Source organism: Solanum dulcamara, chromosome 1 (assembly GCF_947179165.1).
Source record: "Solanum dulcamara chromosome 1, daSolDulc1.2, whole genome shotgun sequence".
Taxonomy (NCBI): domain Eukaryota; kingdom Viridiplantae; phylum Streptophyta; class Magnoliopsida; order Solanales; family Solanaceae; genus Solanum; species Solanum dulcamara.
In genome coordinates, this window is record NC_077237.1 from 9,091,049 (window position 1) to 9,155,722 (window position 64,674).

Consider the following 64,674-nt stretch of genomic DNA (forward strand, 5'->3'; position numbering starts at 1 on the left):
GTTATTAAGTAGAGTTGAATCTATTTTCCCTCATTGTGCTGTCTAGGTACCCAGTGCTCCGAGGAAGGCATATTTCTTTACGTGGTTGGCAATGAGGGGTGTGATATTGACAACAGAAAATCTGAAAAAGAAGATCACTTATGTTAGCTGGTGTTTCATGTGCAGAAGTTCTGGTGAAGATGTAGATCATCTTCTACTGCATTGTCAAGTGGCCAATCGACTGTGGAGGGTAATTCTTAATTTGTTTGGGGTGCAACGGGTGATGCCGAGCACAGTGAATGCGGCATTGCATAGTTGGGGGGGGGGCATCAGCAGGGTGAAGAGAAGCTCTAGGGCATGAGTGTTGCCCATTGACAAATTATGTGGGTTATTTGGAGAGAGAAATAAGAGAGCGTTTGAAGGGGTTGAACAAGATTTTGTAAAGATGCAAAATAGTCATTTGTTTTTAGTTTCCTTTTGGTGTTTCCCTGAGACCTTGTACAGAAGATTGGGTCTCTTCTTTAGAGAATCACATTTTGACGTAGTGTTTTTTTTTTTTTGGGGGGGGGGCATATGGCTTGTATACGGGGTTGTTCCCCTAATTGTTAATAAAATATTTACCTTATAAAAAAAGATCTTTGCATTGTTTTGGTTGTGTTATGAAGTCTGAATCATATTGCAAAAACCATATCACAACTTCCTCTTATCAGTTATTTGGTGTTAGTTGATCAAATAAATTGGATTTCTATACTAATTATCACCTGAAGTAAAAGTTGGAAACTCACATGTGGCTGTAATTCAGATGGAAGATGACATTTAATAGGTTACTGTGTTTGCATATGTTTCATTCTTAAGCTGTATGAATTATTGGTAACTAGACAATGGGCCTTCTTCCGCTTAAATGTGTTATGAAAAACTCTCTTTTCCTCTTTTTTCACATCATCATTTTCCTTGTGTACATATGGAAGTGTATTGTCAATTGTCAAGTGTGAGATTCTTCTCTTAACAACTATTACTTTCCGTATCATCTTTTATGATCAAAACTGTAGGAAAGAGAAACTTTTTATTAATGAACTTTGAAGTTTCTGAAAAAGTCAGTTTCAGCTCTTGTTTTAGAGCCATTAGGTTTAATTCAATAAGCATATAACTCTTACTTACCTATCCAAAGGAAAATGCTTTCTCTTTATTGTAGGTGCTAGTCAAGATAGGGCATGTAAATGAGAATAGATCAACGGTCCAATTTGAAAACGTCATAGATTTTATCCAGATACTAAAATTAAATTTAACAAATGATTACCCTTTTGGTTGGACTGAACATGTGGTGCAGTTGGAGTTAATGACCTCTCAGAGGGTCGCAGATCAAACTAAAATCCTTTGTTTTGCATGTAGTAGCTTAACCAAGATTGGAAGAGCACTTTTTTTTTTTTTTTTTTTGCATTTTGCTAGTATCGTGCCAGTTAATTCTTCTACATATACTGAGGTTTAACAATTTCTTCTGAGACTGGGTTGGTCATCTTTGCTTAAGGTTTAATTATAGAGCTTGTTTGGGCCATGATCTATTCTTAGTGCGGTATCCAACTAGCCGTGGCTGATTACTGACAATAGAGTTGTATGTTCTTATTCTTTATGCCCAAGAAAATTTTCCATTTATACGTTTGAGCTTCTTTCAGCAACTAATTTTGGTTGTATGCTTGCATTTTCCATGTACAAAAGAAAGTTTTTCTCAAGCGGTAGTTCTAGCAACCTAGCACGAAGTTAGGGGTGTAAAGTAATCTCACTTGTTTCTTTAATTTATTGTTATTTTTATATTAAATAATCTGCATTCATCAACTTTTGCTCAATATTCAGTATGATGTGTAATTAGTATGTTAGAAAATGATTACAAACTTTATTATCTAAACATATTTTGCCAATACATAAAACCCAGACCCAGGCCAACTAATATTTTCAGGTGAAGTGAGGGAGTAAACGTATTTGAGAAATCTATTAAAGAATTCCAATCGTACTTGCTCTGGACAGTAGAATTCTTATGACAGCAACTGATACCTCGACTTTAGTTATTACCAATGGTTAGAATGTGTGTTTCCTATCCAAAGACTGAAAAAAAAGGATTATGTTGAATGAATCTGCTAATATTTTGACTGAAGGGCTTATGATATTCTTCCAGTTTCAATTTCTTATGCTGGAGTAGTTTGTTTTTTGTGTTCGTTCTTCTAGATCTCCTTTCTTTTGCTAATTTAACATTTGATGATATCGCATGAATATCACAGAGCTCGCTGTTGGTAACATTGTTAGGCGAGTTCTGAACATTATAAGGGAGGAGGATGTATCTTTGACAGCTGCTGCTGTTGGTGGGTTGGGTGTATCCGCTGGAAGTGATGATGAAGATGATTTCAAGCAAGATGATCATCAAGGTTTATCTGCCGCAGCTGTGGCTGCTGCTGCTAGAAACACCTTGAGACCACCTTCCTTACAGACCCTCCTTGAAGACATCCCACAATCAACAGCTGTACGTCGTACATCTTCTTCTGGTGGTGATTCTGAAGGAAAAAGCAAATGTAAGCAGTTTATAGATCATGATATAAATCATTGTTTTTAGGGATAAGTTAGATCATGACATTAAACTGATTTGAGGATCTTTAAGGCGGTTGTGATTGGATTGGTGCTGTGAATGCATTTTAAGACTTGATGTAATTCTAGAAATTGTAAACTGCTGGTACTGGGATTACAAGAAATGTGTTCAGGTTGTGATTTTTTTCACATTTTCTTTACAGCTGCTGATAAGAATTCAACGAGCAGGAAACTAAAGCATAATGTCATTGAGGCTGTTAATGAACTTATTCAAGATATTGCTACTTGCCATGAACAGATTGCTGAACAAGCAGTTGAGCATATTCATCACAAGTATCTTCTCTCTCCCTCTCTGTGATTTGGCTGTCAATTTTTTTCCCCATTCATATTTCTGATATTTGGTGTCACCTCCCAATCTAGTTGGGGTCGGCTCTATGGAACTAACGCACAATAAAATCAGCAAAAAGTGCTTTGCAGGTCACAGCACTTGAAGGCTGCCCTTCCATTTTCAAAGGGTATATATAATAGCACCAAGAATCTGGGAACTATAATTTACTTAAAACTGGTTGTTATAAAGCATTAAGTAATTGGACTTATTTCTTTGTTTGAGCCTTTGAGATTTATAGATAATTGCCATGCTCTTGTCGGTTATCTATGGTTATTGACCTATAGGAACACAAGCAGAACCAGCAAAGAATTTCAATATATGAAGTCTTCCATTATTCAGTGTTCTTGGACTTTGTCCAGCATTTGGTTACAGCAAGAACAATCACCATTAGTTGGGGCAGCACTAGTATTTTTGTGTAGTTTTCTTTCTTTCTTTTTCTTTTGACCTGTCAAGTTTATTATTACTTGTCCAACTGCATAGCATGGCCTTGTTACCCAAGTGGAGACATTAAAGTGATGGTACAAGTATTAAAAAGTTCTCAAAAATTACTTTTTCAATTACAATGTAATAACCTTCTACTGATTCTTTTCTAATAAATAACCTTCTAATAGAGATTTGCTTGAGTCTTATGTTAAGCCTGCAACTTGGATCTGTTATTTCATATTGAGTATAAAACTATTCTGGTAAGGGACTGCCAATGGAATTGTCAGAAATCTGTTGGTGAGATCTACTTTAGTAACAATATTTTCTGTTATCATGAAAATGACAACAATTTCAACCCAGGGTCTCCTCTTCTAGCAGTGGTTATCTAGAGCTATGATGGTGTCTATGGTAGCCCCTATACAGCATTCCTGCAAACTAAAAGCATAAAAAATTTAGTTCGGTTGACCTATATGTTTCAGTGAAATCAGACAGATGTGCACTCAACTAGGTAAGTTGGACTGACACATAAAGGGAGCTTATTGTCACAGTGTCACTTCAAAATTATTTTCAAATGCATTGTTTAATTTTTCATTTAAAATTCTTTCTATTTCTAGTAGCTGTTTACGGATTGTAAAGTATGGGAAGGTTGATGCTTTCCTCTCTGATCCAGTTATATGCATTCCAACTCTTTCTTCACTTATTAATTGCATCCAGTTATATGTATTCCAACTCTTTCTTCACCTTTTAATCCGTTCCTACTTTCTTTCAGTGAGGTAATCTTAACTCTAGGCAATTCAAGAACAGTGATGGAATTTCTAAGTGCTGCAAAGGAAAAGAAGAGATCTTTCCGGGTTTTTGTGGCTGAGGGTGCCCCAAGGTTGGAGAAGTGGCTTACCTTTGATCATTAAGTGTTGTAATACTGTACGGTTTCTGTAATTTCCTTCTTTTATAATTTTCTGTTTCTTCTACTTGTTTGATTGTCCCTCCTTGATTCTACTTAAGGTATCAGGGGCATGCCCTTGCAAAAGAATTGGTTGCAAGGGGTCTGCAGACCACAGTGATCACCGATTCTGCTGTTTTTGCAATCATCTCAAGAGTCAACATGGTATGTCGGTGCTGTAACTTCTTGCATTTAATTATGAGGCCATTGCCCTTAACCCGAATTCTGATATTTCCTATGAAAAGGTGGTTGTTGGAGCCCACACTGTCATGGCCAATGGTGGGGTTATTGCACCTGTTGGAATGAACATGGTGGCTTTAGCAGCTCAAAGGCATGCTGTTCCCTTTGTTGTTCTTGCAGGCACTCACAAGGTATTTTAGCATCTCTAAGGCACTTGGTTGTTCCTTCAGGAAATTAATATATTTTACTACTCCTAGTTCTATTAAAAAAATTAAAGAGCTAATTCCATAAAACAGCTTATATAAAGATTGGAACTTTCTGCTCCTGACTGAAATGTAGCCCTTGTAGCCTAGAATCTGTCTTTGATGCTGCAGTATTAGCACCTATGATTTTTCCTCTGAAACTTGATGGATTAGAGCTATTTGAATTTAAGTAGAAGTTTACTTGGAATAAGCATGAGTGGTTCCCTCACTGGTCAAAGCATCATGGAGAACATGAAGTGCTCTAGTTAGACTAAGTAAAAAAGGGAGGTCTGTTTTGCTTTGATTTTGTATCAATGAAATGTCAAGAACATTTCTTAAAAGCTTTGAAGAGATCATTTCGCAGCTGGAGTGACCTAATAAAAGGTTAATGTTCCCTATTTAACAGTGTTGTCTATTCAAAAGGATGTGAATAAGCAATCAGTGAATATGATGTTGCATTTTGGTGACATCCATCCGGTTTTCTTTCCCTCTCATCTGCTTTATATGTGTCTCTTCATTGGTTCAGTGTTTGTATCCTTGGCCTTTTGGCTAAGATCAAGTATTTATGTCTTCTATGATGTAATGGACTTCTTTTTAAAAAAATTTGGGATTTGGTTCCTATATTGGTTTCGTCAGATAAATAGTGGAAAGTGATTTTATCCATTAACACATGTTAAATATAATTTCCCTGTGACTTTTTGTGATTACTTTGTTTAATTTCCTACTGAAAGTCTCCAACTTTCTTTGCTTATTCTCTAAGATGTAGTATATCTTATTGAACTTTGAAGATGTTGAATCATAGGTTTGTGTTATTTTCAAAAATTAAGTGATAATTGTGCTAAAGAAAAACTAGTATACAAGTTCAAAATTTTGGAAAAATTAGTTATCGTTCAGTTTGAGAGGAACTCTTTAATCAATGTCCTACTTTTAAGGAACTCTCACGCTCAGAATTTGAAATTTCTGGAAATGAGGATGTTGCGATGGATGTGTGGGCATACTAGGAGATAGACTTAGAAATGAGGATATCCAAGATAAGGTAGGAGTAGCTTTGGTGGAGGACAAGATGTGGGAAACGAGGCTGAGATGCTTCGAGCATATGAAGAGTTGATGCACGGATGCTCCAGTGCAGAGGTCTGAGAGGTTCGCTATGGATGGTTTCCGGAGAGGTGGAGGTAGACTGAAGAAGTATTGTGGTGGGGGGAAGGGAGGTGATTGAACAGGAATGACGCAGTTTCAGCTTACAAGAAACAACGGATAGTAACATAAATCGAAGGAAATTGTGAACTTGTTTATATTGCAAGTCTCAGTTTTTATTCTTTGTTGTGGATCGCAAACAGTCGTTTTTGTGGGTTTTTTCCATTTAGAAGGAAATTTGAATAAAATCAATGGATTGAGCTCTAACTCAGGCTAAATGCTCAAATTAGTGCTGAGTTGCAATTCAACTCAAGCCTATTCAGTATTCACTATAATGTTTTCCTGAAACTGGTAATGTAGTATACCTTAGCATTAAGGACATGCGGGAGACCTCCAAAAAGGTACTATTGTGCAAAAAATAACTATGACAGTGAGCCTAAAAGATCTACTATCTGTTCAGCTTCTTCTGTACAATGTTCTCCAAAAATAAAAGTTGCAATGCAGTTCTATACGCAGCCAAGCTTGAGAAAACTAGTGATTCTTAATCAAACTCCCATCGAACTGTGGCTTGATTTCATACCGCGTCATTTAGTTGAATTAAGATTGATTCCAGAGCTACCAGGTGACACTTAATGTTAGATAGCACATTTTGGCTTCCATATTTTGTATTTTATTATCCAGCTAATTGCTCGGTGGTATCTGATGTGAAATTCAAAAAGGATTGTGACTAAGGCTTCATCCTAGTAAGTATGAGATTGTTCTTTCTTTGATATTCTTCCATCATAGTCAGTAGTCACTGCCACTCTGTCTCCTCCACCATCAAGTATCAACACTGAACCTTACGACTACAATACTACCATGCCACATCTTGGCTCCTCAATCTTGACTACCTTAGAACCACAACAAACATACACAAATGCATCTAATCTTTGAGTCGTGTACTATTAATCTCTAGCCAGTAGCCCGGTTAACAGTGATGCCTAAATAACTATTCTATGTATTTCATCATTGAAGTTGCATTGCTCTCTAGGATATTGTTCGATGGGAGGATTGTGATAGTCCACTCCAGAAAGGTAATGATTATATCTCACAAGTCATGTCGCGATTAATAAGTTCAAAATGAAACCAGAAACATGAAACTTTATGGGGAAAGGAAACTGGTTTCTTATTCAACTACCACAAAGAGCCATAAATTTTACAAATGCTAACTGAAACCTTGCAAAGTAAAGAATTCCATCTCGAAAGAAATATATTTTAGATTTTAAGCATCATACTATGGTATTTAGATTTGAAGAAATGACATACTGACATGGATAAGGTAAACAACACTCTTATAAACTGGAACCTGAGCGCATGAAGAATGAAGAAGGCAGCTAAACAAGTCACACTACCATTGTAGGACATGGGTTATTTTAAAATACTTGTGATTTCTTGGCATTCTTGTAGTTGAGTGAAGGAAAAAACATAAAAATTGGTGAACTATTTTTCTCTGGTCAAATATCTTTTCTTACTGCATCTGCTTCAACTGAGAATCATTTGTGTAACTACTTGTTTGTGCAACAGTTATGTCCTTTGTATCCACACAATCCAGAAGTCTTGCTGAATGAATTGAAATCACCAGCTGAGCTACTGGACTTCGGAGAATTCTCAGATTGCCTGGATTTTGGGAGTAGCTCTGGTTCCCCTCTACTTCATGTTGTTAATCCCGCATTTGATTATGTGCCACCAAATCTTGTTAGTTTGTTTATAACAGACACGTGAGTTCCTCTTACTATTAGTATTTTTGAAAATGTATTTCTTCATGTAATGTTACTCCTGGTGAATGCTAATTGATAATGATGTAACCTGACTTTAATATGCATGAGATGAATTTGCAACTCAATCTACTTAATAGCAAGAAGAAATATCCCTGGTAAATCTGTCTGATCAATGTTGACAGTACAAACTAATAAGTGTGTGAAATATTTTATTTTCTTATATTTTAACATGTTCCCTTTTTGGCAATACGGAATCATATGAAAGTGTTTGCGCAATAACGGTTCTCTGTAATTTGACTACATGATCTTTAATTATATTTTTGCTTTCTTTCCCCTTTCTATTTTAAAACTCCGGGCTTATTCTCTTTTGCTGTTTCAGGGGTGGACATAATGCTTCATTCATGTACCGGCTCATTGCTGACTATTATTCTGCTGATGATATTGTGGTGAAACAGAAATCGGTTTCTTGAAATAGTATTAAGCTTCAGCTGGTCTATAAATATTAGTGAGGTATGATTCCTTTTTTCGATTAAGCTTCTTAGCATCAACGTATTTCTCAGTTAAGTTATGGTGTCCAAAAATTTGACTCTGTAGTAGGGCTGTGATGTAGCAACAAGGCACCAGTGTGGAATCGTTGCATGAAATGCATTTTCTTTTTTCTTTATTCATTTCTTCCTCTTAATTGGACCCACATTTAAAACATCTATTGTTTCCTCATTTTTTGTCCACAATACTGTGATACTGCAGCCTTGAATCACCTATGGTCATCCTGTCTTACTTTCACCTGACTGAAATATGTTATTAGTCTCGTCCAACAGTCCAGCTAGTATTGCGTAAGTAGTTTGAGCGGTAAAAACTGTCATGGGGAAGCTGAATAAGAAAAAGCAAAGAAAGGGTTGTTTTGCAAAACCTCTCTTGCTTTCAAATATAGATTAGTTCTTTTTTGAAGGAAAATCTGTAAATATTTAGTAGTTCCAGCTCAAAGAAAGTCCTGTTAGGCATTGCATCCAAACATTTTAGATTTCATTACGAACTAATCCTATAGTTGATTGATGTTCAGGTAACTCATTCAGCTGAACCTAAAACAAGCTGCAGGCAAGGAGTGCTCTCCTGGATTTATTACAAGTACATGATACAACCATATTCTTATATGAAACGTCTACCCAGATGTTCCTGTAAAGACGCCTTGAACAACTGGCGTTATAGTCAATAGCACAAGTTCAGTGGTCATTGTCCAAGAGGCTCCACTTGCGTACTGACTGCAATAAACAGATGAAGAGAACATATCGATCTTGGAGTGTAGATTGATTCTGGAGATTAGATTTGTGCTTAAATTTTGTGATTTGGGATATATATGACACTTTTTTATGGGCTTGACGTAGTTTTCCTTTGTGATATTGTCGTGCTATTTGATGACTGAAAAGTTGTCCATTGGTTCATTCATTTGTGTTGTCAACAATTAAAATAGTTTTGTTATGAGATTTGCACTCAGCATTTTAGTGTTTTTGTAAAATTATTTTTATAATTATAGGCCAACACACAAGGTGTATCTAAATAGTGACAGAGAAAGGTACTGCACCAGGCCCTCCTCAAGGTCATAGCTACCCTATTGTTTAGGGTGAGGCAAAGCACTAGCGAAAAGCTTCCCTTTCGATTGTTTTCCCCGGCAATTTTCCTTTTCTACACTTGTATACTTTTCTGTCTTTGATGTTAAGCCCAACTCCAGTGACCCATTGCAATAGATTTCTCCCTTAGGAAAACACCATACCCATTGCAATAGATTTCTCCCTTAGGAAAACACCATATGACGATAACTTGTTACTTGCGGGAATGAATACCTATGAAGGAGTTGGTAAGCTGATGTGTCATTATTGGGTTTCACTTCTGACAATTATTGACTCGAAAATGAACAAAGTCATTTCACTTCAAAGTAGAGGTTTGTTACTGAGTAGAGGTTTGTGGTAACAATGGACTGACTAATCAGCTTAAAGGCCTGAGTACCTAGGTTGCAAGCAGAGATTAGCCTCAAGACCTAAGTGACTAGATTGCAATGGTACGAGTTGTTGCTAATAAGTTCCATCTGCCAGTGTCTTCGATAAGAAAGAGGCGTTTGAGTTCATCCTTTGACAATTATCGGCTCGAAAATGGACAGTCACTTTACTTCAAAGTAAAGATTTGTTACCGCGTAGAGGTTTGTGGTAACAATGGACTGACATATCAACTTGAAGGCCTAACTAGGTTTTGTAATTAGAGATCAGCCCCAAAGCCTGAGTGACTAGGTTGCAATGGCACAAATCACTGCTAATGAGTTCCATCTGCCAGAGTCTTCGATAAGAAAGAAATGACTGAGTAAACAGAAGTGAGATCTAACTTTTCATTGATTTAAATAGCTCTCAGAGAGAGAAAGTGATCATCAAACCATATTCAATCGAACTACAAATAAATAAAACGTCAAATCCTTGAGAGATGAGATGGTTCATAAAACACAATTACTCATTCGGAGAAGTTGGAAGAATAGCCTGTCTGGCAGTATTTGCTAGACAAGTGAACTGAGATAGGGGCCTCTTGCAATGCATGCATCAGTGAACTGCAGGAAGAGCTACAACTGCTACTAAAGAACCAAGAACTTTTGCACAATGATACATTAAAACTGAGTACAGAATTTGAACAATATGTTGCAGCCAACCCCCTCTCAGCCCCTTTCCTCTTTTCAAGATAGGTGACAGAGAGGATAACAACAATTGGAACTGCAGATTGACTAACTAACTGGTAATTCAACCGCTGTAGATTGCACAATACTTTTGTCACTGCTTTCTACCTCAAACCAGAAGAAGAGTGATGTACGAGTATAAATGACGCGTACTCGCTGCAATGAAAGTGTTCCACTGGTTAGGACAGCTTTGGCACCTCCTTCAATTCGAGTTCTCAGAACTGAAACACCATTACTACAAGTCTTGGGTGCTGATGGCACAACCTCAGAAGCACAAGCAGTACTGATAATTGCATAGGAGAGATGGTCCAGAGGGTTCGACTCGCACTGAAGAATGCACCCATCAATTGTGAGCTTCCCGCTCCTATGAAGCAAGCAGCAACCGAGCTCTGTCCTCACAGTCAAATTAGCCAGCTTACATGTGGACATGAACTCCAATGCGCTGTTCAGAAACAAAGAACAACACATGCATACAATGGCAAGTGAAAACAGTTCCAAATATCAGAGAGCAAATCCAAATTTGGCTCAACTGTTCTGGTACAAACTTGACAATAATAGACATCTTTAAATAAGCATTGCATAGACAAAATTGAAGATCAGGTAATGCAATCTTGTTGTGGTTCGTTTAGTATTTGATCAGAATTGCAAAAAGAATCTGATGATCTAATTCAAGGCACAACGTCCAGTTAATTAAGGAAAAAAAGAAGTAAAAAAGTGATGATGGTCTCACAAACCTGTCTGAGCTGCGGGAGCAAATAAGGGTTGTATCATCAGGACTCTCACCTGCGCCAGTCTGTAAAAAGGAAGTTGAGGCAGCGAAAGGCTAGTGCCACTAATCTTAGATAATTTACATGCATTTACTTTACTCTAGCAAGGTATATGCCTATACGGCAAAGGAGAAAATTTTCGACTAAGGTGCATCATATCTGAATTCTGAACAGTCTAACGTTGATCCACCATAACCACCAAAGGCGGACCTAGGATTTAAAGGTTGTGCAGGCACAATTACTTAAACAGAGACTAAATAGGAGTGTAGATTGGGTCAGTTCGGGTAATTTTGGGTTCATTTGGTTCAACATATCGGAATGGAGCCATGGAGCAATAAGTCAAATTGTTTAAATGTGGTCTATAAGTCATGGTTTCGGGCCATGAAATCAATCATGTATGCTTGCGTCAGGGTAGGCTCCCTACATTACACCGCCTTGAGGTGCAGCCACTCTCCAGACCCTGCATGAACGCAGGATGCTTCGTGTACCGCGCTACCCTTTGATTCAACTTATTAGGTTTTTATTTTGGGGAAAAAAAGACAAATCAATGGACAAATAATAGAAGAAAATGGAAAAGAGATGCCACGAAATCAAGAAAGTGATTGGATTAAATAGATAATTGGTAGACAAAGATGTTTGCAATTTCTGTATATTCTTTGTTTGATTAAATTCAGTTAACCTTTAAATGTGTTCAGATATTTTTCATCTGAATCCCGAATATAATATTTTTTTTTATTCTTATAGACTATCTTTGAATCAGCACATGGAGGGGAAAAGAGTTGCACAAAAGCGAACTGCGAGATACAATAGAAGAATAGAAAGGAATTTTTTTTTGAAAGATCAGCAGTTGAAAAAACAGTGGATGTTTCTTTTATATGGGATTCTTCGTCAAAGGAGAAATAGAAAAGACAGAGACAAGACCCCAAGAAAAAAGAATTAATGAACGTTGGCACCCTAAAGAAGAAAACTGAACACTTCCATCTAAGTGGAATTCAAACTCCGTTGTCAAAGATGAAACCCTCATATGGCTTAGTGTCAACCAGTGCTCCCCAATCATTATCGTGACTCTGGGTGCCATTTTGACAATTTCTACATATGGAAAGATTTTTTGCCAAGCTCACAGGTTCCGGTGCACCTCAACCTCTATAGGTGAGTCCACCTCTGATCACCACCCTTTTTCCCCTACAGTTCTATTTTTCTTTTGGTTCTTTTTAGTAGCAAATGAGGTGATGAAAAAATAGACCAAGATGACACAACAGTTGTCCTAATACTTCACATTTGCTATTCCAACAGTTCTGAGCTCCTGCTACACCATATAATATGGTTCCCCCCTCCCATAGATCAAATGGGTTTACAAAACTATTATATGTATTCATGTGCTCAAAGTTTCATCCACAAACTATAAGTGGAATAGCTACAATGTGACTTCACGTAAATATATAGCTTTGAAATAACTATCAGAAATCTCACAAGACTCAGAAACATCAAAAGACCCAGCATCTTGTATGCATTAAGTATGAAAAGTAATCTGAGGTTAACATTTTGAAGTTACCAAGCATAGTGGCTTTTCAATCTGAATATTTGACACATGATGGCTGCCTCCTGCAGCAATCAGTATAGTGTCCCCAGGCCTGAACAGCATCCAGATATGAAGCCAGCTTGTAAGACCAAGATCAGAACAGAGAAAAGAAAATGGAATTAAAATGCTAACCTTGCAGCAGAGACGGCCATCTCAATGTTCGGATAAACTCCAGGCTGAGATAAATCCTTCACAGAACGGTCTACTCGCAACCAAAGCTGAGGATGGCATGCCAAGAATCGCCATCTGTGGCAAACGAGGGCGGTGTTATACCGATCTGCAACTCAACAGCAAGTTGTGACAGAAAAGAATCACATCGCACCATAAATGTGGTCTACAGTAAAATCTAAAAACAGCTGGTTGGAGCAAACTAGAAAAAATGAATCACAGTGCAAATGCATATGAATCCCGTGAACCATCTCTCCAGGGATTGTGAAAGATGTTCTACTGCCTAAATAAATAAAAATGAAAATGTAATAAGACACCAAATGACCAACGGCACCCACAAGAAGTTCTAAAACTAGGAATGAAATTGATCCTGTTTCTGTTAATCCAATAAATTAAGATAGCTTTAACAGTGGTGCTGGTGCTTAAAACCTACTACTCACTACCTTTTAGGGATCAGGGTATGAGTGCACAAGCTTTTCTATTATTTTCTCCTTTTAACCATGTAATGATAAGAGCTCTTAAAATCCATTGGCCACAATAAGAGTACTTGCACTATTCAAACCTTGAAACAGAAGAAGATGCATATGGTGAACTGTTCAATTATATGCTCCTACATCAACATTGAGCTAACAGATTAAGGTTAACCTTGCCCGATCAATTGCCTGAGCTTATAAAGAAACAAGGATATTTCACAAAAAGAATATAGCGAATGGAAAAAGAAAAGAGTAAAAGAATGATGAGTATACATTCAGGCTACTGCAGCAGCCGGTGAATGGAAATTCAGAAATTTATAGTTACCTTTCTCAGAGAACCAATAGAAAAAGAGAAAAGATGAGCAAGAAACTTACTGGAAAAAACAAATTGTTCTCTTGTTTAAGTGCTTCAAAGCCTAAAATTCAGCTATTTTGGACGGAAATAGGGGAAAGGCATAAATAGCCCCTTAAACTATAGTCGGATTTTCAGTTGCACACCTTATTTGTGCAGGGGTCTTATTACCCCCTTCAACAATTTTAGAATGGAATTAATACCACCTCAGTTGATGAACTGTCAACAAGGTTGAATGTACACCCTTAAAGGCGTGTGAGAAATGAAGTTAGATCCCCAAAACTGCTCTTTGTTGACCATGTGGAGTCGAAATGAGCTTATGTTTGGCCCTCTTTGTATTAACTTTATCTTCAACTGTTTGGCAGACATTTTCAATCCTTTGAAGCCTTAACTTCATAACAGTGATTTTGAAATTGGATTTTGTTTGAAGAGGTAAATCATTTCGGTGTGAATTTTAGTCTTATTATATGGGTTTTACATTTTTTGAGCAAATTAACTACCAACTAAGCTCAAAATTAACTAGAATGAAGTCCATCAGACCTCAAGGCACAGAAAAATTCAATCTTTGTAACTTATTATTGATGAAATAGAGAGTTGGGTATTATAAATCAACTATGATGAGAACAATCAAGGGAATTATCTATTTAAATGCTAAATACGTTAACAACAGGTCAAAGACATTTTTAATTGAATAAGAATGGAACTGAGAGACCCAAAAAAGAAAAAAAGAAAATCGATCTTTTGTAACCTTGAAATGATGAAAATTAAGAACTGGGTTTTGAAATTTTTGAACCAAAGAAACAGTAAATTTAACTGAAGCTTGAAAAGTATTTCAAAAGCAGAGAAAATCATAGAGAAATTTATTTTATACCTGGAATTGGTGAGAGAAAACTAAAGATGTGCATGAGGCAGCCATCATCTAGATTGTTGATGAGAGAAAAATCTGTGGAAGACTTGGACTTGAGTCGCCTCCATTTCCGCTTGTATTCCTCCATTCAATTGGGGTTCCTGAAATCAGAACAAGAAAGGACGACTTTGATGATGAAGAAGACCCGACAATGCTGTTCTTTAGTCTTCAACCACTGTTGGGCTTCATCTTGGACTTGAATAGCATCAAATCAAAGCCCAATCAAGGATATCATAATTACCTGCGAATCTACTTGAATAAAATAAATATTGGAGAAATTACGTGAAATGACAAACATTTAATGATTATCATGTATTTAAGTCATAGTATCAGTTAATTATTAAATGCGGCTAAAATTCAATTAATTTTGTTATTTAATTTATATAATTCGATTCCTAATTGTATAAATCCAGAATTTGTTTGTGCTTATTCTAGCTATTTGTATATGATTTGCTGATATATTTGATTTGTATATGTTATAAAAAATTTATAACTGTATAAATTCAAAATTTTTATACAATTATCCTATTCGTATATGATTTGTTGATACATTTGATTTGTATAAGTTCTGAAAAATTCTTAAATGTATAAATACAAAATTTGTATATACTTACCATGTTTGTATATTGACAAGCAAAATATACAAATAGAGTTTTAAAAAATTTCTAACTGTATAAATAGATAATTTGTATATATTTATCATGTTTGTATGTTGGCAAGCAAAATATACGAACAGAAATACCCATAGCAAACGAAACTATAGCTATGGAGCGTAATTATACAAATTTTAGCTAAGGAGTATAATTAAGATACTTATAATAGCTATTTGTGAGATTTCCTCTACAATATATATAGTATGTATAGAATAAATTACACATACTTTTAATCTCATGTATCCGAAATACTTATATCTGGACGTGTAGGATACATGTATTTGTATCAAAAAGTCAGTTACACACTTAAACTATCATGGCAATTTATTACACACCTAAATTACTTAAAAGTGAAACTATTACACAACTGAATGCATAACACTACTCTCATAGTATGCGGTGTATTACACTCGCTGCCACGTGGCGCCACGTCATCGTCACGTCAGAAATTATAATTTTTTATTTTTTTCTTTTCTTTTCTTTATTACTTAACTTTTCTTTTATTAACTACATTTTATACTAATTAACTCCTAATTAATTATTAACTATACATCCAATTTTTTATATTCTTTTCTTTTCTTTTTTTTATTAATTAACTTTTCTTTTATTAACTATATTTTATACTAATTAGCTCCTAATTAATTATTAACCACCCATTCGATATTTTATATTTCTATTCTTTTCTTTTCTTTATTAATTAAATTTTTTTTATTAACTATATTTTATACTAATTAAATCCTAATTAATTATTAACTACCCATCAATTATTAACCACCCATCCGATTTTTTATATATTTTTTTCTTTTCTTTTATTAACTATATTTTATACTAATTAACTCATAATTAATTATTAACCACTCATCCGACCCCCTCCCCCCAAAACTCCAATAGTCTTCTCCATTAAAATGGGGAGAATAATTATTATTCTTCTTAATGGATTTTGAAAGAAAAAAAACCAAGATTCAAAATGGGGAGTAAATAGAGGTGGGTGTGAAGAAGAAAGGATGTGGGGTTGGGGTGATTTTTTATTTTTTTTTACTTTAATGGGTTTTGAAAGAAAAAAAAATCAAGATTCAAAATGAGAGTAAATGGAAGTGAGTGTAAAGAAGAAGAGGGTAGGTAGGTGTAAAGAAGAAAAGGTGTGGGGGTGGAGTGATTTTGTTTTCTTGTTTTTTTTTTACTTTACAGAAAATTTGAAGTGTTTTTTTTGCCACGTCAGTTGTAGAGGGTAATAGTTTCACTTTTAGATAGTTTAGGTGTGTAATAGGTCGCCATGATAGTTTAAGTATGTAACTGATTTTTTAGTACAACTTCAGAGGGGAATTTATGTCTTTTCCCTGTATCTGTATGTCATGTGAAATCTTATATATGCATACATATGTCATGTGAATTAGTATTATATACATGATACAAGTGATACACATATGATATACAAATGATAAATATACTAAGGGGGTGTTTGGATTGATTTTTTAAAAAGTGGTTATAAGCTAAAAGCATGAAATTTTGGGCTTTTGACTTTTTTCTTACCTTTTTCGCCCCAAAAAAGTGCTTAAAAATACTTTTTTATTAGGAAGAAGTGGATGTTCCACTACTTTTTCTTCCACTTATTTTCCCTTTTCCTTCCCACCCTCCATTGTCCCCCTACGTACCCTTTTTCCTTTCCTATAAATTGAGTAGTTTTACAATGTAAATGTAGATAGATAGATACATAAAAACTTTCTCTCATCTATTTTGTTTTCCTTTCAATTACTCTCTCCTCCTAATATTGTTAAATTAGTGTATTTTATAACACGTTATCAGCAAAAAGTTCTAATTTTCAGAAAATTAACTTCTATATCAAGTATATCTACTGAAGAAAATTAATTTTCAGTTGTCTTTGTTATTTTAAAATTTATTTTTTATCATGTCAAACTTGTCAAAATTGGAGTTTGTGGCACTTGATATTTCTGGCAAAAATTATTTGTCATGGGTACTTGATGCTGAAATCCACCTTACCGCTAAGGGTCTTGGTGATGCAATAATTGAAGGAAATACAACATCAAATCAGGATAAAGCAAAGGCTATGATTTTCCTTCGTCATCATCTAGATGAAAGCCTGAAAATGAAATACTTGATAGTGAAAGATCCACTTGAATTGTGGAAAGACTTAAAAGGGAGGTATGACCACCTTAGGGCAACGGTATTGCCAAGGGCTCGTTATGAGTGGTTGCACTTACGATTTCAAGACTTTAAAACTGTAATTGAATATAATTCTGTTATATTTAGAATAACTTCCCAATTAAAATTATGTGGGGAAACTATAAATGATGAGGACATGTTAGAAAAGACACTAACTACTTTTCATGCCTCTAATGTGATATTACAGCAGCAATACCGTGAAAAGGGTTTTCAAAAATATTCTGAATTGATCTTATGCCTTTTGGTGACTGAGCAACATAATGCCCTTTTTATGAAAAATCATGAAGCTCGTCCCACTGGAACTGCTCCGTTACCGGAAGCAAATATGATAAAAGCACATGGCCAGTCTGAAAGAAGACAAAATAAAAATCATGGCCACAATAATGTTCGTGGGCATGGCAATGGCAGAAGACGATTTGATAATCGTCGTGGTGGTGGTCAACATAAAAGGGAGAACAATATCAGTTCTCAAAATGGCCCTTCAAGAAGTAATTATCATCGTTGTGGCATGAAAGGTCACTGGAAAAATGAATGTCGGACGCCTGAGCATTTTGTAAGACTTTATCAAAAAAATTTCAAAAGAAAGACAAATAGATGTGGTTCCTCTTCTTCTAATGCTCGGATAGAGTCACACTTGGCGTTCGAAAATAATGTTGAGGCAAGACCTTTGCATAATGATAATATTGAAGCAAATCTGGCCTTGAGGAATGATGATTTTAATGACCTCAATGATATTACTCATTTGGAGGTTGAAGATTTTTTTAAGGATCTTAATTGATGTTTAATTTCATATTTTTCAATATGTTGTCATTTTTATGTACTTTGAATCATCGTATTTTTACGTTTATGTATTTGAAATAAATAAATAAATAAATAAAATCAGGGCCACATTTTTATGATAATTGTATATTGTTTATTACAATATTGTAATTAATTACTATTGGTGTGCTATTATTTAATCTTAATATCATATTGTTACTAAAAATAATATTCGCTTTATTTAATGTCATTATACTAATTATTTATTCGTGTTAATGTTTTAGACATTAATATTATATAATGATTGTATTATTTTTGCCAATAAATAAATTATCTATACATGATGAATAATATTATATTAATGTTTTATAATTTTATTTATTTTATATTTGTTTTTAATACTTATGTATAATATTTATTTAAGGTTAATAAGTATATTTTGCCATAAACATTTTGAATTCTAAGTTCATTAAACTAATTCACTAGTAAATTATTAATTTATATAAAATTATGAGTACAAGACTAGTAGTGCATAACTGGCGTGACTAAATCACCTAATTCACATTAACATATTGACTCAAACTTTGCTAAAAGCAACATTGAAACAAATTACCACATACTTCACTATTTTATTATGTTACTAAATGTTAATATATCATACCTTTTAAATTAACTTATGTGCATATTGCTTTTATTACTTATTTTTTATAATGTATTTTTATTTTATGAAGATAAATAAGTTCTTCAATCTTCAATTGGATCCAAGATGAGTAATGGAGATATGTGCCTTTTGGATAGTGCCACAACTTATACAATATTGAAAGAAAAGAAATATTTCTGTCATTTAATTACGAAAAAGGCCTTTGTCAATACAATATCTGGTAGTACAAAATTGATTGAAGGTTCTAGAAAAGCGACCTTATTATTACCTGGAGGAACGATATTGATATTTGATAATCAGCCTCTGGCAGAAATGCAAGGTAAGGCTGCGTACAACAGACCCTTGTGGTCGGGCCCTTCCCCGGACCCTGCGCATAGCGGGAGCTTAAGTGCACCGGGCTGCCCGATAATGCATTTATTGTAGTAAGTCTCAAAGAAACTTGTTTAAGTTTCAAGGTTATTCGCCAAAATGGCTATCATATTGAGACTGCAAATGAAGGAAAGGTTGAATACCTTTATATTACTACAATAAATATAGAGAAGAAAATTGTGCACGAAAAATTACCTGCACTTTCTTCTGGGTTGTACCATTCAAATATTGGTACTGTTGAATCACATGCCATTGTAAATAAATGGTTTACTGATTTTAATAATTTTATCATTTGGCATGACCGATTGGGCCATCTCGGTTATAATATGATGCGCAGAATTATTGAGAATTCACATGGACACACTTTGAAGAATCAGAAAATTCTTCAATCTAAGGAATTCTCTTGTGTTGCTTGTTCCCAAGGAAAACTGATTATCAAACCATCAGCAACTAAGGTTGGGATTGAATCCCCTGCATTTCTGGAACGTATACAAGGTGATATATGTGGGCCAATTCACCCTTCATGTGGACCATTTAAATATTATATGGTCTTGATAAATGCATCTACAAAATGGTCACATGTGTGCCTATTATCAACTCGCAACATGGCTTTTGCGAGATTGTTAGCTCAAATTATAAGATTAAGAGTACAATTTCCAGATTATACAATAAAGACAATTCGTCTTGATAATGCTAGTGAATTTACATCTCAATTATTTAATGATTATTGTATGTCGGTTGGAATAAAAGTTGAGCATCAGGTCGCTCATGTCCATACTCAAAATGGTCTAGCAGAATCATTGATTAAACGCCTCCAATTGATAGCTAGACCATTGCTAATGAGGACAAAACTTCCTATTTCAGTATGGGGGCATGTTATTTTGCATGCAGCAACACTTGTGCGCATAAGACCAACAAATTATCATGAATTTTCCCCATTACAGTTGGCTTTTGGAAGGGAGCCAAATATATCCCATCGTAGAATATTTGGGTGTGCGGTGTATGTCCCAATTGCTCCACCGCACCGTACAAAGATGGATCCCAAAGAAGGTTGGGAATATATGTTGGGTATGAATCTCCTTCTATTATAAAATATTTGGAACCTATGACTGGAGATTTATTTATGGCAAGATTCGTTGATTGTCATTTTAATGAATAAGTGTACCCAACATTAGGGAGAGAACATAAGCAGTTGAAAAATGAGATAGATTGGAATTCATTGTCACTATCTCATTTAGATCCTCGACCAAATTAATGTGAGCAAAAAGTTCAAAAGATGATTTATTTGCAAAATATTGCAAATCAACTGTCGGATGTATTTACTAACCTTCCACGGGTTACTAAATCGCATATTCCAACTGCTAATGCTCAAGTTTGAGTTGATGTCCCGATAGGACAACTTGTTCAGGCAAATGAGTCTAAGCCACGCTTAAAATGTGGAAGACCAATTAGTTCCAAAGATAAAAATCCTCGAAAAAGGAAAGGAATAAATGATCAAGATGATTATAATTTGGAGGAAAGTGCTCAAGAAGAGCTCAGAGACACAACAAATGGTGATACCACCAAGGAGGTCCAAGTATCTGAAAATAATGAGAATGAAGAAGTCTCAATAAGTTATGTCTCGACAGGAAAATGGTGGAACCGAAATGATACTGTGGTCGATAATATTTTTGCTTATAATGTTGCCATTGAAATAATGCAACAAGATAAGGATCTTGAACCAAAATCTGTCGATGAATGTAGACAGAGAAATGATTGGCCAAAATGGAAGGATGCAATTCAAGCAGAGTTAACTTCACTTGAAAAATGTGAAGTTTTCGGATCAATAATCCAAACATCTAAGGTGTCAAACCAGTAGGGTACAAATGGGTTTTTGTGCGTAAATGAAATGAAAGGGGTGAAGTCGTAAGATATAAAGCACGACTTGTAGCCCAAGGTTTTTCGCAAAGACCTGACATTGACTATATGGAAACATATTCACCTGTGGTGGATGCAATTACCTTCAGGTATCTAATGAACTTGGCAGTTCATGAAAAGCTTGAAATGCACTTAATGGACGTGGTCATTGCCTATTTATATGGCTCATTGTACCACGACATTTTTATGAAAATTCTCGAAGGGTTCAAAGTGCCTGAAGCATACAAGGATTCTCGAGAAAATTGCTCAATAAATCTTCAAAAATCTTTGTACGAGTTGAAACAATCAGGGCGAATGTGGTATAATCGTCTTAGCGAATATTTGCTAAAAGAAGGATATAAAAATGATCCAATTTGCCTTTGTGTCTTTATGAGAAGGTCTGGATCTGAATTTGTCATAATAACAGTATATGTTGATGATTTGAATATAATTGGAACTCCGGAAGAACTTTCAAAGGCAGTAAAATATCTGAAAAAGAAGTTTGAAATGAAAGACCTTGGAAAGACAAAATTTTGTCTTGGTCTACAAATTGAACATTTTACAAATGTGATATTTGTCCATCAGTCAACATATACTGAAAATATTTTAAAGAGGTTTTATATGGATAAAGCACATCCATTGAGTACCCCAATGGCTGTGAGATCTCTTGATATTAATACAGATCCATTTCGACCTCATGAAAATGATGAAGAACTTATTGGTGCTGAAATACCATACCTTAGTGCAATTGGTGCATTAATGTATCTTGCCAACAATTCTAAACCAGATATAGCTTTCTCAGTAAACTTGTTAGCAAGATTTAGTTCTTCCCCGACACGAAGACACTGGAATGGAATTAAGCATATATTCAGATACTTTCGCGGTACCATTGATATGGGATTGTTTTACTCAAATGATTCCACATCACAATTGATCGATTACGCAGATGCGGGATATTTATCTGATCCCCATAAAGGTCGGTCGCAGACAGACTATTTATTTACATGTGGTGGTACAACTATATCATGGCGTTCAACAAAGCAAACTATGGTTGTCACTTTCTCAAATCATGCAGAGATAATAGCCTTTCATGAAGCAAGTCGAGAATGTGTTTAGTTAAGATCAATAACTCATCACATTCAAGAAACATGTGGCCTTTCTTTGACAAAAGATGCTCTAACAATATTGTATGAAGACAATGCTGCATGTATAGCCTAATTAAATGGAGGATACATCAAAGGAGACAGAACAAAACATATTTCACCAAAAAAAATTTCACTCATGATCTTCAAAAAAAGGGTGAAATAGATGTCCAACAAATTCGTTCAAGTGACAATTTGGCAGATATGTTCACCAAAGCATTGCCAACTTCAACCTTTGAGAAAATAAGATACAAAATTGGAATGCGTCGTCTTCGAGATATTAAGTAATGTTTTCATTAGGAGGAGAAAAATACGCGCTGTACTCTTTTTCCCGTAGCCAAGGTTTTGTCCCACTGGGTTTTCTCTAGTAAGGTTTTTAATGAGGCAGCACTCAAGGCGTATTACCAGATGTGTATACTCTTTTTCCTTCACTAGGCTTTTTTCCACTGAGTTTTTCCTAGTAAGGTTTTAACGAGGCACAACATCTATAGGGGTTCAGAATAACAACATATGTATATTGTTTCTTGTAAAAAATAAAATATTTTTTGAGGCACATTACACGTGGACATCCAAGGGGGAGTATTCGAAAGAAGTGGATGTTCCACTACTTTTTCTTCCACTTATTTTCCCTTTTCCTTCCCACCCTCCATTGTCCCCCTACGTACCTTTTTTCCTTTCCTATAAATTGAGTAGTTTTACAATGTAAATGTAGATAGACAGATATATAAAAACTTTCTCTCATCTATTTTGCTTTCCTTTCAATTACTCTCTCCTCCTAATATTGTTAAATTAGTGTATTTTATAACATTTTTGTGTTTGTCAAATACTTCCAAAACTAAAAAAAAAGAAGTTAAAAGTTAAAAGTCACTTAAACTAAGCCAATCCAAACACCCACTAAGTACCGGGATGTTCTTTCTTGTTATTAGCTACAGTTTCACTAATTACAATTCGCAACTATTTATGCATTTGTATTCGTTGTATTTTTTTTGGTTTTGGAAAAATATACAAATACAAACTGATTTGTATCAAAATGAATACATATTAGGAGGAGTGAGGTGAGTGAGATCGAGAGAGAGAGAGAGAGGATGAATACATGTTGTAGTCGTTGTATCACAAATACAATTGATACAGAATATAAATACAATTAATACAAAATACAAATATAGTTTTTCGAATACAATTGATATAAAATACAAATCTCTCACATCTATTTGATTGGATACAATTGATGCATATATAGTACATTTGATAGAAAGAATGAATGCATAGTGCAGTATTCGTTGTATCAGGAATACAATTGATACAGAATACAAATACATTGATACAACATATAATATATTTTTTCGAATACAATTGATATAAAATACAAATCTCTCACCTATATTTGATTGAATATAATTGATACATAATAGATTTGAATGAATTTGATCTTATTGGCAGGGGTGTGAGAGAGAGGGCAGTGAGAGAGGAGAGGTAGAGAAAAATTTGCTATAAAACCCTATATATAGCTATGAACTATAATATTTTAAAGCATAGTGATTTATCGCAATACATATCACATATTTACCTATAAATATATTAATAGGTTCCTTCTCTTCTCCTCAATCCTAAGCAACCCGTCGTTCGACTGCCATGATATTATATGATGAACACTGAGAAGAGGTTATAACCAAATGTTTCATAATTTTGAAATAAGTTTCGCATTGATGAACAAGACTAATAAATAATATTCTTGAGTTTATAATAATTTACTTATAGGAAGTTTATTCATATTTTTTTTTAAAATAACGGTAAAAGTTCTTATGGTGATAAAATTTAGGTAAACTAGGACTCCTTAGAGAAGTACCTTATTCTCCAAGAAAGCTATCTTAAATTTTAGGAAACATGAAGTTACTTAAAATTTTTCTTTTACAACGTTTCTTCACACAATTATGAATGTCTTAACCGTGTAATTAACCTTAGCCTAATTAAACATAACAAAAAGACTTTTAAAAAAAAGGTAAAAAAATATATAGATAATTTTCATATGTCCACGGTTAATTAAATTATACTAAACTTCAATTAATTTGTAATTTGGATGAACTTGAATAGTTTTTATTGTTTGACTCAATTTTACGATAAATAAAATAAAGTCATTTTATTATTGTAATTTAGACTCATCTCATACTGAATCTATTTGATTCCTATTAGTATTCATCCATATAAACTTTTTAACTTTGATTCCTGTTAGTATTCATCCGTATTAAACTTTTATCTCAAGTATACTCAGGGTATCATTAATGAACCGTCTTTCTTCTTTAGACGAACTGTTTTTATGAGTTGTTGTTATATATGTATATTGTTATTCGACGTTTCGACTTATTTAGTAAACAAAAACATGCAAAATTAGAAAGGAATATAAAAGACAAACATTCAGTTATGCTCATAACTGATGTACATTATTTAAAAACAATTTTTTATCTTTTAAGTCTTAAAATTTGTTATGTACATGACATTAATGATGATTATCATAAATATTTTATTTTATACATAATATATTTCTTACAAAATATTATTACATAATATTTGAGTATGACTCTTATAGAAGAATAATTTTATAAAGAGTATACCGATATAATGAATATTATTGCTATTATAGGTAGAATGTGTTATAGATAAAATAAAATATAACATGAAAAATTAATTCAGGAGAAAATTATATAACGAATGACTATTATAGAGAGGTTGACTGTATCTCTATTTTGTTTCTTGTAAACTGATGTATACATTCTCCCCCCCCCCCCCCCCCAACAATGTTTTGTGCTTGTTTTGATAGTATATTTCACAGTTATTGGTTTAATTAAGGGAAGATTAATCTATGGTAGAATTTAGAACTGTTTTAACCTCTTATTAATACCCAATATAGTCGCACAAGTAGTGTATGAGGAATATAGAGTGTACGTATACCTTAGCCTGATAGAAAAATTATTTTCGAAAAATTATCGACTCAAAGAAAACAAAAAACACAACATTTATGGAGACATAAGCAATATTAGGATAGCAAGAAAATAAAGACATATAAGACAACAAATAGTAAGTAATAGAATCCTAAGAGTGGAAAATACAAAATAGTTTTCAACTAGTTATAGAAATATCAACATAGTTAATAGACATTTGACTCAATTCACTTAAGTAAAACATATATATGTAAAGCAAACATAATCCAAGACGTCATACAAAACAATGAAAAAGAGAATAGTAGCCATCACAAAATAATACGATAATTGGATCAAGTGTGATATATAGTGCCACATCTTAACTTACCACTATAAACTAAATCAAATAATAAAAACTAACACAGAGAAATATAAATTCCTTCAAACATGTAAACTTTGCTTCAGTCTTGAAGTTTAACCAATGCAAAACACAAGTCAGTACCCTTTCTAAATGCCCACAATTGTACCTTAGTACCAACTTTCAAATCATTCCTTCTTGCAACTTCATTCCAGTAAGTAACCAACACATAGCTCAAACTTGTCTTCCCATTGTCTTTGTTCATAAACCATTTTCTCAAATTGATTTCACTTACACGACGCGAAGGCTCAATCAACATCACTTTCATCTCACACATTTTGCTCCCATTACGAGTGTTCAAACGCGCGTCTTCTTCTGGTTCAAGAAAGGTATTACTCATCTGTTTTTGTGGAATTGAAAGCCTGCCCTCTGCTGGTTTAACATCAGTCTTGAATAGTCTTTTTTCGATCACTAATTTAACTGATTCAAGTGAACCCCCAATGAATGTAATCAGATTCTTGAATTCAATATCCAATTCTCTGTCGATCATTACAATAGGAGTAGGAGCAGGAGCAGGGGATTCAGCTCTAACAGTAATGTTCCTCTTTATCTTCTTCTGTTCTTGATTGTCCAAACCAAGTAGAGTAGTGTCGTTGGCTAATCTTTTTCTATTTCCCCTGTCATCAGTTGTGTTTTTTTGGAGACGAATGAATTCTTGATTGCTGACACCAATATTCCAATTGATTTTGATCACTCTGTGTTCTTGATCATCAGAATTGTTTTCCACAGCTTTCTTGATCATGGATTCGTCGCCATTGCAGAAAGATTGTTCTGTAACTTTTCTTGGAATTGATCGTTTCCTCGTTGGGACGACCAAATCAAGAATTGTTTTTTCTTGATGATCAACAACTTGTGGGAATGAAGGCAAGATGGAGTGAATATTGTGAGTGATTCTTTTTTCTTGTTCGTATTTTAACGAGGCGACTTTAGTTACATCAAGCAAATAGTCCAATGGAGTCATGTTGGAATTAGATTTCTTTCCCGAAAAATCGTCTAGACTCAGCATTGTGTAAACCATATTGTGTGTTGATAGAATAAACAAAACAAACTTGTTTTATATATATATAGAGAGAGAGATTGAGGAGGAATCCTAAACCTCCAATTCTGGTAAGGAAAGACAAGACAAAGTTGTAAAGGAGAAGGAGTGTTTTATTTATAGAAAGAATGTGCAAGAAACCTGATTGGGACGAGTTTCATAGACACGCTTTAATTAGAGAAGAAATACATAGGTGATGTCTAGTAGTTGAGATTCCAGTTCTTCTTCTTTTTAAAAATTTGATGTACTGCAAACATGAATCGTTTCGAGCGAATTATATATCAAAAGATCAAAACATCGATAGAATTTCATATCTAAATTTGGAGGTTATTTAAAGGTGATTTTGAGTTGATCGAGATTGAATTGTTAGTGTATACTTCATGTATACTCAGTGTATATTTCATGTATAGTCAAACTATATTCAACTTTTGAGTGTATCATAATGTATAGTCAGTATATAGCTCATGTATAGGTAAGCTATATTGCATAGTTCGTGTATACTTTCTATGACTTTTTGGTAAGTTATATTGTCACTGTATATTCCCTATGATTTTTTGGTTATTTCTTAAGTAAATAAAACATGACTATATTTCTTGTAAACTAATTTCTTTATTGTATATATTTGAAATTACCCCTCTCAAATTTGTATGAAACTTTATTATTATTAGTAGTAGTAGGGTATGGAGGTCGAGGAAAGTAGAAGATTCGTAAGTAGTTGAGACCTGTCTTATTTCTAGCTTATTCATATATTTGGTTGGGTGAAAGTATAGAGCTCCGTGTCAATCATAGTATTAACATATTCATATAGTGTTTGACTTTTGGTATCTGATATAATCGGTGGTTAACTGTGTTTATGTCACGTCTCGAGAGGGTACCCTAAGTGTGGCCGGCACTCAAAAATCATCTCTGGCCTCCGAGAGAACCACTTGGTCTCATCACTCATTCATTCATCAGCGGAAGACGTAAGTAAAAATGAGGATACTTATGTGGGCTCGCCATCATCAACATCAAATGAAATAAATAATCCTTAGAAGAATTAGTTTCAAAGGAGAACTACTCCAATTACATCATCAAACTCTGTCTATGAAGCCTCTAACACTATTAGACGGTGCCAATGACATGTCCATGACTACCTCAAAAGAAACATAATACTTAACAATAATAAAAGGATAAAGAGTTTCTCCGAATACAAGGACTCACCAAATAGCTGGAAAGTAATGATCTTTAACTATGCACCTGTTGAGGATCTCTAACACCTGTATCTGCATCATAAAATGATGTAGGTCGAATGACGTCAGTACATGGAATGTACGAGTATGTAAAATGACAAGAAAGCAAGGACAGATATCAAGAAACTCCTCTCAGAAAAACTCGGCTCAAAACTCAAAATCATCTCAACATCAATATGTAATGCAAGCTTAAAAATAATAATAATAAGCAATGTTTACTCAGTTGGGAGTTTCTGTAATCAACAACCATCACTTATGAGCTAGTGATGATACAACGAAGCGATGTCGTTGCCACATCCATCCAATACCTTGCCGGGTAAAGGACATCACCATCTTGGATCCAATCATCAAAGTCCTCTTTTTAGAACTTAAGAGGTATAGCCTCCATCTTATGCTGGCTACGTAGTTCTGGAATTTGAGTTAATTAAACTCTTACCCAACTCGGTGTTCAATACTACTCCCAAACTATGTGCTCATACTAACATCATCATCTAGTCTTATTGGAATTTTATTTAAAACATCAAACCCATCTCATTACGTCTTCATCAATCATTACACTTTAAAATATTATTTACATCTCATCAAAACATCTTGCTCAAAAACAGCATTTACTCAAATTTATTTAAACTCAATTCTTTTACTCTTTCAAAACTCAATAAAATACATATATAGTATTAATTCAAATCACTTTGTTTGTCAATGAATATTAAAAGCTAACATTTTTACTCAAAACACGTGTAAAAATATTCATGAACATCAAATCAATTAGGATTCATGGGAAAGTAGCCACAAACAATAATTCCAATAATATGAGAGATAAAAATAATAATAATCTCAATGCATAAATATATCTAACTCAATAGAAGAAGAATTAATTCATTTAGAATTTAATATTTGGGTAAAACTCAATTATAACTCAATTACGATGAATTAAATATTGGGTGCATGGACGAACTCAATCCAATACTATGAATAGTCTTACATACCTGGAATTCGAAGTTTTACTCCGAATTGAAGAACTCAATGATCACTCTTGAACCTTTAGCCTTTTCTCCTCGCCGGAGCATTTTGTGTACTACTCAGAGTATAAGAACCATCGGAATAGTATTTCCACACTATTAAAAACTAAAACTTTATTTGAGAATGAGTAAAAAAGTGTATAGAGAGAAGAGTTGCTTGAGAAAACTTGATGAATAAAATGAGAAAATAAGGTGAGTAGTTATAGGTGTGGGGGAGGGACCTAACAACAAATAAAAATAATTACAAAGATTGATCTTGAAAATTCAATGGAGGATTGTTATCCCATGGATGATATCAAATGAAGGACTATTGATGTCATGGGTGATGTCAAATAGATTTCCATAGCTGGTGAGATGAACCTTCTTTTAGCGGAATACCATTTTTTGAAGCTGCATTTGAATAAAATAACTTCTTAATTAGAATTTGGTGTCTCATATGAATAGTAGGTCTAGAAGTATACTTTCATGTCGTTCAAGAATCAACCGATTTGGAGTATCCTACCGTGAGATATAATTTTTCTTCTACAAATACTTCAATTCGTCACAGCATCATATCTTGCAAAAATTAATTTATTTGACCTAATTATCCTCCGAATCTTAAGATATTTCATGAAAGTTGTAGGTAATGCTCACCTAATTTGGACTATTCTATGAAAAGTTATGCCCAAAATATAGAAGCAGTATCATTTTCATCGAGAATTGAAACACCAAATACAACGTTTTAGGAGGTGTTACAGTTTAGTGACCGGACCTTCTTCTTCTTGTTACGGTCGGTTCCTTGCATATATGTTCCACACTACTTTGATATTAGCTGTCATGTTTTTCTTTTAATTGTTATTTTAATTTGCTTGAACCTAGGATCTTTTAGAAACAATCTCTAAATTTAAATAATGACATGACAAATCATATAGCACCTGAACTTATTTGGGATTGAGGCATATCAAGAACGTTGATTTCTATCACTGCAAAACTTTGAAGACCTAGAATTCTTTTAAAGGAGAAAAATTATTTGACTTGTATCCATTTTTTGGCAATATGACTTGTATCCATTTGCTACCATGTGTGTAACGCACATTAAACACACCAATTAAAAGAAACACAGCTCAATAGGTAAACGTAGTACAGAAATGAAATCATATGCCAACAACAACAAACCCAGTGTAATTCCACCATGTGGGGTCTGGGGAGGGTAGAGTGTACGCAGACCTAACCCCCACCTTAAAAGGTAGGACGGCTGTTTCCGAAAGACCCTCGGCTTAAGAGAGAAGAACAAGGGAGGAGAAATGAAATCATATGCCATTAGTGAAAATTCAAAGCTGTCAGTGAGGTGCTTGCTTCAAGTATAACCAAGTGAAGCATAGATCAAACCCTCATGCTACGAAATCACACATCAAGAACGTTGATTTCAAATCTTCAAACCCTCGGGATAATCTGAATTACTCGGAATCAAAGATATTTAAGAGCTTGAAATGACAGTCACGATCCTTCCTATATTGCATCAGGTAGAAACTTTCCTAACGCCCGGATTGGTTTTTGTGGAATGCAGCATATCAAGGTGCAAGCTTGAAGCTTCAAGCTTTAATTCCATAGTCTTAACCGACAGTAAGGGCAACAATCTTTTTAGTTGTATACACGGGATCACCATTTCCTTTGATCGAACAATGTGCTGATAAGCTGATCGGAATGTGGTACCCAAATGGTGAATCATTGAAATGAATGACAAGTCCAGAGGAGCTAGAGCTTCATAAAGGCTTAATTACTAGTGAGGAAGACTATTCATGACGAATAAAGCCGAAGGACGATCAAGAAAAAGTTGTGATTACTTAACTTTAGATGTTGAACAATAGGGTAAAGCTCCTCATCTTCGAGAGCGAAAGATCTCCTCAAGGTCCGATAACGTCTATGAAATCCACCTTTCTTCAGGCTTTCTGAATCACTCTTAGTTTAGCACTCCGACTTCGAGGATTCAACGTTTCCTCCTTTTCAGATGGTGTTATGGGTCTTTTGGTAAGGATAGTTCCATTTTGTCCTTGTATCACCTGTTTAATCCATGCTTCTTCTTTAACAGTATCCAGATTAATTTTCCTCAGCTCACGTAAGCGCTTCCCTTCTTCATCTTCAACCCCACCTCCATCAACTTCACTGCAGTTCATAATATTGAGAAATGCCTGCTTTACTATTCTGTCCTCCAAACTGTGGAATGAAACTACGGCAAGCCTTCCACCAGAACCGAGAGACTCAAAACAAGCACGGATGGAATCCTCCAAAGTCTTGAGTTCATCATTAACAGCTATCCGCAAAGCCTGAAAAACTCTTGTAGCTGTCTTAATCCAACCTTGCCTTCCTGCTTAAGCAAGAAACCAAAAGTATAATCACATTTCTAATTTCCACAAACAAGAATGTGCAGAAGATTATTAAGTATGAAAAAGTACCTACTACATCAGATCCTGCTAGTAATGATTAAGAAATTTATAAAATTTTAGACAAATTTAAAATACGAATAGAGACAAGACCATCTAGAAGAGAAAACCACCTTTAGTCCTAGAAGTTGAATTCTGAATAAGGTCTACCAGCTCATTGGTAGAATGTAACCCTCCATGTAGACGAGCCTTAACAATTCTGTTTTGAAGAAAGTACCAATTGCTTTCTTCTCCATATTCTCGCAGAACTCGCCCTACTTCATCAGCTGGCCAAGAATTCAATATGTCTTCAGCTTTTAGAGTTGCCTGTCACAGTCCTGTGTCAGTTAATCAAGGAAAACTCTATGAACATTTTCTCCACATCTATGAACGATATAAAAGAAAATATAGAATGAGAAGCGTTTACTGAATCAGATATCTTGACGTCAGAAAAATCGTTCTTGATGTCAGACAAATAGTGACATCAACAGCCAAAACATAATAGGATGCGATCATGATAACTGATAATTGCTGTAATATCTTGCACCGATAGAAGAAATGAAATAATATCTTGAGTGCATCACTGGACAAAAAAGGTAAGAAAGAAAAAGAACAAAAAGACTTCACTTTCGATGCCGCACCCGTGTCGGATTCTCCAAAAATACACTACTTTTGGAGAATCCGACACACACCCGTTGACATTTTTGAAGAGTCCGAGCAACATAGCAAAAAGAGAAGTCAAAACAAAAATGTTAATCCTTCAACAGATCAATGCATATGTACATCAGAATTTGCAAGCACATTTTTGCATGTATCAGAGCACTTGTGCAATCGAGGATGCAACCAAAAATAGGTTCTGCTCACTATCAATGTTCATCCTCATTTGATCTTACGCATTAGAGAAAGGGGGGTGCCTTTTACTTCATATTCAAACTTGCAGCCTTTTAATGAGTCCGGAGCCTAAAGGGCGAAAAAAAATTCCAAAAATTCCGAAGGGCAAGTAAAAATATAAACAAACCAAAACGGCAAAGGTGTGTACTGCCATTAATTGTCATTGCTAAGGCGTGGAGGGCATCACGCCTTGCAAGGCAGTACCATCCCCATGCCTTAGCTGGCACTGATTTTTTTCTTCTTATAAGGCATGAAGAAAAGTCGCCCTTCAGGCTCCGGACTCCCTTTTAATCCTTGCCATGAATTATTTTTCTGCAAAATAATTATTTCATTCACCCCATTCCTTTTATAATTCAGTGCCAGTAAACCAGTAATCTCCCATTAATCATTAGCTGACAATATTATCATTGAGTACTCCCCACTTTTCATTGCTCAGTACAGTACATCTGCTACTAAAAAGATATCCAAGCTACCATTTCTTTGTTGAACTGCTTTTAAAGTTGTCTAAAGACCTAGAACCCAGCTTTATGATTATTCCCCACAAGTTTCACAAATGTACAACGCGTCATATAATTGTATACCAACTACAAAATGATATATTTATCCATTAAAATTAGAAGGATGGATGAAAAATACAAAAAAAAGATGACTTTTTAAAGTATGTTTGTTGTAGAAATTAACCACCCATTAAACCAGAGGAATACAATCCCAAAATCAACGTAGTACCAACTAATAAACATGAATCTCATAGCCCCCATTAAAGCAGAGGAATAAAATCACAAGATCAACATAATTTTCCAAAGAGTGGATATTGGAACTCCAACATAAGGCAATGTGCAATGCATCATAAGATGCTAGGAGCATTTGAGAGCTAGACAAATCAGAATGACTGTCAAAATTTACACACAATCTGGAAAGAAATTACCTTTGGATTCATTCTCATGTCAAGAGGTCCATTCTTCAGCACGCTAAAACCTCTTTCAGCATCATTTACCTGAATAAAATATGGACAAAAAGTTCAAGACATTGATACTACACTCAGAAATTTGTTTCCTGATAGTCTCTAAATATTTCTCCAATAGATGATTAACAGGAAGAAATATATTTCTTTGACCCAAGCGTGAGCGTAGAAGTCAGTTATCAAATGCACCAATTTTAGCCAGGGGAAATAGTTTTTTTACAGTTTTAAAGAACACGGTGTGACTAGCTTTTCTTCTCGTATACATGTAGCCAACTCACATAGTAGTCACACACACACAAAAAAGAAATGTAAGGCCACGGAAACCAGATTATCTAGCAAACAACTTGAAGTTTTACAGTAGTTTCTAAGATGCGATTCGAGTACAGACCTGCATAGATGACATACCCAAGTCCATCAAGATCCCATTAACTCCACCAGTCAATAAGTCATCTGCAACTTCACCAAACACAGACTTGACATCCTTAAAATTTTTCAAAAAGGTATGCACTTTCAAGGCAGAAGCCGTATCAGAAGAGTCCCTATCTATAATACTTTTCAATTGAGATTGAGCCTTTTGATGCGCAATGGGATCAACATCAAGCCCAACATATACTTGCATTTCGGGATGAGCTCGAATTATCTGTATGTACAAACAAATAACTTTTAAAATTTTCAACATGGAAGACAAATGATCCCATACCACTACAACAACAACAACAACATACCCAGTGATCCCATATCACTACCTCAAAATAAATTATGCAAGTAACGTAATGCAACTAAGTATACATTAGACAAAAAATTTATTACAAAGTTATATTCCATGAAAGAACATGAACTTAATTAGGTATACCATGATATGACAATTCTTTTACTTTTCTAATATAAAAGTTTAATATTTTAAAAACTTAAAAGATTAACAACTTACTAGTTTTTTTCTCGTTTCAAAATGACAAGATAATACATTTATCAAAAAAAAGGAAGCAACAGCAACAGCAACAATAACATACCCAGTGTAGTACAGTAGTAGTACCACAAAGTAGGGTCAAGTAACAGATGTGCAAGCATGACAAAATGTTGATCAGTAACTACAACAAAATAATATGATAATCAATGCACATGAAACTACAAGAGTAAATATATCGACTACTTGTATGGAAGGATTAGCTAGACAATGCTCTACTACCTCTTAACTTACTACCCTAATCTGTGTCCTCCTCAATTTAATATCCAAGGCATGAACTCGGCAAACTGAAACAACGTTGTATCGTCAAATCACGTCTCTAGATACTTTAAAAAGGACAATAATTATTGAAGACGGAAGTAAAACCGAAAAAACAAGGGAAACACTAACCGCAGAGGAATGTCCGGCGGCACCAAGAGTACAATCAAGGAAGGAGCGGAGAGTAACGGAGGTGAAAACATCCAAAACTTCACCAAGCATGACAGGGACATGGGCAGAATTGTCATTTCCATAGTGCTTCAGGAATGTCTCCTCATCTAGCTCTTTCTCCGACCGAGTTCGCCGCTTCACTTGTGAAAGCTTGCTTTGGTTAATTACACTATTATTGCTGCTCTTCTCCAATTTTTTGCCTTTGTTTTTCCGAGCTTTACTGCGAATTGAAGCGGAAGTGGAGAAATTACAGCTGCCGTGGAGGCGGAGGTCGAGGAATTTGAGCGGCGGCGGGACGGCGGATGTGCGGAAGAAAAGATTCCGAACAACCCTTGCCATTGCGGAACAGGATAATTGTTTTAACTAATTAATACTCCATTTGAGTTTTTTCTCTTCGCATTTTATTTTAAGTGCTTCAACTGGCTAAAGTTTTTTTAAATTTGCCTAGTAAACTTTTGAGGTAAACTTTGAGCTGACAAAGGGTGTGCCAATTTATTTGCACCTTCAAACAATTTTTTTTATATAATTTTAAAAATATCTTGAATTATTAATTATTATGTTTATATTATTTTGTATATAATTTTTAAATATAAATTTTATTTTAAAAAATCTTAAAAAATTCATGCTTAAAATTAAATTATTTGACTCTCGACTCCAAAAATTATAACATAAATTGAGAGATAGAGGGAGTACAATACCTTCTTTATTTTGTTATGTCAAATCATCTTTCGAAAAGATGCTTGCAAAAATAAGAAAATTTTTAGAGTTTGAATTTCAAGTTAAAAAAATTTCTAGAGTTTGAATTTCAAGTTAGAAATCACTACTTCCTTGAGCAACGACAAGACTCGAATCCTAAAGCTTTGATTGCTCTCCTGTGATGAATTGTGTTAACGACCTCATGTAAAAAGCTCCTTGTCCTCAACTTAATTATGTTCAACAGCATTCAAGGTATAAAAATAAGGAGAACTAATGATAATTATCATCCAACATTACTGGTAGAATTGTTGGATTACCAAAAATATTGGACTAAACATATGAAAATATGGAGTAATATACTAAAGTAAGCTCAGACATTAAAATTTTGATATTTGAAAGAAAATACTAATATTTGAAATTAAGTTGGAAAAGAGTATTTGAAAACTAAAATTGTATTTAGATAATATATTTTTAACATGAAATCAATGGCATATCCTGTTTCATTTTCCTCTCAACACAAAAAAAACAGTACATCCTTCCAACATTAGAAACCATATTCGTCAGTTTAACAGCCAGACAAATTTAGAAAAAAATCAGAATCCACTAGATAGCTACAAAAGCTGGCACCATTGGTGCGTGATAGCTACGTAACATCCTCAGTTTCATCCTTTTTTAAGATACCAATGACCAAAATGAAATTAATTGTTCTATTATGGAAGTTGGGATCCCACATGCTGGGTTTAATCACTGTTTCAATTTATCCCTACGTTTAATGGCGCTTCCTACCAGGACCACCACCCTTGTTCTTCTTGCCCTTGTTCTTTTTACCGCCCTTTTTCTTCTTCTTTCCTTTACCCGAAGAAAAAGACTTCTTAGCATCATCAAATGATGCTTTAGGCGCGGAAGGTTTTAGCAACTGTTTAACATCAAGCACCCCGTTTCTGAAGTTACCTTCAGTTGATTTCAGCACCCTATCCTCAGGTCTGCGCCTTCCTGCTGCTTTTCTTGAACTACTACCTCCCCCGAATCGTCCAAGTACCAAATTCTGCAAGCCAAATAAGTTAGCAACTTATGTTAAGGGAAATTTCCAGTAAGCAACTCTAAAGAAAGCTGAGTTTTCAACCTCTTCTTGCAATTTCTCCTCCCTTTCCTTCTGTTTCTTCATCATTACTAGTGCTACACTTAGTGGTAATCTCTGTTTCTTCGGAGGCTGCCACAATTAGCAGAAACATTGTTAACAGATACAGAAAATATTAGAGTATTTATCAAAAAAAATGCAGAAGATACTACAACAGCCAACGTTATTATTCATAAATTAAAGGTTGTGCCTCACCTTCCCACCAAGGGCAACTACTCTCTTGTTCTCCAACTCCTTTTTTTCCTTCCATGTCATATGTGCAGAGCCTGAAAACAGGACAGAGAACCTAGTCAGTGTCATATTTTACATAAGCTCATCCCATCAGCACACTGTTAAAATCTGGATAGGGTTGGTATAAAAATCAAACAGAATAATTGGGGAAAAACCGAAAAAATCAAACAGTCAAGTTTCGATTTTAGTCATGCTAAGAAAGCTCTTCAAAAGGAAAAACTGCTATATTCTACGAGACTTGTCAAGTACACCAAGTTCAACTGGAAATCTAAATGTGATGAACCTGCTGAAGTTAATTAGGATAAGGTGGCTAAGACAGCAATTTGGATAGGGAAGCTGCCAAAGTCGCAAGAAGAAGAAACTGTTTTGACAGGGGAAAGGAATTTTGATGGATATGCATTTGAAAGCCTTCGGGATGATATAAACCAAGGAAGAACTGACAAAAAAGTGAAAGTTACCAACTTCAATACTGAAGTGCACTGGAACCTTTTTCCAAATAAGTTGCATGGGCTATCTTTTTGTTACAAAATTGTGGATATCATTCTTCCCCGATACGTAACAACGAAAATGCATATAATTTCAGTTACTTTGTCCTGAAGGATAAATTTTATACTATTAGTTGTCATGTATGAAATGTTTATTATGCATTACTTTTATTGTGTGACCAACGGCACACCACACATGTTAAGAAAGATATACCGTAAGGGGGTTGTTTGGTAGCTAGTAAAGAGGTAACTTATCCATGTATTGATTTATGTATAAGTTATACAATACTTATTCATGTATAAAATTAATAGGACGTTTGGTTTGCAATTTAGAAACCCAAATAACTTCTAAATGTACAGGTTATGAGGGAATTGGTGTATTATCTCATGCAGTGTATAAGATGGAATAGCTAATACCCGCATAACTAATACTTGCATTACTACTACCTGCATAATTCTAACCAGCTACCAAATGACCTCTAACTGTTTTCTGTAATCACAGTGAAGAAATAAGTGATCTGCAAATTCCAGAGAGTTCTCACATAAGAAGCATCCACTGGACAAAGGAACTCCTCTTCTCTGCAACATATCTTGTGTTAAGCATGCATTCCAAGCTGCAAGCCAGCTAAAGCAAGCTACTTTAAGAGGTGCTTGTGATTTCCACAACAACCTCCACGGCCAAGTCAAATTCCAATGACCTACTTGTTTTATGCAGAAGACAATAACAGCTTTTGACAGAGACCTTGCCATCCTTTTCAGCTCTCCAAACCTGATAGTCCACCCTACTAGCATCATGGATCAGAGGGGATCAGAGGTTCCAAAGAATGTAGAGGTTTACCAATCATTTTCCTTTTTTTTTTTGATAAGCTGAAGTTGACCAATCTTATCAATTTCCCAATCATTAAAATCTCTCCTAAAATTAAATCTCCATTTCCATCCTATAAAACACCCCACTACTATACCCAGCATGTTCCTGGTTAAACTATACAAATGTAGGAAATCTATTGATCGACTTATCTTCTCGCAGCCAAAAATCTGTCTATAGCCTGATTCTTCTCCCATCACCAATTTTCAATAAAATGAATTTCTGAAATTCTGGCAAAAAACTACAAACTGCTTCAAACTCTGATTATTGAAGGCATTGAAATTATACGGTGTGTCCAGAAGTCTTCTGTCCCGTATCTATTGTCAATCAGCATCTTCCAGACTTCCTCTCCATTTTCATTGTATCTCCACAATCATTTAAATAACACTCTTGTTATTAAGTTTCAAATTTTTAACTAAACCTTCACCTTTCTTATCCTTTATAACTTCCTGCCACTTTACCAGATGAAACTTCTTCCTTTCAGAATTCCCTTCCCAAAGAAACTGACTTCTCATAGAGTTTAACCTTTTTTCAACAATCCGAAGAATAAGGAATAGGGACATCAAATAGGTAGGGATTCCATCAAGCATACTCCTTATTAAAATCTCCCATCGTAAGATAGATATTGTTTTTTCCAGGGAATCAGTTTTGTTACACGTCTATCTAAAACTCCTTGCCAAATACTTTGATCCTTCACTTTAGCTCCCAAAGGCAGTCCTAAGTAAATAGCAAAAATTTCTAAACTTTACATCCCATCAACTTTGCTAAATCAATAATGTTACTATCTACATTAACACTGAAGATGTTGCTCTTGGCAAGATTCACTTTCAAGGCAGTAGCTTCCTCGAAAGCTAGCAATATCCCTTGAAAATGTAGAATTTGTTCTTTATCTGCATCACAGAGTATGAAGGTATCCTCAGCATATAAGATCTGTGAGATAATCACCTCCCTACTACCTCTCAATTCAATTTTAAAGCCTTTAATCCATCCCAAACTTTCAGCTCTTTTGAACATCAAGCTCAATATTTCAATAACAATGATAAACAAATACGGAGAAGGAGAGTCTCCCTGCCTAAGGCCCGCCCCGTTGGGAATTGAAGAAGCCTTTTGTACTGTCATTAATTAGAATGGAAAACGTAGTGGTAGAAATACAGGTACTGATCCACCTTATTCATTTCCTTCCAAAATTCATTAACTGTAGCACATTCAAAAGACAAGACCAATCAACATGGTCATAAGCCTTTTCCAAATCCAGCTTACAAACGACACCTGTTTTTTCTTCTTTTTTTAAGTGGTGATCAGTAATCTCTTCAAGATTACTAAAGAACCCCAATATGAAATCAAGAAAAATGGCATAAAAGCCAGTAGATAGCTGAGATCCATTATCTTTCTCTGATAAGGAACTGAGAACCATTATCTTGTCATCCATTAGGCACGTATGATCAGAGCAGCTATCGCCTGCTTCTACCTCACCTTTATCATCATAATGACCTACCACCACCCAACATCAAGCGCACAGATGAAACCTTACCCAGTTACCCACAGCCAAAAATAATAGCTGGTCAGCCTAATTAACTTGCCAACTTTCACTTTACTTGTTGAAAAATCTCTTTCACGTTACAGTTTCAGTAGACAGTTTTGGTGACCTGAGCCCCCAGCTTCATGGGATCATCAACCAAAGAGTCCATTGATGACTAAACCTTGGTCAAGGACAACCGACTCACATGAACCAGGGTTGGTTATCTCTTTAGGCCTATTTCTTGTAATGATGATTCAATATATTGACTGTTGGCACTTATAGTTTATAACTCCCTAACTGGTTAGCACCAGCCCTTTCCTTGAATACTTTTGTCGTGCATTCAAGTTTTCCACTTCCAAATGAACATGATTTGAGAAAAAGAAAATGTGGCTTCAGCACTACCTCCATGTCAAGAAAAGGTGGATGGCACTCTATCCATAAAGAAGTAGCTACCATTATTTTGGGTAAGAAAACGTGAAGTTTCCTTCATATGGATGACCAGACTAAGTAAACGCATTTCTCTTATTTTAAAAAAAAATGGTAACAGCAAGTAAAGGCATTTAATCACCGAGCATTGGGTTCAGTCCTAAAGATGAATTTTGAGATGTTTGTATTAATTAACCTCCTTCATGTCAATATTTAAGGATATTGTTGTTTTGGAGAAAAAAGTATAGGTATTGTATTGGCCTTGTGCTTAGCTCAAGTCCCGAATTAAAGTGATCCTCTGCAGTAAAATCCTCCTCAAGTTTGCTAGCATTCACTGGTTTCAGAGATTGAGCACATTTCAGAAGTCTTGACTTTCACAAATACTTTCTACCACTCACTTCCTCCATAATAACATGCCCAGTGCATCACAAAGACTTGTAGACTGAACCACATTAGCGTCACAATTCATGCAGGACATGGTCATACATGCATAAAACTTGGTCAAATCTAAAGTTTCCATATGAACAAGAGACTAAGTAAACCAATTAAATGTTTTAGTTGAACAATCATAGAAATTTTGTTAGCCAGTTTATAACTTTAGAGTATCAGTAAGATGTCCCTTCACATATCAAAAGAGTAGCATATCCTCTTATGAGTTTCCGACTATGCCTGTTCTCAAAGTTTGAAATTTGAAAAATAAGCTAATGAGCAAAACTTGAAGTCGTCTATCAGTAACAAAAGGCAATCCATTGTCTAACAGATAAACTTTTTTTTCTGGAGGTGTTTGTTCTGCTTTTTATTCTAGAGTGTGGTGAGAGTACAACCCACTATATTGAAAAGATTTCAAATTCTTGAACATAATTACATATGAATCATGAATACAATGTTTCCCCACATTCGGGCAAGAACAAGATATTGGTTAAATTGCTTCCAATGATAATTGAATCATTAATGCTAGATTATTGGACTGCCAGAAGAACAAACTCCTTATTGTTCGTGAACAATATAGCTTCCATAACATATCATTGAGGCGAAATTTATCACATAAATTTTGCACAGCTCTACTCCTTAGAACAGAAGGTTATTTTCTTATTCTTAATTTATTCAAACCCCAAAACTCGAATTACATGAAAAATGGTCAACAGAATAGAAACTACACATGAATTTAGATTTCAATCAAGTTGGATTATAAAAAATAGTTCCCTTAATCAAGAGAAGACCAAAAACTACTTACCCAGAAACTCAACCTCCTTCATTATGGACTTAAAATCCATCTTTGGTTCCTTCATGTTCATATTTGGCCGAATCTTGGTGAGCTTATTTTCCCGCTGTTCCCTTCAGAATTTACAATTAAAACAATCAGACACCATTCATCACATAGCAGCAAACAAAGAAAGCAAAATTTGAGACAGTTTGGATTAGCTAAATCTTATAAATAAGCAGTTACGTGTTTGAATAAAAGTGCTGAAGCTGGAAAGAAACTGTTGATGTGTTTGGTAAACAACTGCTACTAAGCACTTTTTTTCTATTAATATGACCGAAATATCCTTAAATCGGTTAAGGATATAAAAGAGTTGATTACTACAAGATTTATGATTCTAAATTGATTCCAATACAAATTAATCTATATTTCAATTTACATCAAATATCCTAATTACATCTATGTATGCAATAAAGTTTGGGTTGGATTTGTCCATAGTAATCCCTATATCCTAATTTGTGCATAGTAAAAAGCATTTAATCGCCATTATTTTTAGTTTTTAAAACCTTTTTTACTCACTTAACAATTCAGTCACCATATTATCATAAAATTACTTGCAAAAAACAGCTAAAGTAACGATAAAACTTGGAGACTCCAATTATCAACGACAACAGCCTGAAAAATTCAATCAGCACTAACATTTGAAGACCACAGAGAAGGTAAAAGAGGGAAAACGCACACTAAAACCGCAGAGAGAGAAAAAGAAGCTTACCGTTAGCGAGTGAAGTTGCAGAGAAAACGACGCAGAAAAGGCTAGCAGAGACGGAGGAAGGGAAGTGGAGACGAGATACCGGAGAAAGATACCGCCGACGAGTTCGCCGTTCAATCAGGGTATAAGGGTTTTTTGGCATTCAAAATTAAACATATACTACTAGAAAAAAGAAAAAACGATTTTAATTTTTTGATGAAATGTTTTTTTTTTTCCCTATAAAGAGAAAAAAGACATCTCTTAATGTTAATATTGATTATACAGTCACTAAACTGACTATTTATCTATTGATATTACATATTAAAAGCATGATTTTTTCAACAAAAGACTTTATAATACAAAATTATTATTTATTATTTACTTAAAATGATTATTTAAGTACATTTATCCATATTTATATTACTTTAAATATAGATATAACGTAATTGTGAAATCTACTTTTTGCAAACAAAACTTAGTGAAAATTGTTACGAAAGAACAAGAAACTTAGAATAATATATTTGGTGCATTAATATCAAATAACATTTAAAATGAAGTTATATTTTGAGATTTTTATCCTAATGTTACAATTTTGATATTAATTAAAATTATACCTATTAAATTTTATTTATTTCTAAGATGTAAAGAAATCCTAATAATTTAGTTATTTATCTTTTCTTATTTGAACTGAGTAAAAAAAATCAACCTATTTAAGAGTCAAATTCAAATAAAAATTATCTTATATAAATTTTCTTTATACTTGCGCAACTTTAAGGGGTAGTTTGGTACGGATATGGGATAAATAAAATTATCGCATGAATCGAGTAAGTTATCCCATCATTGCTGATCAAATTAACCAAAAAAAATATGCCTTGTGCATACAAGAATATCACCAATAAAAAGTTGATGACTTGTGAAATACACTAACTGCAAAACTTGGATAACCAAAGAGAAAAATTGGTTTGGTTCTAAAGTCCAAACAAACCAAGACATACAACTTTTTAACTAAAGAGTGTACAAATTTAATGCCCCTTTCACGTTGGGTTAATAACTTTATGATTAAGTATTCACTGACAAATAGATGGAACTCCCGAAGAAGAGAAGTGTTCCACAAAAACAAAGAATAAATGGAACAAATTGTAAACAAATATTATGAATATATGTGTGTCAGCTCCCATTGCTTCATATCTACACTGATGACCTATACTACCCTACCTACCTACCTTTTTATTCTACCACCAACATTGTATATATCTCATCCTGCAAAACCCTCTCACAGTACTACACATCAAACGTCTCGTCTGCGAAAGGAAATCCCAACAATGTCTTGCTGGAAATGTTCTTGATTTAATCAAGTCTTTGGATTGTTAAGACTTAATCGTCGCAATCCAATCCGCAGACTTCTAGGAGAGGGCCATCTTTTGAGACAAACGGATTGACTCGTACCCACAACAATGTCAATACTGAAGCAAGAAGAATAGACCATACGATGACTATGGTTGGGGTTCGTTCTTGCCTTCCCATCAAACCTTTAAGGAATGGGTAGAGATGAATAATAACCCACAAGGCAAAGAATAGCCTACCAAATAAGGGGCCCCAAGAGTCATAACCATTGTTTATTGCATCCGAGATACCAATGACAACTCCAACTATGTTCATTATTAGCAAAGTTGTTGGTGGGATTAATAATGATGTCCACTTGAACATATAGAGCTCCGAAAATGCTCCATCGTCACCTGCTTTGGATGTGACGGTGAAACTTGTTTCCACACCAGCTAAAACCTTGAGCAATCCTTGAAAGAGAGCAAAAAAGTGTGCAGAAGCGCCTCCAATAACCCAAAACTGCTCATTTCTCCACCAATCATCTATACCAACACCACCCCACTGCATCTCAAGGATACCGGTGGCAGCAATAGAGATGAAGAGTGCGATGAATATAATGCTGGCATAATTACTGATCTGCAAATGTTTAAACATACAAAATTAGCGGACAACCTCAATTAACTTTTAGAAAATCGGAAGTCAATAGGAAGTGAAGGATCAGACTAAATGGGAAAAAATACAATTCTCAGTAGTTAGAACTTAGAAGTATCAATTTTGCCAAGCATTTATATATATTGTTAAGCTAATGAAAGTCATAAACTATGGGTCTCATCTTTCTTGCTTGCTGAGGATTTCTGAGAAGTTCTGGCATGAAGTTTCTCAATATAGATCCAGTTATTCCACTGGAACAGATATATAAATGGTTTAAATTAAAGACCCAAGCTTATATGAAGACTGAAGTGTCTCTAAGTATGCACTTCACCTGCTGAACACTAAAATGAAATAAATTGTTGATTTTTCAGCAACCTTATTTTTAGATATAACCAGGTCAATAGAGGAATCAGAAATTGAGTTACCTCAGGAACAATGAACTTTCCAGTGATAAGGCAGATGGCTGGCAAGGAACAGTAGACAATCAGGGGAATGGACGTCAAAGGATACACAACAGAGTTTATGTAAGAGAACCGCTCCAGCCACTTCAATCCACCTCCATAGCCATACCAGATCGGGCAATGCTTGCTCAACAAAATTTCAACCGATCCTAGTGCCCATCGAAGAACCTGATGGAGACGGTCTGAAAGATTTATAGGGGCTGAACCCTTGAAAGCAGGTAGCCGAGGCATACAATACACGGACCTCCATCCGTGGCAATGCATCTTGAATCCAGTCAAGATATCTTCTGTGACAGAGCCATAAATCCAGCCAACCTGGTTGATGATTAAAAATTTCATGACTCAGCAAACCAAATTTACTACATTCTTCCATAATAAAAAGTAATCAATGGGTCTTACCTCCTTCCCCCATTCTGTTTTATCTTCGTAACCACAGCTAATAACATGAACGGCTTCCTTCAAAAGTGATGAGGCACTGGCTTCCTTTGGAACACCACCATTTTCTAAAAGTGTTGAGGCAACAAAAACAGAAGACTGCCCGAATCTTTTCTCTAGTTTCACTTGGAAAGTCGGGCGTGAATCCACATTAGCTTCTGTAATGCAGCATAAGTTAAACTTTTCACCTCTATTGTGCATTAGTAACTTCATTGTACATTTTCTGTAACAAATGACTAGAACAATTATTCTTTAAAGCATAAAGATCTAACCTTCAAGTCCTTCTTCAATGGTTTCAAGAGCATGTATTTGCTTTGATGCCTCCCAGTGCTTTGGCTTCTTCTCTTTCTTTGTTTTCCCTTTCTTGTTCGTTTTCGATTTGAAGCAGCAACAGCAAAAGCACAATTTCGGCAAGCAGTTGCAGGTCTTGCTAGGTTGCTTCTTCTTGGTAGGAGCATCATATCCATAAAGTGCATGCCTTCTGAAAACACACCCCGTACCAACATATATTGGTCCTTGTATACCATCCAAACCTTTCATGTTAATCTGGAAACAACCTCAAGAATCAGTTTCTTCCCAGATGGATTACGAATTAAACTCTAGTTAATGAAATAAGGCTATACATACATCAAAGAACACGACATTTCTGTTTGAGTATCTGTCATGACGATCAATCCCATCAAACCTTTGTGGAAACTGCACATAGCAGATCTTCTTTCCTGAAATGGGATCCATCAAGAAACACATGGCTTCCCTCAATGCCTTGCTATTGTTGATGTAGTGATCACAATCAACATTTAACAAGAAAGGAGCATTTGATATGACAGCTGAAACCCTCATCTGCATACAGAAGGAAAGACAACATTGACAAAATCAGAACTCCATGTTCATGAATAAGAATTTTCTTGTTGTTTCAATATTTTAACAAACATAAGGTCAGTCGATTTACCAAAGCATTCATAGCGCCTGCTTTTTTATGGTGATCAAACCCAGGCCTCTTTTCACGGGAAACATAAACCACGCGAGGTAACTCATTTCCTTCAACATCGTGCAAACCATCTTGACCAAGCAATACCTATAGAAGAGTTAATCAGAAAAACTGAGGTATAAAAAGAAAGATAGCACCTAATACCATTGACACTCATTTAAAGCATTCCACTGAATTTATGTTGAAGAGAAGTCGAAAGATCCATCTTTTATTGTTTATTTTACACATTCTTATGAAGTTTGAACACAATGAAAGATCCAGATAGTTCTGTAGAGTTTGATGGTCAGTGGCCGAGACAGACAAATTTTCCAAAAGCACTTTTCAACACACTGAATGCAGAAACCGTGCTGCTGGTGGAGATTATGGGGAAACTACAGAAGAGATGGTCAACAACTGGGGAAACCTGGAAAGAGAAGGAAGAGATCCAGGATACGATTGGCAATCAAATTAGATGGGTAATGCATAACTTGCCAACAGAATCTATGAAGGACTATGATACAAATTTTGAAGGTAACAGAATCTCCTTTAGTTGTGGGGTGAATTTATCACAATAAATTGTTCTTACCTGGATCATACCAGGATGGTCTCGGACATTGTTCCCGGGCCATATTGTGCCATCCTGCATTGTCCAACCGTCCTCAGGTTCCTTTTGAGCAGTTGCCACAAGACCGTTTATCCGGACTTTAAACTCTTCATATTCTCTCTGAGGCCATAAACACAAGAAAATATTCAGATCAACAGCCCTAGAAGGTACAAATCTAAGTGCCTGGAAAGGTTTTGATGCATGTCAAAAGAAACAGAGAGATAAATCTATGCTACAAACCTTCATGGCACGCCGTTCCCTTACAAATGCAGGATGAACTTTATTTTTCAGATAGTCCATCTTTAGTGAAAAATACCATTCTGGAGCACGAGGTTCAATATTATACTTCTTGCAGAAAGGAACCCATTTTCTCGCAAAGTTGCATGTCTCAGAAAGGGTTTCAAAAGTAAGCATTGCTGCACCATCATCTGATAGATAGCATGTAACTTTGTCCACTGGATAATCCACAGCAAGAATGGATAGAATAGTGTTTGCAGTGATTAATGGTGGTTCTTTCAAGGGATCGACTGTGCTGACAAAAATGTCGACAGGAGCTAACTCTGAAGGCTTTCCTTCTTTTTCATACCTGAAATGATAAAGCTTGTGAATATTACACGACAACAATTCTTTCTCTGAAAACCAATGAACCCATTAAGGCTATTCCAAAAGTCCAAGATAAATCAGTCCAAAAATCTTCTCAATTTCAAGTCGACCCCAAAACATTGTAAAAGCAGAACCTACCTGAGTGAAAGCCGATCAAGGTATGTTTCTCGAACTATTGGGCACCACTTTGGGAACTGATCAAGAATCCATGAAGCAGCAAACCATATCTCACAAATAACTGATGTCAACCACAGGCCTATTGCATCATTTACCGGATGAAGAATTCTATAATGGAAGAAGAGGCCAAGAATTGTGAGACGGAGTATGATTAGAATTCTGTACGGGTTTATCCTGCTTGAGGATATGGCCAACTTTCTTGATAGTGGCTGCCTTCCTTCATCCATCCTGAGAGAATGATCATTTATAAAAAAGAACTTGCTTAAAATATTCACAAATACATTAGTGAATTAGAACCACAGAGAGCAGAAACAAGTCTTTTTTTCTCTCAGGTTATGCCTAAAGAGACTCTGTACAAGTACTTTCAGGTTTGTAGTAAGCCAAATAAGACTAGCAATAACCTCACACATAAGAAACACCACAAAAACGACCTCATGAACAGAAATTGCAGAAATTGGGGAATGAAAGAGATTAAATTTATGATCATGATACACAAATCTTAATCGTTGGCATTAAATAGTTTTTTCATCAACGATCATTAGCACTCAATCTTTGCCCAAAAAACATTTTAGCTAGCCTTGAGTGCATCTAGTATGCCTTCCATTCAAAACTAGAGCTGTTGAAACAGTATTTGTATTTCAAGAAGATTGATAGTACTTTATATCCGGCATACATTTTCAAAGAATTGCACAGGTTTACCAATTGAGAGACTAACAAAATAGGACACAAAAATATTTACATACGTAGGCAAATAAGGATCATCCAGTCTTTCTCCTTGATGCTTGACCACCTGGAGTTTCTCATTCTGCTTTTTCTTCCAGTCTTCCATTCTGTCCTTCCAAGAAACACTTCCATAGCCATATAGCGCAATGTCTTTCTCTGGAACCATTGGTCTCGGATGCACTACGACATCAAAAAAAACCATCACATCACTCACGTGTAATCAGGTACAATAATCTAGAGAAAACACAATAAGAATGGGCTAAAATTATTTACATGATGCCGATGACTCGTTATGAGGATTTAGATAAACCCCATTTCCAAAGCCATTAGATGGAGGCACTACGAGAGCATGCTGATCAGAAGAAATCTGAGCATCCTGGATTGGGATATTGCAAGCATTAGACTTGTTCATCTTCCAGATTATGCGAATGATTGTTTTTCTTCTTTTTGTTATTCAAATTAAGGGCTTGCAGGGATATTTACCTCTTCACCATAGGTCAAAAGAGGTATTTCCATAGATGAATCTTCTCTCGAGGACGAAGCATTTTCATATGAACCAGCATGACCACTTCCGCCATAAACAGAGGGAACTGGACCTGAACCTTGGCGGCCTAAAGTCCCAACACCATAATCGAACTCATACTCTATGTCATCGGTGTCATCTTCTTCCTCATCACCCTCGACACGCGGACTACCTGAAATCAAAACCCATACATCAATGTCCATTATCAACGCACTCAGCTGAGGCTTCTAGTTTTGCACTGAGAACAAGCTTCCATACCTTTAATCCGCTTGAATCTAGTTTTGCACTGAGGGCAAGCTTGATTTCCTTCTCTTCTTTCATACTCATAGCAAGGTCTACAAATAGGGAAAGCACATTCATTGCAGGCAACAAACAGCTCCCCATCTACAGTAATCTCAAGTTCATCCCCACAAATCTGACACACTTGTCCACTGAACTCCTGCACGGACTGTACCTGAACAACAAAAACATCATCAAGAACAAAAGTTCCACTGCAGTCAGCAGCAAATTACCAAAAACGAAGTATAATCTTTATAGATTATACGATATTCTCCAGCATCACAGAGCATAAATGCAAAACTTGGGTCGATTTTATTCACAAAAAAATTCAAGATCAATTGATAGAGAAGGATAAAGGGCAACACCAAGGGAAAAGATGCCTCAACAAAAATTAGAAAAGGTTTAACATTTTTTTGGGGCTGAATTTCAAATTATCCTCAAGTACCAACAACAACAACAAGTGGGGTATGAGAAGGATACTGTATACTATACAGGAGAGGTTGTTTCCAATAGAAACTCAGCTCATAGTTAAAGAGTATTTGCACACACCAATTAACCAACAAAAAGCTGACAAATTACAAGACAAAGTAGCTAAACCCTACAATAATATATTAAAAGAGTAATTATCAATCAATAGTCCAAAAACCACTCCAATATTTTTAAAAAAATTTAAAAGTCAAAGAATATCAAGGAAAACTAACAATCACAATATACAGCTGAAAGAACACCTCCAATCAAAGAAAAGAAATGAAGAAAAAGGGAAAAAAGAAAGTAGAAAAGCAAAATACATTCTCAGAAATCCTGCAACTCAAAAAAGAACCAATAATCCAGATACAGAAACAAGGAAACAGCAGATTTTTTTAAGAAACCCTAATCAGATGGAAGAGTTATCCATAAACCAAAACAAGCCACCATAAATACCAAAATGGGTAATCTTTAGAACTCAACATAATCAAAATGAGGGATTTTTAGAGAGATTTACCCTTCCAAATTCATCAGCATTAATGAGCACAAACTCATTTCTATTATGAGAACCAGCAATAAGCCTTCCTCCAGTGTTCATCATCGCCATTTTCCACAATCACCCACAATCCAAATCCCAGCAAAAAAATAATAATAAATCTTGAAATTTCTCAAAAACCCCACTTAAAGATTCAACCTTTCAGTGCCCAAAATCAATAAAGGTGCCACCTTTTTGCACTTAAACCTAAATCTTGGAAAACTATGTAACCCCCCATCAGAAAATACCCAAACCAAAAAACCCCAACATTAAAAAAAACAACAGTATATAAAAAATAGAGAAACCCCAAAAGGAAAACTACAATATTACAATATTGTTACACACTATAAAGTAGGAAACCCCAAAAATAGATGATGGTGGCAATGCTTGTTGTAACAAAACTTTCTTCTTTACAAGCTAAGACTTGACTGTAATCTGGCTAAAAGTGGGAAAAGAAAGAAAGAAAAGAAAGTGGAAACAGTCTATCACAATGACACAAGTTAAGAGAAAAAGTATTGAAATGTGTACACAAATAAATAAATAAAAAACAAGAAAGGGCCAAACCAAACCAAAAAACAAAACAGCCCCAGTGAAGTGAGAGAATGTGAAGGTGGGCAATCTAGAGCCTTTTTCAACCCCCACACCCTACCCCCTCTAGTAATTGATCTAAGATTTGGGATCACAAAACACCAAATTGGATGGAATGGATGGGATATCTATCTATATTTGTGATTCTCTTCTTGTAATAAGCAAATATAAGCAATTACTCACTCTCTTGTAAAGAAGAAAGTGAGAAGTGTGGGACCCAACATTGAGTTGGTAGTATATAAGCCTACAATTAAAGAAGGAAGAGAAATGGGAGATTTTTCAGAAAAGGAAAAATCAAGAAAATCAATAATGATGAGGTGTTTGACAAAACAAAAAGAAAAAAAAAACAGCTAAGAGAGAAAGAAAAAAAGTTTGGTAGTCTTCCCTTTCCTTTATCTTCTTGCTCACTACAACACTTGGGAGTTCTATTGTGTCTTGTATTATATATATAATAACAACAAAAATGAAAAATCATCCAACGACGCAGTGCAGTTGATAATATTGTTCCTTCTTTAAGAAGCTTCAATTTTAAATTTTGAATATGAATTTTTTTTTGGTAAGAAGCATTTTTCCTTCATTGGACCTTATATGGCGCGAATCATTAATCAAACTTTAAATAAAACAAAAAAAACAGTAAAAAAGATTTGGGAGTTCTATTGTGTTTGTATTATATATAATAACAAACAAAGAAATCATTGAGGATGTGGTGCATGAATTTTTTTTGATAAGAACCATCTCCCTCGAATAAATCTTATATAATGCGAATTTAAATTAATCAAACTCCAAAGCAGATAGAAACCGATAAAAAAAATAAACAAGACTTATCTATGGAGTTCAATTGGCTGTTTTTTTGGGAATTCTTTAAAAGGGTGTCACAATTTTAATGTTTATATAGTAGGAATATATGTTATACTTTCGTGTATATTGGTACAAAACAATTGCGTTTGTGTGTTACAGTGAGACAACAATTGAGAAAATCAAAAACAGAAAATATAATTGGTAAAAAAACGCGTAATTAGGGAAAAAAAGGGGAATTAAACCGCGTGAGCAGATCCTACTTACTAGTTTTTTTTAATTTTTTAATTTGTTAGAGGAAAAAGGAAGAGAAAAGAAGTTTTCTTTTTTATTTAATTATTTTTGTCTGAACAGATAGAAGGTTATTAATTATTATTATAATATGGAATGTTACAAATGCAGTGAACGTATCTAATAATATGATTTATTTATTTTTATACCACAGTACTTGTAAGTTGTAACAGTGAATGTATGTAATAATATAATTATTATTTTTTTATACCATAGTACTTGTAAGTTGTAACAGTGAATGTATGTAATAATATAATTATTATTTTTTTATACCATAGTACTTGTTGTAAGTTGTAACAGTGAATGTATGTAATATGTAATATAATTTATTTATTTTTGTACTATAGTACTTGACCATTGACTAGTGTGAGTACAACGAGATAATTAAAGACAGTTCACCGGCCTTTTACTGTCTTTATTCCTGAAATTAGGTTGACTTGAAATTAAAATTTTATTTTGATGTAATATTTTTAAAGTTATTATATCTTTTTAAGTAATAAATATATTTAAAAATTATAATTATTAAAATCTTCTTAATTTTTATATACTCTTATTAAATGAGTAAATTATAATTCATAAATAAATTATTTTTTAATATAATTCTCAAACATGATACAGTCAATATATTCAAAACCCATGTATCAAATTCCGTCATTTCTCACAAAAGCCTATTCGATTCAAAAAGTAGTCGAGCATAGTGTTTTTTTTCTTTTTGGCAAAAATTAAAATAATGAGACTTTATTTGCAAATATAACTTAGGGGTTAATAATACATTTAAAAATTGAAATTCTACTTTGTGGAGAGTTTAAATTTTCAAATCATTATAGAAAATTGAAGTTAAAAATTTGTTTAAGTTTTAAATTTTAGCCACAAATTCTAAGACCAGATGTTAAATTAGAGTATTTTTTAAGGAGGATGTCGTGGGAGAAACTATATTCTCTTTTTCAATTTACGTGATATAATTCAATAGTAAAAAAACAAAGAAATTTCATAATTTGTATAAGATTTATGTGACGATAAAATATGTTATTAAGGATAAGACAAAAAACTTAAAAATCAAATTCTTTCAAATATAGAAAGGTGTTAGTATTTCTTTTTGAAATGTATTAATAAGAAAATAATTTCATATAAAATAAAAAATGAAAAGTCTAAATTAGAAATTGAACTTTTGAAGTTTTAGCTAGCTAGTGGAATGAATTTACTGAAAAATGCCAAGTTGAACTAATTTCAATATATTACCAAAACATAATACCCACATTACTAATTCATAATCAATAAAGTCTGAAGTAAGTAATCTAATTAAAGTAGCTACAACATTATAGAAATATTTAGTTCGAAAATGAGGTAATCATTTTGAAAGACAAAGTATACTGAAATAAGTATAAAATACTTTATCTTGAAATATCTACTTTGAGAGTAACTTTCAATATTTGTGGTTAATTAATATACTCAGACTAAACTACTTCATTTTTCTTTTTCTTTTTAATTTTTATTTAGTACTATATCTTATTTTGCTTTTTTTTTCTCATTTTCCTTTTTAGTAAATATTTCAAGTCCACACTATTCGATTGCTGTCATCAAGAAAAGTCCAACGACCGTGTTCACGGGTCCAATGGTTTTGTCTAGACAGAAAGAAAGAAAAAAGAGTACATTAATTAAGAATAATAAAATAATAAAATAATTAAACAAAAAAAAAGGTAAAATAAAAGATATGAGAAGCTTATGCGGGTGAAACAAGCATTGAACAATATTTACGAAACTTGGATGGTGAAAGCAACTCGATTTGCGAAGATTTCCAAATTAGCACTATCAAGACTAGTGACATATTGGTACAATCCATCTAGTTCTAGAGGTACATGATCGATTGTGAAATTATAGTCGGACAAGATAAGGATGAGATAAGTCAATTAATTTGCGAATTACGAAAGGTATTGAGATCTTCACTGATCGATGCACAATTGTAGAGTTAGTGATTTAGTGGAAGACCACAAGAAAGGCGAACTTCACATAGGTTGCTCCCGAGGGCTTCTCTATAAGTAGTCTACTAGTTATTTGCATTAGGGTTTACAAAACTTTGATTTTGTATGTTCACGATCTTACTAGCTTAAAAGCTCCTTATTCTTCGTTTCTCTAGTTATTTCGAATACCTAAGATCTAATATATTGCGCTTTCTCTCTCTCTCGCGCGCGCTCTATATATATATATATATATATACGTATCTTGTTGTAATTTATTTTATTATACGATAGATTTAACTCACGTGTCTTTGAATCACAAAAGAAATTCAATGTCACGATCCAATCGAGTTGTGTGGGCACTTATTCTAACACCTAGATAGGAGAACCCTTCCATCCATTTTAAAACATACCATGCGGAATAAGTAAAAACACCATGATTCAATTTTATAAACAAGAAAGAAAGAGTCTCATCTTTAACCTTTATTTCAAGCTTGAAAAATACAATAAAAATCCTTTTAAAAATACAAAGAGACCTCTCCCAAAGAACTAGTCTAAACAGATACAAAAACTTCTAAGAATAAGAAATAAATATAAATAAAGTAGACACAACTTTCAGCATAAGGAAGTAAGAGTAGAAGTTGTTGGAGACCATCATCGTCTTTATCTAAAAAGCATCACTAATACTGCAAATCAGACTATATCAAGTGGCAAAGCAAAAATAGTATCAGTACAAACAACAGTATATGTAGGCATCATCAATCAACTCAAATCCACCACATAATATAAAGTAGATATGCAGAAGATTACACGCAAGATGATAGTTATGCACTCCAATCCTGGTCACCATGTTCCTACTATCCCGGATTCACTACCTATGACAAGTAAACCTAGATCCCATCTTTCTACCCCGTTTCGCTGCCAACTCTACCATTTAATCATTCCACTCTCTTATCATGTTAAGGCTTTTCCAAGCCTACACTTTATACTACAATAAGGCTTCTCAAGCCTCACTCTTACTAAACGCTAAGGCTTCACAAGCCTAACCATTTATACACACTCAAAGATATATGCAAACTCGAGTAACTAGCCCATGAATAAGATTTTTCGGTCATCAACCTGACCTAACCATTGTATGAGACATGAACAGACCATCACGCTCATTCATTCCATACTGTAGAATTCTCAGCAAAAGAATAAGAGAAATCAAGGATTGTATTGATAATAATAAATGAGTACAAGTCTGATTTATATAAGAGTGAGTTGTAAAGTCCTAAGCTAACTAAACTTAGATTTATACTACAATACAAATACAATGAAATTAATTATAAATTAACTATTACATGTTCATAGCAGCAGCCTAGTCATATTCTGACTTTAACTTATCCAACAGTGAGTCTTACTATAACTTAACTCTTTTAGTAGGTCTTTGATAGTCGTCAGGACTCCTATCAGTTGGACCATGTCATTCAACCTGTTTCTTAGATGCATCTTTAACACTTCCCCTCAAGCTAGTGAGTAGTGGAATAGTTACTCCTAGCTTACTTCGAAAACCAGCAAAAATTTACTTTGTCAATGCTTTTGTATGAATGTCAGCTAGTTGATCCTTAGACCTCACAAACTAATTAAGAAGTTGACCCCTAACCACCCTTTCTCGAACAAAGTGATAGTCCATCTCAACATGTTTGGTTCTAGCATTCATAACTGGATTGACTGTCATGTACAAGGCACTCAAGTTATCATAATATAGTATAGGAACTGACTTGAGATACACACCAAGATCATGAAGTAAATATGTGATCCATGTCATCTCTGCTGCAGTAGAGGCTAGTGCTCTATACTCAGCTTCAACACTTGATCTTGCTATTGTGGTCTATTTTTTGGAAGTCCAAGAAATACAATTTGCACCTAGGTAGATGCTATAGCCTGTAATAGATCTCATAGTAGTGGTGCAATCTCTCCAATCAGCATATGAATATCCATACAACCTACAAGGTGATTGTGAAATAATTTTGAGTCTAAAGTATAAAGTGCCTTTAATGTACCTTAGAATTCTTTTGACTCCTTGAAAGTGTTTAGTATTGGGACTTTGTATAAACTGACTTGCTAGATTCACTACATGAGTAATATCAGGTCGTATGAGTGTCGACTACTGAAGACTCCCTACTATCATTCTATATAAAAAGGCATCTACACTACTTCATGTAAACCATGATTTTGAGCCAAAGGAGTAGCAACAGCCTTTGCCAAAGTCATATCAGTCTTATCCAGTAACTCAGCAACATACTTACTCTGACTCAAGTGAATTCCTCCTGCAAAATACTTGACCTTTACTCCTAGAAAGGAGTATAGAGGACCAAGATCTTTTATAGCAAATTCCTTTTCAAGTTGTAGAACCAACTTTGAGACATGTGATTAATTACTTCATGTTATAATAATGTCATTTATATATAACAAGAGGAAAATAGTACCTTTGTGAGTTTGTAAAGTAAATAAGGAAGGATCTGCCTTACTACAAAGAAACCCAAGATATAATAAATGCATGTTAAACCTGTAAAACCAGGCTCTTAGTGCCTGTTTAAGACCATATAGTTCCTTCTTCAATAAACAAACATGTTGAGGATACCTCAGATCAATAAAATCAGGAGGTTACCTCCTCTTGCAAGAAATCATGTAGAAATGCATTTTTGACATCTAACTGTCTGATCCTCTACTTAGAGCTAACAACAATCGATAGAACCACCCCAATAGTTGTGGCCTTAACCACAGAGCTAAATGTTTCTTCAAAATCTATCCCTTCAAGTTGTGAGAAACCTCTAGCAACAAGCCTAGCTTTGTATTTGTCTACAGTCCCATTTGACTTCAACTTAGTCTTAAACACCCATTTAGAACCAACTAAGTTTATACCAGCAGATTTGGACACCAATATCCATATCTTTTTTTATGCAAAGCACTAATTTCCTCCTGTATAGCTGCACGCCAATGTAGGGATTTGAGTGCTTCTTTAGCAATCGTTGGTTCCCTCAAAATATCTTCTTTGTTGTTAGTAACAAGTGGTAGATGATGTTTCTTTGCCTTATTTCTGGTGATCATGTGATGCTCTTATGGTGCAGAAGGTGTAGGAGGTGCAGTCATATTCCACTTTGAAAGATCAACTTCTAGATGTATCCTTGGTCTAGGTGGTCTGGTCACAAGTATAGGTTCAGAAAGTGGTGAACCAGCACTTCCAACCTATTTCATACTATCATCATTTAATCCTACATCACCATCATCGAATCTTGCATCTGAGAAGTCAGTAGCACTAGAAGCATTATTAGATATAGGTACTACAATGTGATAAGTAACACCATCACCAACAGTATGTGAATCAGAAACAGCACTGTCAACCTGTTTCATACCATCATCATTAAAAGGTATAGATGTTGTAATGTGATCAGTAGCCTGTGTAGTTGAATCATCAACAGCCTGTGTAGTTGGATCAACCTGCACTTCTCTTGAAGTAGGAGCAGTTGGTGCCTGCACTTTAGAAAAGAATTCAACAAAAATATCCAAATAGGGTGAGACATCGATGTTAGTCTAGGATTGTTTTGGAGATACAAAAAGTAATATGTTCTTATCAAAAATAACATGTCTGGATACATATACCCTCATTATTGAAGGATGATAACATCTATAACCTTTGTGCAGACTACTGTATCCTATAAACACATATGGATAATTCTTTGGACTGAACTTGTTACTGCCCTTGATATGTGGAAAACACATATAATCAGACACATTTAAGTTGCTATAATCAGGTTGCTCACCATGTAAATTGAAAAATTGAGTCACCATATTTAAGATTGAGGAGGGCAGTCTATTGATGAAGAACACTGTAGTGAGAAAAGCCTCAACTCATAGAAATAAAGGAAGATTAGCATGGAGTAAAAGAGTCAAACCAGTCTCAACAATATGCCTATGTTTTCTTTCTGAAACTCCATTTTGTTCAGGTGTGTTGGGACATGAAATATGCCTGTCAATACCATAATCTTTCAAATATTTAATAAAATCTATTTTGAGGAATTCACCATCTACGTCACGCTAGAATATCTAAATCTCTTTAGAAAACTATTTTTTCACCATTTTCTGAAATTTCACAAATACTTCAAAAAAATTAGACTTTTTTTCGGTGGATAAAGCCAAGTATACCTTGTGTGGTCATCTACAAACACAACATAATATTTCATATGCTGAGAAGATTCAATAGGAGCAGGTCCCCATAGATCATAATGTATTTTTAATAAAGGTTCCTTCTCAATTTTATTCCTCAAGCCAAATGAAAGTTTACAATTTTTTCTCAACTGACAACTGGAACAGACAACATGAATTTTATTCCAACTACTAACACTTATGCAACTATTGCTACTCAAAATTTTTAAAGACTTCAAACTAAGGTGCCCTAATCTAGTATGCCACATGTTGTTTGAAGTGTTCCAATCACGTGTAGCAGTTAAGGCATGACTGTTGTTGTCTTTCAAAACATATAGTCCACTTCTCTTAGATCATTTGGCCAATAATGTCCTTGTCTTCTTGTCATTTACAACAAAATCAGTTTCATCAAATTTAAGAGTGTAACAATTATCCTTTGCAATCTTACTAACTGAGAGTAGATTCTTAGTAATATTAGGAACTACAAAAACCTCCTGTAATTTTAGACATGATTTAGTTGTATTCCCAACATGTGTTATGTTTAGTTGTGATCCATTGCTAACAATGATTTTATCAGATCTATTATAGTTTTTAAGATCAGATAAAATACCTGAATTATTTGTCATATGACTATTGGCTCCTGAGTCCACATACAAGGTATCATCAGTGGCAGATGTATTCTGCAAATTGACACCAGCCAATGCTTGTGATAGTTCATCAGCGGATTAGTACGAGTAGTCCCACCTGTAAAAACACTTAAGAGCAGTATGGTTATTCCTACCACAAATTTGACAAAACTCAACGTTATTTCTTTTCTTGTTTGAAGAACCTGTTCCATTCTTATGGTTCTGAAAATCTGTTCCTTGTCCAACAGGCTTGAAGCCTCTTTTTTTGGAGTTGAAGTTGTTGTTTCCTCTTCCTCTACCCCTTTGGGCAGAGAATGCCATGTTATGATTCTGTGGTGGCACTTCTTCTTCATCCTCCCTCATATTAAAACCCTTGAGAGCATTAATAAATTGATTAAGAGTGGGATATGGTGTCTTACCTAGCATGACAGTCGTGAATGTGTTGTACTTGAGACCTAAACCACTAGCAAAGTTAATTACTTTGCTATCTTCATCCACATGTTTGTGAATGGTTGCAAGACCATCACATATACCCTTGAATTCCTTAATGTATTCATCAATCTTTTTAGTTCCTAGCTTAACACTTTGCAGTTGTTGTTTGAGCTGAAACTCCTTATCTTTTGTTGCTTGAAGATATGCTTCTTCCAAGCATTCCCACATCTCCTTGGCAGTTGAGTAGCCCACAATCAGGTACATACTTTCTTCTGTTAAGGTGTCTGAGATCCAACTCCTTAGCAGCATATCTGTCTCCTCTCAGTCGTCAATGCTACTACTGTCTTCAGCATCCTTCTCCACAGCTACCGCTTTCTCAACAGTCTTTCCAGTGGAATGGGTACTTCGAGTTGGTTCGATTGTTGTGATGAGATAGGTTAGTCTCATCACCTGAATTAACTACATCATTTGTGTCCTCCATATAAGATAATTTGTTAGCTTAATTTTAATGGAATAGGAAGCAATGAGGTAATGAAGGGAAGAGGTGGATAGTGTATTGGTGGATGGATCCATTGCAATTTGGACATGGTATTTTGATTTTAATTCAATACTTTAAATAGCAGAAGAGCTTTAATTCTCTGATACCATGTAGAATTCTCAGCAAAAGAATGAGAGAAATCAAGGATTGTATTGATAATAATAAATGAGTACAAATCTCTTTTATATAGGAGTGAGTTGTAGAGTCCTAGGCTAACTAAACTTAGAGTTATACTACAACACAAATACAATGAAATTAATTACAAATTAACTACTACACGTTCATAGCAGCAGCCTAGTCATATTCTGACTCTAACTTATTCAATAGTGAGTCCTACTATAATTTAACTTTTTTAGTAGGTCTTTGACAGTCGTTAGGACTCCTATCAGTTGGACCATATCGTTCAACCTATTCCTTAGATGTATCTTCAACACATACCACTCAAGGATCCTCAAAACATAGCTTATGGTGTTTAACAATGCAAATCCTGGTCTGCATAGGAACCATTTCAGCATTTAAACATAATAATCCGATCACTCATGGAACAATATAGTTAACACATCACAAGAACCAGTCAACAACAGAAATAGACTCCAGTCTCAAATCTTGACTTAATAGATGCATGAAATATGTGCTACATGATCACAAACAAACTAGTTCACTCAAGGAACCAATCACATGCACACGCTAAACAGGTTAAAACTGTAGTGGCGTGGTACCCGAGTCAATCAAATGATAACTTATACCAGGCGTGGTATCCCCAGCCGATGATATTCGTACTAGGCGTGGTACCTAAGCCAACTAATAATATATACCAGGCGTGGTTTTTGAGTCAATCAAAAAATATCATGTATCATGCGTGGTACCGTGTCAATCGAGGTTATTCATACTAGGTGTGGTACCTTGCCAATGCAATCACAAAATAACATGCACAATCAAATCACACTAAACAATCACACTTGAAGTCACAAATAAATAAAATAGGTTCATTGCATGAAATTATCAACATGATGTCATTTCACAGTAATCCGTTTATTTCCTGAATAAGCATTACGCAAGAATTTCACATGGAACAATCAACATGAAAACATATATATATTTTAACAATCAAGAACTAGAGAACCATCCCTAGTTATTATTTTTTTCCCGCTGTAAGAGCAACAATCAACAATCTTTAGCCCTCCAGATTTCGTGCCCGAAGGCCTAGGCATTATGTCTCCCGTCAATTTATATTATAATATGCAATGGGAATAGATCTAAAACTACTCGATTGAAAAATCCTAACTTACCTAGGCACCAAGCAGTTACTACAGAAGTCTAATCACGAACTTTGATATATTTCCCTGCGAAGCTTCAAGATGTTCTTCGTGTAAGAACAACACAAATACAACAATCAATCACGTATGGCCTAATATTCTCGGATTATAACTTAATTTGAAATCCAAGGCCAACCTCATAATTTTTTCATCATTAAATCAAGTTAAAATCCTCCGCAAAAAGTAATATTCTAGATTCTAAGGCTTAAGAATCAATTTACAAGTTGAGAAAGTAATTAACTTACCTTAATTGATGAGCACGATGAAAAACTGATGGTTTTCTCCCTAAGTTGTCCTTGCGGTTCTCCAAAATGAAATAGCCAAATAATGATTGATTTTGAAATTTTTCTGCACTAAAATCCGACTTACCTCGCTATTGTGATAATGTCCCTTTATCGCAACATACCTTCAATCCTTGACGTTCTCGTAACTTACCTTCAATCATTGACGTTCCAAACCAAATTTTTCACATCAGATTCGATTCTGGGAGTTTTACTCACCCGAATTTAATTCTGAAAGGCCCTATAGACTCTTTAATGACTTAGCTACTAGAAAATCCAACCCAATCGTAGACATTAGCCCCAATTCATTTTCGGACTGCCCTAGACTTTACATGACTCAAATTTTATTTGAGTCTGGACTAACCTAGAATTTTTAAGTCACTATCCAAAAAAAAATTTTGATCAATTCTTTTACGATTGGTCTACCTACAACAATCGAAACAGATCGTTACATTCAATTATATTATTTTATGGGTAAACAAGAGCAAGAAACAACATATTTTGTGGATCTTGTCCCTTACCAAATAACAATAAATAGTCTCTTATTTCATTGTTGAATGACATCTGAATTTCATTCTTACACTTGTATTACGTTATAATTCTCTAAGTTGAGAAGCTCTCAAGTTGATAACACACAATTGTATACCTTCCGTGTTGTTTCCAACCAACTTCCTCTGGTCTAAGGCTAATTCAATCCTGTATTTTGATTCATATTGCTTAATTATCTGTTTTACTATTTATTTCTTAAAAATTAGTTCATTACAATCTTATCATTTGGTTAATTCAATCCATGCGTCCTTAAACCACGTGTATAGATTCAACTGTATTCTTTTAAGAGAAAACAATTATGTAATTATAGTATAAAGGGTTAAAATCGCCTTTTAAGTATTTGGTTACATAAACTTTATATTTAATATATGTACAAAATATTGAAGATTTTAAGTTCTAAAGTACTTAAAACACTTGGAGGTGAAATATTTATTAATGAAAATAAATGTTGACCAATACTTATGTACCACAATTTGGGTTCAACAAGGAGTTCAAATGACAAATTTATAAATTTATTTGGGTAAAAATAAAAAATACTTCATATGTGAAGATTGTGATTGTCAATGTGATATGAATATTAGACTCCCTTGAAATTGACATGGACATATAACACCGTAGATAAATTATACGAAATACATATTTGTTTTATTTAAGAATCTTATTAACTCTACTAAAACAAAAAGATACAAATAATATGTGTTTGGCCAATGTTCTAAAAAGTACTTTTGAGAAAAGACTAATTCTTTTAGTTTCTGAAAAACAACTCATGTTACTATTTAAAAACATTTAATTTCCCCCTAAAAGTTTGATCAAACACTTGAATTTTTAAAAATTACGGGGACCTCACGAATACTAAAAATCTGATAAAACATACAGTTTGATTTCGATATTAACTCAATTCACTAGCATGTACATACATACATACATATATATATATATATATATATATATATATATATATATATATATATATATATATATAACGCACCACATATAATTTTGACAAAACTCAATAATTTTTTCTTAAATAGTATATATTTATATTTAAAAAAATTATCAAATAATATACATATTAAATTTAGAATCAGGTTATTAATATTTGACGTCGTCATTCTACAATGTAGATTCCATAACAACAATTTTGCCTATACATGTTGGGTGTCAATCACGTCCATCCCAGTTTGATGGCACCACAGACTATTGGTTCTTAATCCGTCTCAATAATAATTAATTGAAATTAAAATAATGAGTAATCACAATTGAAATTAATTAATATTATTTCCTCCGTTTCAATTAATTTATTTTATTTTAATTTTAAGTTTATTTTTAAAAGAATATTTTTCTTTATTTGACAACTCTTTAATTATAACTTTTCACATAACATGTTTAACATCATAAAATTAAAGAATATTTTAGTACATTTTATATATATTTAATTTAAAATTACAAAATTTAAAAATATTTTTTACTTTTAAAAATTTCGTTCTAAATTAAATCAGCAAATTAAGTAATATTTATATTGAATTGTGACAATTTTGTTGTCTAGCTCAGAGTCACTACCACCGACCAAAGCCAAAAAATAACAAATTGCAATCAAATGTCATCAACTACAATTTTATCATCAGTGGAACCATCTGGCAAAGAAAATTAATGAATATTGTTAGTTTGTAGTTTATAGTTTTGTCTGCTTTCAATTGAGCTGACCTAACCTGCACTATGAAACTCTTCATAATTTTATGATGCAGTTTTAATAAATAATATTAATTTTTTTTGTATGTAATAAAAAAAGTTAGAAATAAACTTTAACTAAATGTAAATTTTAATAAAATATAATAAAATTATATTTTACTAAATTATCTTAGATATATTTATACTTTTATAGAATTATTAATTTATAATATTAATGGGAACATATATTTATAAAAGAGTCTTCTAAAGTATATTATCTTATCGAAATGGGTGATTTTTTCGATTGACCTAAGTCGGAATCGGAAAAAAATATTATCTTAGAGAGATTATTAATTTATCGAGTATTAATTTAGTGAGATTTTACTGTATTATGAAAAATGGAGGTAGGGGTAGGGGTAGGGGTGTGGGATATTGGGGATTATGAGAATGAGGTGAAGATGAGGTGTGTTGGATGGTATAAAAGCACAATCAATATATAATTCGAATTTTGGAAATTATTTTCCTTATTTTCACCGAAAAAATCATTTTCCTCTTTGACTAGTTTTACAGTAGTTTCTTATAAATATTTTAAAAAAGTTAAAACTATTAATTTAAGTTATATACATTGATAGTACATAAATTTATTTTGTTATCAACATAAATCTAAACAATATTGAGGATGAATTCAGCAGTTGAAAAAAATATTTCTATCTATAAGTGTTCTTATTATGAATCAGTCGATCGATTGAATGTCGAACATCGCTCGATCAGTAAAAAGAGGGGGAAAATGTGTTATCATCTATCTCGATCAACATTTTAAAAAAATTTCAAAATTATTAATAGAAATTAGACCGCACGAACGTTATGGTCACTATAGCTCTTATAGCACACTAAATTAATGCGTTAATAGAACTATTTCATTAAATAAGTATTCATTTTGATAGAATGCAAGCTGTTGTCCCCTCTTCAAGTATTTTAGACAACCCCTATAATTATATATTTATAGCAACATAATATTTATATATAATTATTTATGTATTTTCATCATTTGTGGGTGAATCCTTGTGATAATATAATAATGAATATAAAATTAAAGGATCGATAAGGGTTGTGATTGTTATACCTCGAAAATTATCAAAATACTCTTAGAGGCTGAAAGATCGATCAGTGGAAAAAATCATGCGAAAAAGTGGCCTCAGTTGAATTTTAGGCCAATCGGATCAAAAGATAATTTCTTGGGGGCAAATTGCTTAACCAGAAGAGTGCGCGACAGGTCCGCGCCGCGGACCTACCCCAACATAGCTCATTTTCATCAATTGTTCATAAAACTCATTCACTGAATGCGATTTATGTGTTATTTTCAGTTTTAAGTGAGGGACATTTCAGACTTTTCTCCACCCTTCTATACCTAACCCCCGACTTTCTTAGGTCATTTTCGACCTTAAAACAGTTCCTAAACGCATTCATAAGTCTTTTTACGCAAAATTAACTTAAGAGCTAGGGCTAAGGAGATGAGAAGAGGCTAGGGTTCAAGAGATTCAAGCAAATCCTTTGCAATTTGATTGCCCAGTCTACATTCCAGATATGTAAGGCTAACTGAAACATAGAATTGAGTTTTTCCATGTGCCCTAATTAGTTGACGCATGGAATTGAGTTGAATTAGGTCTTTCATGAGTAATTTCTTGAAAGTTTTCCTTAAACCTCAATATATTCTTGCATAATATGATATTGATGATTGTTTTATGACTATAATATTTGTAACAAATGATTTGGCATTTTTCTACATGAAACCCTAACTAGAAATTTATCAATATTTGAATGTCCCTATGTAATGATTGAGTTTAGAACCATGAATTGTGAATGCCTTGAATGTGAATGGGATTGAACATGAATGTATCCT

At 34.2% G+C, this 64,674-nt stretch overlaps 6 protein-coding genes across 7 annotated transcripts in view; 1 reads left to right on the forward strand and 5 right to left on the reverse strand.

The window, feature by feature from the left end:
• Nucleotides 1–9,105, forward strand: part of LOC129901115 (uncharacterized) — a 12,825-nt gene extending 3,720 nt beyond the window's left edge. The window contains exons 4-11 of the mRNA XM_055976237.1: nucleotides 2,250–2,537; nucleotides 2,754–2,883; nucleotides 4,131–4,238; nucleotides 4,364–4,466; nucleotides 4,547–4,672; nucleotides 7,421–7,614; nucleotides 7,994–8,124; nucleotides 8,675–9,105. Coding sequence (XP_055832212.1) covers nucleotides 2,250–2,537; nucleotides 2,754–2,883; nucleotides 4,131–4,238; nucleotides 4,364–4,466; nucleotides 4,547–4,672; nucleotides 7,421–7,614; nucleotides 7,994–8,084 — 1,040 coding nt within the window. The 3' untranslated portion in view covers nucleotides 8,085–8,124; nucleotides 8,675–9,105. The remainder of the gene's footprint in view (nucleotides 1–2,249; nucleotides 2,538–2,753; nucleotides 2,884–4,130; nucleotides 4,239–4,363; nucleotides 4,467–4,546; nucleotides 4,673–7,420; nucleotides 7,615–7,993; nucleotides 8,125–8,674) is intronic.
• Nucleotides 9,106–9,964: 859 nt separating this feature from the next.
• On the reverse strand, nucleotides 9,965–14,731 carry LOC129901123 (F-box protein SKIP5). Of its 2 annotated transcripts, XM_055976244.1 has the most exons (5): nucleotides 14,535–14,729; nucleotides 12,803–12,947; nucleotides 12,644–12,722; nucleotides 11,059–11,117; nucleotides 9,965–10,766 (listed from the first exon to the last, which is right to left on the reverse strand). In XM_055976244.1, exons 1-5 carry the CDS (start codon nucleotides 14,656–14,658, stop codon nucleotides 10,373–10,375), a joined length of 801 nt encoding a protein of 266 aa, XP_055832219.1. In that variant the 5' UTR covers nucleotides 14,659–14,729; the 3' UTR covers nucleotides 9,965–10,372. The 2 variants fall into 2 exon arrangements, with proteins under 2 accessions (XP_055832219.1, XP_055832225.1); XM_055976250.1 differs by lacking the exons at nucleotides 11,059–11,117; nucleotides 12,644–12,722 and having other exon boundaries at nucleotides 14,535–14,731.
• A 10,652-nt stretch (nucleotides 14,732–25,383) lies between these two features.
• On the reverse strand, nucleotides 25,384–26,632 carry LOC129886876 (B3 domain-containing protein At5g38490-like). The gene has a single exon (XM_055961764.1). It carries the CDS (start codon nucleotides 26,580–26,582, stop codon nucleotides 25,608–25,610), a length of 975 nt encoding a protein of 324 aa, XP_055817739.1. The 5' UTR covers nucleotides 26,583–26,632; the 3' UTR covers nucleotides 25,384–25,607.
• Nucleotides 26,633–29,873: 3,241 nt separating this feature from the next.
• Nucleotides 29,874–34,942, reverse strand: LOC129901137 (uncharacterized). Its single transcript, XM_055976258.1, has 5 exons — nucleotides 34,454–34,942; nucleotides 33,488–33,739; nucleotides 33,064–33,132; nucleotides 31,382–31,574; nucleotides 29,874–31,192 (listed from the first exon to the last, which is right to left on the reverse strand). The coding sequence occupies exons 1-5, from the start codon at nucleotides 34,829–34,831 to the stop codon at nucleotides 30,768–30,770; spliced, it is 1,317 nt and encodes a 438-aa protein (XP_055832233.1). The 5' UTR covers nucleotides 34,832–34,942; the 3' UTR covers nucleotides 29,874–30,767.
• Nucleotides 34,943–35,624: 682 nt separating this feature from the next.
• Nucleotides 35,625–41,980, reverse strand: LOC129901144 (uncharacterized). Its single transcript, XM_055976271.1, has 5 exons — nucleotides 41,826–41,980; nucleotides 41,087–41,187; nucleotides 36,522–36,592; nucleotides 36,312–36,398; nucleotides 35,625–36,233 (listed from the first exon to the last, which is right to left on the reverse strand). Exons 2-5 carry the CDS (start codon nucleotides 41,145–41,147, stop codon nucleotides 35,958–35,960), a joined length of 495 nt encoding a protein of 164 aa, XP_055832246.1. The 5' UTR covers nucleotides 41,148–41,187; nucleotides 41,826–41,980; the 3' UTR covers nucleotides 35,625–35,957.
• A 795-nt stretch (nucleotides 41,981–42,775) lies between these two features.
• On the reverse strand, nucleotides 42,776–50,528 carry LOC129901154 (cellulose synthase A catalytic subunit 2 [UDP-forming]-like). The gene is made up of 14 exons (XM_055976282.1): nucleotides 49,530–50,528; nucleotides 48,527–48,722; nucleotides 48,229–48,440; nucleotides 48,019–48,121; nucleotides 47,766–47,925; nucleotides 46,984–47,250; nucleotides 46,483–46,828; nucleotides 46,225–46,362; nucleotides 45,621–45,746; nucleotides 45,299–45,511; nucleotides 44,944–45,217; nucleotides 44,636–44,829; nucleotides 44,201–44,551; nucleotides 42,776–43,760 (listed from the first exon to the last, which is right to left on the reverse strand). The coding sequence occupies exons 1-14, from the start codon at nucleotides 49,617–49,619 to the stop codon at nucleotides 43,176–43,178; spliced, it is 3,255 nt and encodes a 1,084-aa protein (XP_055832257.1). The 5' UTR covers nucleotides 49,620–50,528; the 3' UTR covers nucleotides 42,776–43,175.
• Nucleotides 50,529–64,674: the final 14,146 nt, after the last annotated feature.

Excerpts from the sequence above, each read along its gene's own strand:
- LOC129901123 (XM_055976244.1), bottom strand. The coding sequence starts at position 14,658 with ATGGAGGAATACAAGCGGAAATGGAGGCGACTCAAGTCCAAGTCTTCC. Across the intron at positions 12,948-14,534 it reads TTTTCTCTCACCAATTCCAG|ATCGGTATAACACCGCCCTC; the intron begins GTATAAAATAAA and ends GTTGAGTTGCAG. Across the intron at positions 10,767-11,058 it reads TGCTCCCGCAGCTCAGACAG|CGCATTGGAGTTCATGTCCA; the intron begins GTTTGTGAGACC and ends GTTTCTGAACAG.
- LOC129886876 (XM_055961764.1), bottom strand. The coding sequence starts at position 26,582 with ATGGTTTACACAATGCTGAGTCTAGACGATTTTTCGGGAAAGAAATCT.
- LOC129901137 (XM_055976258.1), bottom strand. The coding sequence starts at position 34,831 with ATGGCAAGGGTTGTTCGGAATCTTTTCTTCCGCACATCCGCCGTCCCG. Across the intron at positions 33,740-34,453 it reads CCGCCGGACATTCCTCTGCG|ATAATTCGAGCTCATCCCGA; the intron begins GTTAGTGTTTCC and ends TTGTACATACAG. Across the intron at positions 31,193-31,381 it reads TTCAACTTCTAGGACTAAAG|GAAGGCAAGGTTGGATTAAG; the intron begins GTGGTTTTCTCT and ends TTGCTTAAGCAG.
- LOC129901144 (XM_055976271.1), bottom strand. The coding sequence starts at position 41,147 with ATGAACATGAAGGAACCAAAGATGGATTTTAAGTCCATAATGAAGGAG. Across the intron at positions 36,593-41,086 it reads GAAGGAGGTTGAGTTTCTGG|GCTCTGCACATATGACATGG; the intron begins GTAAGTAGTTTT and ends TCCTGTTTTCAG. Across the intron at positions 36,399-36,521 it reads TAGTTGCCCTTGGTGGGAAG|CCTCCGAAGAAACAGAGATT; the intron begins GTGAGGCACAAC and ends TAATTGTGGCAG.
- LOC129901154 (XM_055976282.1), bottom strand. The coding sequence starts at position 49,619 with ATGGCGATGATGAACACTGGAGGAAGGCTTATTGCTGGTTCTCATAAT. Across the intron at positions 47,251-47,765 it reads GATGATCCTTATTTGCCTAC|GATGGATGAAGGAAGGCAGC; the intron begins GTATGTAAATAT and ends TCATTCTCTCAG. Across the intron at positions 45,512-45,620 it reads CAGGCGCTATGAATGCTTTG|ATGAGGGTTTCAGCTGTCAT; the intron begins GTAAATCGACTG and ends TTCTGTATGCAG.